At 49.5% G+C, this 68784-nt stretch overlaps 4 protein-coding genes and 2 long non-coding RNA genes across 20 annotated transcripts; 2 read left to right on the top strand and 4 right to left on the bottom strand.

Moving 5' to 3' along the window:
- Nucleotides 1-10560: 10560 nt before the first annotated feature.
- Nucleotides 10561-20619, bottom strand: vipr2 (vasoactive intestinal peptide receptor 2). Of its 2 annotated transcripts, none has more exons than XM_029148954.3 (12): nt 20133-20619; nt 17870-17963; nt 16980-17087; nt 16536-16633; nt 13634-13731; nt 13290-13428; nt 12417-12567; nt 12212-12272; nt 11936-12005; nt 11621-11851; nt 11479-11520; nt 10561-11405 (listed from the first exon to the last, which is right to left on the bottom strand). In XM_029148954.3, the coding sequence occupies exons 1-12, from the start codon at nt 20187-20189 to the stop codon at nt 11232-11234; spliced, it is 1323 nt and encodes a 440-aa protein (XP_029004787.1). In that variant the 5' UTR covers nt 20190-20619; the 3' UTR covers nt 10561-11231. The 2 variants fall into 2 exon arrangements, with proteins under 2 accessions (XP_029004787.1, XP_029004784.1); XM_029148951.3 differs by having other exon boundaries at nt 13634-13734; nt 20133-20618.
- Nucleotides 20620-21938: 1319 nt separating this feature from the next.
- On the bottom strand, nt 21939-46152 carry LOC114852884 (disco-interacting protein 2 homolog C-like). 3 transcript variants are annotated; one of them, XM_029145567.3, is made up of 37 exons: nt 46019-46152; nt 39454-39525; nt 38926-39030; nt 38731-38856; nt 37377-37673; nt 37075-37197; nt 36799-36945; nt 36183-36302; nt 35513-35710; nt 35330-35421; nt 35088-35198; nt 34705-34828; nt 34451-34560; nt 34267-34369; nt 34130-34194; nt 33883-33976; nt 33680-33799; nt 32702-32816; nt 32470-32609; nt 31882-32018; nt 31367-31575; nt 30573-30687; nt 30178-30480; nt 29878-29958; nt 29670-29793; nt 29466-29587; nt 29249-29360; nt 28829-28938; nt 28567-28697; nt 27859-28027; nt 27218-27388; nt 27077-27138; nt 26948-27005; nt 25121-25195; nt 24866-25040; nt 24670-24793; nt 21939-24467 (listed from the first exon to the last, which is right to left on the bottom strand). In XM_029145567.3, the coding sequence occupies exons 1-37, from the start codon at nt 46095-46097 to the stop codon at nt 24215-24217; spliced, it is 4872 nt and encodes a 1623-aa protein (XP_029001400.1). In that variant the 5' UTR covers nt 46098-46152; the 3' UTR covers nt 21939-24214. The 3 variants fall into 3 exon arrangements, with proteins under 3 accessions (XP_029001400.1, XP_029001401.1, XP_029001402.1); XM_029145568.3 differs by having other exon boundaries at nt 37377-37652; XM_029145569.3 differs by lacking the exon at nt 39454-39525 and having other exon boundaries at nt 46019-46150.
- LOC121202149 (uncharacterized) lies at nt 27552-32345 on the top strand. The gene is made up of 3 exons (XR_005897522.2): nt 27552-27698; nt 30205-30718; nt 31328-32345. It is a non-coding gene; the product is annotated as an uncharacterized LOC121202149 (long non-coding RNA).
- Nucleotides 46153-47036: 884 nt separating the features above from the next.
- On the bottom strand, nt 47037-55246 carry LOC114852885 (la-related protein 4B-like). Of its 7 annotated transcripts, none has more exons than XM_029145574.3 (16): nt 55093-55246; nt 54131-54354; nt 50839-50974; nt 50519-50620; nt 50407-50455; nt 50192-50328; nt 49911-50014; nt 49701-49811; nt 49400-49615; nt 49162-49229; nt 48863-49024; nt 48598-48667; nt 48406-48522; nt 48258-48331; nt 48046-48130; nt 47037-47928 (listed from the first exon to the last, which is right to left on the bottom strand). In XM_029145574.3, the coding sequence occupies exons 2-16, from the start codon at nt 54221-54223 to the stop codon at nt 47779-47781; spliced, it is 1674 nt and encodes a 557-aa protein (XP_029001407.1). In that variant the 5' UTR covers nt 54224-54354; nt 55093-55246; the 3' UTR covers nt 47037-47778. The 7 variants fall into 7 exon arrangements, with proteins under 7 accessions (XP_029001407.1, XP_029001403.1, XP_055363939.1 ...); XM_029145570.3 differs by lacking the exon at nt 55093-55246 and adding an exon at nt 54554-54747; XM_055507964.1 differs by lacking the exons at nt 54131-54354; nt 55093-55246 and adding an exon at nt 51189-51886.
- A 134-nt stretch (nt 55247-55380) lies between these two features.
- On the bottom strand, nt 55381-65298 carry LOC114852886 (gamma-aminobutyric acid receptor subunit rho-3). Its single transcript, XM_029145576.3, has 10 exons — nt 64652-65298; nt 62399-62511; nt 58845-58912; nt 58097-58320; nt 57927-58009; nt 57708-57845; nt 57233-57385; nt 57085-57146; nt 56689-56820; nt 55381-56342 (listed from the first exon to the last, which is right to left on the bottom strand). Exons 1-10 carry the CDS (start codon nt 64786-64788, stop codon nt 56040-56042), a joined length of 1413 nt encoding a protein of 470 aa, XP_029001409.1. The 5' UTR covers nt 64789-65298; the 3' UTR covers nt 55381-56039.
- On the top strand, nt 55941-62403 carry LOC114852888 (uncharacterized). Of its 6 annotated transcripts, none has more exons than XR_008694417.1 (5): nt 55946-56078; nt 56162-57169; nt 59736-59863; nt 59951-60242; nt 60324-62403. It is a non-coding gene; the product is annotated as an uncharacterized LOC114852888 (long non-coding RNA). The 6 variants fall into 6 exon arrangements; XR_003785473.3 differs by having other exon boundaries at nt 56162-57180; XR_008694416.1 differs by having other exon boundaries at nt 56162-57180; nt 59234-59863.
- Nucleotides 65299-68784: the final 3486 nt, after the last annotated feature.

The raw sequence follows: 68784 nt of genomic DNA, 5'->3' as shown, positions 1-68784 counted from the left end.
ACGGCAGACACCGCTGCCGGCCGAGAGTCTTTCAGAAACAAAGCACTGAAGAGATTCCCCGCCATTAACACCGGTGCCAACAATGCTGCGGGCAGTGAAAGATCTCGCTGGAACCCCATGGTGTTACAAACTCCCCCGTACTATTCTGAACTGCCGGGGCTTGACAGGACCCTTTTATAAACTCCTCTCGTCGGTTCCGAACCAGCGGGCTTGACAGGGAACTGGGGCCAGGAGAGAAGAGGCAGTGGAGGCGGAGGACAGAGTTAAGATTTGAGCGGGGAGTGCTCTGTATCGAGCCGGACAAGACGCTCGTGACAGAGCGGAGAGTTACGATGCAACGTCCTACGTACACCGGCACACAGCTGTGGTGTGCTATTGAATGGTTCTACACAGAACCTGTACACTCACCTGGCCGCATCTGCTGACCAGGTAAAGGGAAGAGGGAAAGACCCCAATTTCACGACCTGAACACTGAAAGCAGAAAGGAGGCTGCTCAGCCCACTGTTTCGGCACTAGTGACTACAGTGGTTCTCCAGCTGGTTCCGGAATATAGCCTGACACTTACTCTCCATCATTGGGGGTGTTCTCACTGGTGCATGGATGTAGCACAGAGGTTCCTGCGTCTCTCCAGCCTGGTACAGCCGCCCGCTCGTCTCGCCAGCCTGCCTGGTGGCCTCGCCCTGGTCGCAGTTACGGTCTCCTCCTCCGCCATACGCTGCTGCAGGGGTCTTACTCCCCAAGCCGGCATACACTTAGAGGACACTATCGAGGACTCCCTCAGTATGTTTTATTCATGTTTGCATGTTGTTCGGGTGGTTTTGTTGTGTTACATTAGTCTGTTTTTGTTTGTTTTTTCTGTGTGCTCTGGTCCTGTTTTGTGTTGGCCCTCCTCCAGGCCTCCCTCCACTTGCCCGGGCTCGTCTGGTTCATGCATGTTGGTCGTCTGGAAGCCGGACTTTGAGGGGAGGTTTCATGTTGTTCCAGCCCTATGATGTCATTTCCTGCTTTGTTCCATGTGGTAATTACGTTAATCACATTCACCTGTGTTTTTGAGTTCATTATTTAAGCCCTAGATTGTGTCCAGTCATTTGTTGGTTTGTCATTGATGTTGTTACATGGATTACTCCAGTGTTGTGCTTTGTGTTCCCGTCCGGTCTTAAGTTTGTCCTCGTGTTTGTTACACGTTTCTTTTTAGTTCTACATTTATGTTCTGAACTTCTTTCCTGCTTTGCAGGGATGTTGTTGAACAGTTGTTATTATTTTCTTTTGTCTGTTACTTTAATTAAAAATTAAAACTTGTTATTTGCACATCTGTTTCCTGGGTCGTTGCATTTGTGTCCAGCCTCCAGTTTGTTGGTAGGCTTTAGCAGCCTACAGTATGGTTTCTTAGTGAGTGCCTCTCTAGTTCCGTTTGCCCCCTGGATGTACCATCATCCTGTTGTTAAACGTTGTGACTGAAAGTCGAGCAGGTCATTCCTGCAGTCAGAGACACAGAGGAAAGAGAAAAGACTGACCGGACGGAGCGCTTCTGCTTTTCAGGCCTTAAATGCCCAACGTCTGTGGTGTCAGTTCATTGAGCTCGAGGGAGAAGAAGGGAAGAGCAACCGATCACTTTACTACGATTTATTCATTGAAGCTCGAATTGAACATCCTTTTTAAACATGGTCACCTGGGGAATCACGATGAAAAGTGTGTTGGTTGCTGTTGTCCTGATGACTCTGACAGAGTCTGGATTAAAGGGTAAAACTCACTGTATCCATATCTAGGATATCACTCTAGCATCTCACAAATTCTTTTTCTTTTCAATTCATATTTTTAACTTAGACCTTTGTTCATCCACAGCTGAGCATCTGGCAACGTGCTGCGAGACAGCGTCGAGAGAGGAGATAACAGATCCTATTCTAGATTACTTGTTCCAGAAGAATTCTGTGCGTCCATGTGTGACAGCTGTGATGTAAGTAAGAAACATGTTTAACACTTTAGCCTCCTAAACAGGGAATAGAGCCAGTGTGTCATGCTCCTGTCTGTCATTCCTGCAGCTTTCAGACAGAGAAAGGTCTGTTCTGTGCCCATCCCAGAGCTCCTTGGGTTATCGCCAAGATTCTGGCCTTCAGGTGAGTTTCAGATTGATTACATATAGTATCACATTCCCTTAAAACAGCAAACTTATATCTTTCATCTTTTCATCCTCATACGTAGGGAAGCCAAAAGTCAGACCATTGCTTCACCTTCAGTCTCTCCGTCCCACGTGTCCCTCCTCTCCATGATCACATCCTCTGCTTCTGGCTCCTTCTCGGGTACAGCTGAGATGCCTGTTGGTGGAAAAGTGTCAGGGCAAATGGAGTAGGACTGTGTCATTTCTGCCTCCAGATGATATCACAGGACCAAATCTTCTCAGACACATTATAACTGGTGTCATGCTTTAATTATTACAGCAGGATAATATGATTTGTATATGAAACTTTATTGGAAGGTGATGCTGCATGATTAAATAAAAGATTGTGACCTACTGTATACAGTGTGATGTTTGTATCGGTTTCTAAAATTTAACAAATTCTATTGTAGACTACGGCACACTGAAGATGACACAGCTTCCCATTTGTATGCATTCATGTTGATAATAGACCTTTTGTGAGTTCTTACTGAAGAGTTTCTGGGAGAAGATAATTCAACTTCCTGAGAATTGTGATGACTAAGAATCGTTTTCCATGTTACTGTATTCTTGTGCTTTGTGGGTGGAACACTGCAGTTTGCTTTGTAAAATGCTGACATCAGCTGCTGTAGCACCAAAGCGCTTCCTGTGCCATGAATCACATGGTTTCTGACAATCAAACCAGGAACTGATGAGGTTTTCTAGGTTAATCTGCCACCTGGTCTTCATGAAGTATTTGTGCTGCATCGCAGAGCCACACTTGGGAAAAACTGTTGCGATTCTAAGGTAATTAATGAGCAGCAATGGTCTGGCAATAATGTTTTCCAATTTTAAAAAGTTATACAAGTCATTAAAAAGCAACTGTGCAAAAAATAAGCTGAAACGTGATTATTACAGGCATTTAAGAAGTTATTAACACACTCAGAATTCAACGGTCAGCAAATACCACATACTTCCTTACTGCATTCAAGTAAAAGGATGTGATGAAAGTGCTTTCAGTTACAAATGGTTTGTCACTTAAAAGAAAGGTCATGAATGAGGATCATCATTCAGACGAAACAGAGAAAAGGAGAAATAGAAAGATGACCGACCAGAGGAACCACCAAACCACCAGCTGATTTAGACCTTAAATATTTCTCATCTCTCTCCGTTTGTTGAGCTTTCATGACGGAAGGGAGAAAAAGTCTTCGTTGAGGTTGACATACTTCCATAGATACCTGCCCAGGTGAAGCTGCCTCTCACTGTCACGTCCGGGCTTTATAGCCGCCTTTATTTTGAAAGGACTTCCTGTTAAACACCACATATTCAGCTGTTTCCTGTCTGTACCGGTCTTCATTACCCACACCTGCATCTCATCTGCTATTAGTCTGCTCCGTATTTAAGTTCCACCTCTCACACCTATTACCCGCCAGATTGTTGCGTGTAATCACCACTTTCCAGCGTTTGTTGTCTAGTCTTGTCGTGTATCGTGCATCCTGTTCTGACCTCTGATTCTGACCTGCCTAGTCCCTGTCTGCCTTGTCTGCCTTGATTATCTACTACTGCCTGTTACCGACCTTGCCTGCCTGACCACGATCCGACGCCCGACGATTTGGTATTGTACCCATCTCTCGTGTATGACTTTGCCTGTCCCTGACGCCGTCTCTGCCTGATCCTGTTTAAACCCCGTCTGATCTCCCGTGTATGACTCTGCCTGAATTGGATTCTGTATCTGGAATAAACTGTCCTCCTAACCTCATAAACGCTGTGTTGTGCTGTGCATGTGGGTCCGCCATCTACAACGCCCTGACACTCACCCAATCACAGGACTGGCCAGCTGCCCACAACGCTTCAGATGATGGATTGACAAAAGCAGCCAAAACTCCCACCGTTCAAGACACGCTAATGTTCGTTTCCAATGTGAAATACGTTAATGCTAATGTTAGCTACTGCTAGCTTGGATACTCAACGTGCTGTGTACATAAAAGCTGGAAATTTTATGGAAGCATATATGGGTTTTATGGTTTATTTATTATTCTCATGCGCCTGTTGGGAAGAGAAAACATGACTGCCTTCAAACAACTCACCACTAACGCCACCACATGGATTTAGCAAAAACCATCTACTAAACGGAGAAGAACAGAGATGCCTACTATTGGTTAGAATCTGTCCAATTGCGTGCGTTGTAGGCGGAGCTTCATCTAATTAACTGCAGCTGAAACGTACAATTAATAACTAATATACTACTGACTAACTGAAGAACTGTCCCCAAACAGATAATTAAACATCCATCCATCCATCCATTTTCTTAACCGCTTACTCCCTAGTGCGGGGTCACGGGGTGCTGGAGCCTATCCCAGCTGGCTACGGGCGAGAGGCAGGGTACACCCTGGACAGCCCTGCCATCGCAGGGCAACACATAGACAGACAACCATTCACTCACACACTCACAATGGAGAATGCAATGGCAATGGAGAGAGGCCAATCAACCTAATGCACGTCTTTGGACTGTGGGAGGAAGCCGGAGAACCCACGCAAACACGGGGAGAACGTGCAAACTCCACACAGAAAGGCGCCAGGGCCGCCTCCGGGAATGGAACCCAGAACCTTCTTGCTGTGAAGCGACAGTGCTACCCACCGCACGACCGTGCCGCCCATAATTAAACATAATAATCTAAATATTAAAAAACTAAAAGAAAGGACAAACAGATTGATTTCCATCATAAAAAACTTTAATCCATAAAGTTTAAGAAGCTTTCAAATGACACTGGTGCATCTCCCTTGAATTCATGTACATATAGTAAAAAAGCAGAAGCCCTCTGTACAAGGAGTTGTTGGCAAACCTCCCGTATGTTACGGTGTGACCTCTCTGATCATTGTACAAACTCTTATTATTTCAGGCAACAATGCTACTGTGTAAACACAGCTTCAGCTCCAGCCTGAAAAAGAAGCCTGGTAGAAAATGCCTATTTTATTATATCCATTTCACATTTAGCTCTTAGTGGTTTTATCTAATGAATCCTTAATTTGGCATTAATTATAAAGAACAGTATGAAAACAAAGAAAACCCCACTTTATGCTGCAATGAATAAAAGTAGTTAAATATATCAGGGAAAACAGAGAGTCTGTTTCCCTGGGTTCATCATAATAAAACAGTTTTAGTAAAAACACCAAACTGCATCTGTTCTGTATAACTGCAGAGTCACCGTGTTTTGTGTGCACAGTTCATATGTCTGTGATGATTCCAAGAAACTTTTTTTGTTCCACATTATTCATTTCTAACCCACTGAAGCAGCTTCCTTTTCTCAATAAGTTGCCAATCTTGACATCACAGTTTTAGTTTCTCAGGCTTCAGTGACTGTAGGTCATGGTTTTTATAGATGCAGAGATAGAGTTTGAGATCAGACTGGTCAATGGTGGCAAACTAAATCACTTCCTACAAGATTACTACTTGTACTGGACAGTTTCTTTAGGCTCTTCAGTGCACTTCCCAAACAGGTTGACACAGCTGAAGATACAAAAAAGATACTTTCTTTGAAGCTTCAATCTAAACTAAAGAAACCCTAGATGATTTATAAATGGGTAAAAATTTTAAATAAATGTTCAGGCCTCATCATTGGTTCACTAAAAATCTATTTACAAAGTTTCTCCTCAGTACCTATTTTAAAAGTGGAAGACAACAACCGTGCATGCAGCATATCCTGTGTTTGTACATGTCAGGGTTTGTTCTGATGCTTAAGTGTTTTAGGTTGCTTTTAAGAAAGATATGTGATTTGAAGCTGCACAGCGGGATCAGCTGCTCGTCTGACAAGCAGAGGTGTAATACTGTAGTCTCACAACCACACAAACATGTCATACGTCTTGCACTTACTTATAAATATTCCTCCACTGATCGGCTTCTGTTGTTGCAGCCTGATCAGTCACCCGGTCCAGGGTTCAACATAACCATCAGGATCCTCCTGCTCGTCTGTGCAGCCAACCGTAAGTACGAGATGAGCCTTCATTCACATTTTCTACATCACATACCTGCTCACTAGCCTCAACATCAATTGAAATTCAAATACACCAGGAGAAATGCTACCTTTAATTTGTTTATCAGCTTCAGCACTTCTTACATTCACACGCATTAACTGGACGATGTCTCCATTTCAGGTCAGCACCGGAACAAAGACATCGTCCCTCTGTGCTGCACTCGGGTGTCACAATTCACCATCCAAGATGGCGAACCGTGTCTATGGTTGAGAGTGTGGATTGAGCCAGAGCTGGAGTGAGCCATGAATAGGTTAAAGACAACCTTTAATAGTACGAACCGAAACAAAAAACGAAAAACCTAGATAACAGAACGACGAAAAACAAACTATGTTCACCAAAACATTAGCAAGGCTGAACGTGGAACTAAGGCATGGCATGAACAAACATGGCTAAAAGCATGGTATTAACAAACAGAGAGCTAGCGGCATGGCATGAACAAACAATCCTACTGCATGGCTTGAACAAAAGATGATACTGCAAAGCATGAACAATAGAGAGGTGCCTGTGCACGTCTTATATGCAGAGCAACGCATGAATAACCCGCAACAGTGCCTATTAAAAGTTCATGTTCATCGTGGCAGTGGAGGCAATGACCCAGCAGTGGGTGCAGGGTTGGGGAAGTACAGTATATGAAGGGAGCAGAGGGCAGGCACCGGTGTGAAAAATTGAACTGATTGCCAAGAGTCTACTGAGGAAAAGAGAGGGAGTGGGCATGGTCTAAAGCAGAGGCGTGGCATGGTGAGGAAGAAGGTGTGGTCCATCGTAAAGCAAACAGAGGAGAGGAGAGGATCCTTACATCAGGTCTCAACTGCTGATAACAGTCAACAAATAACCGGGAATGTCACCATCCAAAAGCCCAGAGGACAATGTGTGATGGCCTTTATGTTTGCACTATCACTGAAATGAAAAACAGACAGAGTAGAAACTTTCACTAACAGTTAATCAATTGTTTCAGTTTCCCTGTAGAAGACAGAAAGGTCACTCGACCTTTCCCTGAGGGTTCCATGCCCATGGAGTACCTGAACCCTGGCCCAGCAACTGCAGCTCTTCTTCCCGTGGTTCCTGAAAGCAGTACTGCCCATGTTACATCACTGGTTCCTGCGCCTGCTGAGGTCAAATCGCCTCGCCCTGGTCGCCACCAGCTGTTACAGTCTCCTTCTCTGCCATAGGCCGCTGCAGGGGTCTTGCTCCCCAAGCCGGCATACACTTAGAGGACACTATCGAGGGTTCCCTCAGTTTGTGTTGCTCATGTTTGCATGTTGTTTGGGAGGTTTTGTTGTGTTGCAATATTCTGTTTTTGGTTGTTTTTTCTGTGTGCTCTGGTCCTGTTGTCATGCCTCAACATTGTTGTCACCATTATCCTGCCTGTTTGCAGTTTCCTGTTTTATTTTGCTGAGTTCCTGTTTAGGTAACCTTTGCTTTTCAGTCATGTGATCACCAGCTGTTTCCGATCAGTAATTACTCTGATTTTTAATTTGATTGCATTTAAGCACCAATACTCAATACAACGCCGTTTCGCCGGCTCAAGTTCATGTCGCTGCTTCGTCGGCTCAAGTTCCTGACGCCGTTCCGCCGGCTCAAGCTCCATTCACTAAGTCACCGTCCGCCCCAGCCTACAGGATTCAGCCCCTGTAGTGGCTTTACCCCCCGACTCTGCCTTGACGTCTGTGAGGAGGGAACCAACTACCCGTCGTCGTCGCCCTAGACCACATGGGCGGAGTCCCAAGTCTGACGACCAGGTCCCAGAGGGGTCGGCTACCATGAGCAAGGTCCCCTCTCCTTTAGTACAGGATTCCTGTCGTCCAGACGACACCCCCACCTCCATCGCAGTTATGCCTGACAGTCTGTTCTCCAGGATCCGTCGCCAATGCTCACCCCCACTCGTGTTTCCCCTGGCGCACTTCCTGAATACCACTGATGCAACCACCTACCCAGACACCAGAGGATGACTACTCCAGGAAGCGGCGGCTCCTGTCCTCAAGGTTCCTGCGCTTTATGAGGCCTGGAATTACGCAGAGCCGCGGTCGGAGTCTGCATCAGCCCCGGTGTCTCAGACTGCGTCAGTCCCTGTGCCACAGTCTGCCTGACCTCTGTTGCTACCTCGGCCAGGCCCAGCTCCGACCCAGTCAAGCCCGGCTTCTTCCCCGTTGAGCTCCGCTGCCGTCCAGCCAAACCAGGTCTCGACTCTTGCTAAGTAAGTAACATGTTTAACACTTTAGCCTCCTAAACAGGGAATAGAGCCAGTGTGTCATGCTCCTGTCTGTCATTCCTGCAGCTTTCAGACAGAGAAAGGTCTGTTCTGTGCCCATCCCAGAGCTCCTTGGGTTATTGCCAAGATTCAGCCCTTCAGGTGAGTTTCAGATTGATTACATATAGTATCACATTCCCTTAAAACAGAAAACTTATGTCTTTCATCTTTTCATCCTCATACGTAGGGAAGCCAAAAGTCAGACCATTGCTTCACCTTCAGTCTCTCCGTCCCATGTCTCCCTCCTCTCCATGATCACATCCTCTGCTTCTGGCTCCTTCTCGGGTACAGCTGAGATGCCTGTTGGTGGAAAAGTGTCAGGGCAAATGGAGTAGGACTGTGTCATTTCTGCCTCCAGCTGATATCACAGGACCAAATCTTCTCAGACAGATTATAACTGATGTCATGTTTTAATTATTACAACAGGATAATATGATTTGTATATGAAACTTTATCGGAAGGTGATGCTGCATGATTAAATAAAAAATTGTGACCTATAGAGTATGATGTGTGTATCAGTTTTTTTATTTTTCAGATACCATTGTAGACTACGGCCCACCGAAGATGACACAGCTTCACATTTGCATGCATTTGTGTTGTGTGTTCTGGGAGAAGATAATTCAGCTTCATTAGAAAAGTGATTACTAAGAATCGTTTTCCATGTTACTGTATTCTTGTGCTTTGTGGGTGGAACACTGCAGTTTGCTTTGTAAATTGCTGACATCAGCTGCTGTAGCACTAAAGCGCTTCCTCTGCCATGAATCACATGATTTCTGACAATCAAACCAGAAACTGATGAGGTTTTCTACAGTAGGTTAATCTGCCACCTGGTCTTCATGAAGTATTTATGGTGCATCGCAGAGCCACACTTGGGAAAAACTGTTGCGATTCTCCATCCATTTTCAAGCCGCTGAATCCCATATGCGGGGTCGCGGGGGTGCCTATGGGCGAGAGGCACCCTGGACGGGTCGCCAGTCCATCGCAGGGCAACACACAGACAGACAACCATTCACACACAATCTCACACCTACGGGCAATGGAGAGAAGCCAATCAGCCCAATGCACGTCTTTGGACTGTGGGAAGCCAGAGAACCCACGCAAACATGGGGAGAACTGCAAACTTCACACAGAAAGGCACCAGGGCCGCCTCCGGGAAGCGATTCTAAGGTAATTAATGAGCAGCAACAGTCTGGCAATAATGTTTTCCAATTCAACAAAGTTATACAAGTCATTTAAAGCAACGATAGGCAGGAAAAATAAGCTGAAACATAATTATTACAGGCATTTAAGAAGTTATTAACACACTCAGAATTCAACGGTCAGCAAATACCACATACTTCCTTACTGCATTCAAGTAAAAGGATGTGATGAAAGTGCTTTCAGTTAGAAATGGTTTGTCACTTAAAAGAAAGGTCATGAATGAGCATCATCATTCAGACGAAACAGAGAAAAGGAGAAATAGAAAGATGACCGACCAGAGAAACCACCAAACCACCAGCTGATTTAGACCTTAAATATCTCTCATCTCTGTTGGTTTGTTAAGCTCTCTGGACGAAAGGGAAAAAAAGACCAACTGGAATGGTCATTGTCCTCGTTGAGGTTGACATACTTCCATAGATACCTGCCCAGGTGAAGCTGCCTCTCACCCAATCACAGGACTGGCCAGCTGCCCACAACGCTTCAGATGATGGATTGACAAAAGCAGCCAAAACTCTCACCGTTCAAGACAAGCTAATGTTCGTTTCCAATGTGAAAGACGTTAATGCTAATGTTAGCTACTGCTAGCTTGGATACACGACAGGCTGTGAACATGAAAGCTGGAAATTTTATGGAAGCATATGTGGGTTTTGTGGTTTATTTATTATTCTCATGCGCCTGTTGGGAAGAGCAAACATGACTGACTTCAAACAACTCACCACTAACGCCACCAAATGGATTTAGCAAAAACAGCTGCTAAACTAAAGGCAGAGACGCCTACTATTGGTTAGAATCTGTCCAATCACATGCGGAGCTTCATCTATTAACTGCAGCTGAAACTTACAATTATTACTTAATATTCTGCTGGTTAACTGAAGAACTGTCCCCAAACAGAAAGTTAAACATAATAATCTAAATATTTAAAAACTAAAAGAAAGGACAAGCAGATTGATTTCCATCATAAAAAACTTTAATCCATAAAGTTTAAGAAGCTTTCAAATGACACTGGTGCATCTCCCTTGAATTCATGTACATATAGTAAAAAAGCAGAAGCCCTCTGTACAAGGAGTTGTTGGCAAACCTACGCGTATGTTACTTTGTGACATCTCTGATCATTGTACAAACTCTTATTATTTCAGGCAACAATGCTACTGTGTAAACACAGCTTCAGCTCCAGCCTGAAAAAGAAGCCTGGTAGAAAATGCCTATTTTATTATATCCATTTCACATTTAGCTCTTAGTGGTTTTATCTAATGAATCCTTAATTTGGCATTAATTATAAAGAACAGTATGAAAACAAAGAAAACCCCACTTTATGCTGCAATGAATAAAAGTAGTTAAATATATAAGGGAAAACAGAGAGTCTGTTTGCCTGGGTTCATCATAATAAAAAAGTTTTAGTAAAAACCCCAAACTGTATCTGTTCTGTATGACTGCAGAGTCACCGTGTTTTGTGTGCACAGTTCATATGTCTGTGATGAAGCCGAGGATCAATGTAATGGTAATAAAGTCACAGCTCAGTCACATATCTGTCCATAACACGTCATTCGGTGGGACGTCCTGCAGCCCCAGACTTTTCACATGTGCTCTGACAGTCCTGACTGAAGCGATCCGTGTCCCAGGTCAGAGCACGGTGGTCTCAGTTTGCAGGATGGACTGAGCTCGGCAGTTCCGGGGCAACTGAGAGGCATTTTCGAGGCCATTTCGGCTGATCGAGGTGGCATTGAGCCTGCAGTCACGCCTGACATAGCGCTTCAGTGATAGGCTCCTCCACGTCCTCCTCAGCTCACTCTGAACCTGTTGGCAAAGGCAAAATGAGAGTCTCTGCAGAGAGTTAGTGTATGTGCACAAACATCTGCATCTGACCGACCTCGCTGTTGAGGAAGCAGTAAAGTACGGCCACAATCAGACCCTGAAACACACACACACATTATTCAAACTCTAATCAAGCATTTCAGTATTCGAGACCTTATAGTTGCCGTGGTTACGGTTAGAAACCCTACATACGGTACCTGGAAGGATCCGAGGGCGAGTTCAAAGAAGATCTTAATTCGGTTCATGTATTTATCGGCCGGCTCCATCAGGTAGACAAACACCACATAGTGCACCCCAAAGAGAGGAATGAGCAGGAGGGTGGACTTGGCCAGGCGCCTGTACTGAGACTGCTCATTGCCGCCAACATCAGTGCAGCGCAGTTTCTGCAGCAGAATGCGAATGATGCTGATGAACAGGATGAAGTTGATCTGAAGTGACACACAACGGAGGAACAGAGCAGTTAGGGCTAATATACAGGTAGACACATACCAGAACAGGAGCGTAAAACCTACTATGACAGACGCTATGATGGGCCAGTCGATCAGTCTCCTAGGGATCGGGTTTCCGTTTATCTCCCAGCAACTGGAACAAAAGAAATTTCATCTACCAGGTTGTTTCAAAACCCATGGATGTGTTATGAGAAAATGGCCCCTGACCCGTGTACAGGACCAGAGAAGGGAGACTTCTCTAGTATTCAGCCATCCAGCTGCAGTGCCACCAGAGGCCACGAGAGGTCGACATCATCCTTTTAATAAATAGCAGGTTTATGATTAGGAGCAGAAACTTACTTTATGTCTTCAAGGTTTATCCTGCATATGGTCCAGGCCACCATGAACACAAAGGGGATTCCTGGGAGAGAGGACAGATGCAGGCACACATTAAGCAGCTGGCCTCGAGCTAATGCATCAGAGAGGAGGAGGTGCAGAAGTTAACTGAATACAGAAGCCAGGAGATGGCTGTGCAAGCGTTGAGAGCAGAGGAGCTGCAGCCTACCCCAGCCGATGAGCACGTAGAGGGAGAGCCGGGGCGAGTAGGCGTGGATGACCCGCAGCAGCGTGTGCAGGTACAAACCCTCCACCAGCAGCCAGAAGAAGTTGGCCATGATGAAGTAGTTGAAGAAAACCAGACTGGTTTTACAGCCCATCTGCAAAGACGCATCGGGACAGTTACACAATAAAAGTGAACCACGGCAGATAAATCCAGCGTCTAACTCATTTAAGAAGCTACTGGGTCCAAACAGGCACAAGTCTACGACTTCCAACCCACACACGATGGAAACACGCCACACGCTGCTTTGTCACGTCTGCTGCTTTCCCTCTTTCCTCTCTAACCTGAATTTACTACTCGCTACCGTTAACTAGTAAAACCAGATCCTCAGACCTTACAAAGGGGCTGGGCAACGTACTTTGAAGCGTGTGCGTGTGTGCTTGTGTGTGTGTGCATGCATGCGTGTGTGTGTGTGTGTGTGTGTGTGTGTGTGTGTGTGTGTGTGTGTGTGTGTGTGTGTGTGTGTGTGTGTGTGTGTCCTTGCGGTTACATCAGAGTGGGGCCCAAAATTATTTTTTTCTACCAAAGTGGGGTCCTATGGCCACTTTAAAGGCCTTTTTGAGGGTCAAGATTCGGGTATAGGTAGGTAGGTTAGACACCTGCCTTTAGTTGTGAGGGTTAGGGTTAGGGTAAGGGGCTAGTGAAGGCCCACTTTTATAGCACCACAAGGGTGTGTGTGTGTGTGTGTGTGTGTGTGTGTGTGTGTGTGTGTGTGTGTGTGTGTGTGTGTGTGTGTGTGCGTGTGTGTGTGCATTTGTGCGTGTGTGTGTGTGTGTGTGTGTGTGTGTGTGTGTGTGTGTGTGCGTGTGTATGTGTCACCAGTGACGGCTGCGTGCTGCAGTCCGTATTCTGGTCGTCTGAGAACAGCAGCGTGTCTTTGGTCAGCACGGCCACAGCTCTCAGCATGAAGGACGTAAACAGGTTCAGATGGATGTAGTTCCTCGTGCAGTGGAGCCTCCTGTAAACACACACACGCGTCCACGGAGGAATGTTAAGAAGTGTGTTTATGGACGGCGTCAGGGTGTGAACCCAGTGAAGGATGCAGTATCCAAACACGCGATAGCAGCGAGCAAACGGCTGGAGCGGAGCCAGGCGAGCTGCAGGGCTCGGCCTCACAGGGACGGATCCCCTGACAGACACAGGCAACAACGGTGCAGCGGTACCTGAAGAAACAGATGATGAAGGTGCTGGTGAGCAGCGAGATGAGGGACAGGCTGTGGCCCAGAGTAGACAGGACCTTCACCACCCGGTAGAAGACCAGCTGCTGCAGGCACAGAACGAACACGGCATCAGTTATGTGTGAGTCGAACAAACAGAGTCCTACACGAAGTCAGTCCATCCTCAGGGACGAGCAGCTGTCAGCGGCAGGAAGCTGCAGAGAGGGCTGCAGCCCCCCTTCACAATAAGAGCAGGCTCCGAATGAGGATGAGGGTCTGGTCCATCTCAAAACAGCGTCACACACACACACACACACACACACACACACACACACACACACACACACACACACACACACACACACACACACACACACACAGGATGTGGACAGTGGAGCTGCCCATCGAGTGTCGGCCTCTCATCATCTATAAACAACATTCTCCACGCCTGACAACATGTGAACACACAACACACACCCTGATGGGTCTTGTGTGTGACACATGTGGGTCTCTACACATTCTGTTAACACACGTAGTAATGTTTGACTGCTGTGAAACCCAAAAGTTCATCTGTTTTTAATACGATGAGCTTCTACTATCTCATTACTATAAGAATCTAAATCTAATTGAAGTATTTATGAACCTGAACTCGTTCCTGTGGGTCGGATGCTGCCTGAGTTTGCCCAGACGGCTGCCTGGCATCGGAGCCTCATTCCTCAGCTGATGACCTGCTGCAGCCCCACTGCCTTCTATGTCCATCACATCTCCATCCATAAACTCTGGCTCGCTCGCCCTTTTCTGTCTTCCTCTCTGACATCACAGTTAGAGTGATGTTGAGCTTCCTGGGCCCTGCACCAGCCTGCATCTGGAGGACAGGCTGGTGTCTGGTGCGCAGGTTTAAATCAAAAGTCACCAGCAGAGCCAGGGGAACATTCATCTCCATCATCACTGAAGTATGTCTTAGAATAAAAGCAGAGCACCTTCAGCTCCTCTCCTCAGATCACCCCAGAAGCCAAAGCTCTAGTCCACTCAAACCGAATGGTAAAAGGACCAGACAAACATCAACAATCAGCTGATCAATGGAAAGTTTCCTGGTTCTGCATGTTTTGCAGATGAACCTGCAGATGAACTGGGTCATGAAACCAACGGCTGGTCGTGGCATCGGTCAGAACCGAAGGCCGGCATGAGGTTCTAATCACACAAGTTTCTGTTGAGCCATAGTGTCACACGCGGCTCTAATCCCAGGATAAACAGGAGGGTTGTGTGGTGGAGACGGATGATAAGGTGATGTTACAACTCTCACACAAACACACTCCTGCCGCTGGCTTGGAGAATATTTAACCGCAGCGGTGACGTCTGCTCTTGGCTGAATGCTTTCCAGATGGAAAACCTCAGTCGCTCCGACAGGAAACGCAGCGAAGCTCCAGTGAGCAGAGACACAACGGGAACCCGCCCCGAGGGTTCTGGCCATCATCAGCACCCGTGAGTGGGTCGCTGCTGTGGGACTCGCTGACCTCGGCTTCAGCTCCTGCTGTTTATTGCTCATGTGACTGGACAAAAACAAGGACAAATATTTACTAGTAGATAAACAAACTGGTCCTGGATCTGCCCAGCAGACACAAGGCCGCTCGTAGTAACAGAAGAACCTGAAAATATGTAGAAAGACTTCATGATTTAAACCCAAAGACATAAGGAGTCTCAGATCTGCTTGATTATTGGAAAGCCTCTAAAACCTGCTCGGTACCTGCTTATTATTTTGACCCGCGGGTTCTGGAATGTGGCAGCAATAACGGTGGAGGTCAGAGACCGAGACGGGTCGACCAGTGTCATTCAGCCCCGTAATCCTCAAAGGACTGGGCTGAATTTCCTCCAGTTCACCTTCGTCTGGTGAAGGAGCAGATCTGGGAACAGACGAGGGGATTAGAGGCCAGAGGACGGAGCGGCCGCGTCTGCAGCAGCAGCTTGGAGCCGGCGTCGGCTTGAATCCAGGTTTCAAACAGTCGGTTCACCAGAAGGAAAAAAACAGGGCCACACAGAAAACGGGTCCAGGCAGCGGCTGGAAGCGGGTCTGGCCAGCAGGCGGCGCCAGTCTGGGCTTCAGAATCACCTGTTCACAGCCGAGCTGCGGTGAAAGCAAACATCACACGCTGAAGGCGGATGCTTCACCCAAGAACAAGACACGTGTTCTTGATCATTTCCACTGGAGGAAAAGAACTGGAGTCGTGACCTTTCGACCTCTGAGGCGCAGTCTGTGCTTTGTCAAACTGGGTCAGCGTGTGGTTTCCTACCTGCAGCGCAGCCAGACGTGCTGGAGATAAAGAACATTGTGTGTGTTTTGTACAAGCAGTGTGGCTCGAAGCCGCGTGCTCAACACGCACTGATAAGACCAGCGAAGGTTGGACCCGTTCTCACACCCAAAGAACGAGCTGGGTCGTCACAAACTGGGCTCTGTCTGACGATGATCCGTTTGTCCGCACTGACAAACGAGTAAAATCAGACACAAACACAGCTGTCGATGCAACGAGCTGCCGGAGGCCTTCAGGCAGCGCCGAGGCCGTTTCTCAGAATAATAAAGAGCTGACTCCTCTGACATTCAGCAGTTTAAAGCAACACTAAGGTCAAAGGTCAAAGTGATTCATCAGAGAAAAGTAAATATCTTTTCTCTGAATCGGTCAAAGCCACAGTGTCGTCCTACACGTCGACTATGAAACATCAGATAACGGGATTCTCAGAACGTGACTTTAATCTGTGAGGTCACAAACCAACATGCGATCCACAGGTTCCGCCCAGAGAACGCGGCGCCACGCGTTCTTGTTGGCCCTTATCGCTGCAGTTTGACCCCATCCCAGCGTCATTAGCAGCCTAATGAGTGACAGCAGCTGATAGCGGCGCCGCGGGCCGGGCTCACCTCAGTGGGCTCGACGGTGTCGTTGGACCAGCAGGCGGCGGTGACCACCGGGTAGACGTGGGACCAGCCGCTCTCTGTGCAGTTCCTGTTGACGTTACCTGACACACACACACACACACACATACACACACACACACACACACACACACACACACACACACATTAAAACAGAAACTGGACCAACCCTAAAGCAGGCATGCTGTGTGTGAAGGGAACGTCCAGCAGAAGGTTGTGGTTCTGGCAGCGGTTCTAAACTGTCTCACTGTAAACACAGTGGACTGTGTTTGTTAATGGTCGACAAACAGCCGTTCACATGAACTCCTCCAGCTCAGAACAGAAGCCAGAAGAAGTGTGTGTGTGTGTGTGTGTGTGTGTGTGTGTGTGTGTGTGTGTGTGTGTGTGTGTGTGTGTGTGTGTGTGTGTGTGTGTGTGTGTGTGTCTCACCACCGACTCCAAACAGGAGCTGCAGCACGGCGGGGCAGGGCAGCGTCGCCACCTCCCCGGCCTCCGCGCTCGGCCAACACAAGAAGTTGTCCCATTCTGCGCCGCATCCTGGACACAGAGCATCAGCTCAGCTTCCTGTCTGCTCAGCGAACACATGAATCACGTTCACACAAAAGCCGCGGTGACACTTTGGTTAACACTTGAAAACTTCCTTAAACACAGCTGGATTAAGAGCAAAAGCAAGTCTCCGAATATTTGAGATTAAAGACTGTTTCAGGTTAAAAACCTTTTATTTGAATTTCAGTGTTCGTCAATAAAAGGTTTATATCTGCATTTGTGGCAGGGTTTGTTTTGATAACAAAAGACAAATGAGGGGAGACAAAGAGCTAAATCAGATGAATTTGCTGGGGCTTCGTGCTCTAAGACGCAGTTAGTCCTCACATGCGTGAGAGAAAACCCACAGTTCACAAGCTGCAGACCTCAGAGATAAAAACTCCAGCGCTCGTCGGTCGCTGCTGAGCGACTCGTGACCTTTTAGAAAAAGCTCTACGTGCCTCCGAGCGTTTGTGGGAACCGAGAAGGTGACATATCTGGAGCTAATGACCCGGAGCGTTTGGTTAAAGCTACACTGATTCCTGCTGGCGGCTCCTTGGGCCCGTGTGCACCCCCCCCCCCCCCCGGCTCCGCCCACGTCCACTAACTGGCCGGCTCCAGACAAACAGCTGTTTGTATGAGTGGGTGGACTTCCTGTGTCCATGTGTCGAAAGGTAAATAAAGGCTTGATAAGAAATGTGTTGAAAGGAGCTGCGGTCGCGCCCTCGGCCTCTCCTGGAGCGCGTCCTGCTGCGGTGCCTCCGTCCGCCTCCACCCGGCGGAGGTCCAGTTTGTACCTGAGCTCGCTGGCGCCTGCAGCTGCAGCTCACACTCGCTCTTCGCTCGCTGCATCTCCCACTGGACCTGGCAGTTAGGAAACTTTCCATGAGCCTGTCGGCACCAGAGGAAATAAATGTTATAAATGTGACCAAGGCCGTGCGTCAGTCACAGCTTCAGTTCATCAAACAGCGGTGTTTGATGAACGTCCTCCGTTCTGGACTAAAGTTCACGTTTCTCTGATCTTCCTGTAACTCTTAACGGAGCGGCGTCAGATAAATGGAGGCCCTGAGCTTCGCTCCACGCTTTCACCTATTTCACACCAACAGGCAGGAATGTGTTCGACGTCGCCGTCAAGTCTGAGCCGGACAAAGGCTTCACAGCACAAACGCTCCCGACGTGTCGATACACATCACAACGTTCGCCGAAGATTAGATTCATTCACGCTGAGCCAGAATCACACGTTCACTGGAAACTATGATAGGATGAATTGAAGCAGGAGCCTCCACTGGGCGCTGAGGTTTCGGATCACGGCCCGTCCCATGGACCCGTCACCTGAACAGAACACGGCTCAGCTGATTAACGCCTGCCACACGCCTCGCGTCCTGCTACAGCTGACGGTAACCATGGAGACGCAGTCAAACAAAGGGCAGCGCTAACAGTATGCAAAAAGTAGCTCAGTCAAACAAAGTGAGTCTGTCATGGACAGACTGTGTGCTGGGAGTGTGTTTACCCAGAGATCTGCTGAGGCCATATCTGAACACAACGAGCACCTGAACGTCCCACGAACAGCTAAACTTCCCATGAACACGACGAGCACCTGAACGTTCCATCAAAGCAAATAAGCACCAAACCATCTCAACATCACTTCTGTCAACTAATGAAGGCAGGAGCTCACTCTGTGCATCCATACACACTTTTCCTGTTTTCCTAAAATGCTGTAGCAAAGGTCTTTTATTTCAAAACTCACCTGTGAATGTACTGTACGAGAGACTATAGAGTTTCCATCTCTATAAATAGAAAGCAGGAAATGAAGCGTCCGCCCTTATTTAATCCACTGCAATCTAACAAACAACATAATCTCTCATCTAACGAGCTTCAACACAGATCGGTTTCCGAGCAGAGCATCATGTCCTAAAATGAACCAAGAAAAGTTTTTTATGCTAAATTACAGTACATCTGAGCTCAAAATCAATGCAAAGATCAAAAGCGAGCTGCAGCTCTAATCAAAGAGACTGGAGCTCATGCATTTCTCGCTTTGAGCGCGTGAAGATGTTTGCATCCTCCTTGACCTTTAACCCCCAGCAGCACAGGTCTGCACACAGGGACTTTTTGACTCTTAACAAATCTCGACCTCCTGTTTATATTTAGTGGCCTCTCATGTCAGCGCGGCAGCAGAGGAAGCAGAACCGCTGCACATCCACACGCCGAGGCCTAAGCACCGCCTCGAGCTCCTCGTTTGGCGTCGGCTCCGATGTTTGGGCTAAAGACAAAGAATAGATACCACAAAACACTGGTACAACCTTAGAGGAGATAATCGATAATCTGCTGGTGTTTTCATCATGTCAAGAGGAAACTAACGTACTTAAATGGGCTTAATGTGTCATAGAACTAGAATTAAACCTTCACGCCCAAAAGTAAATACTGATCAAGACGTGAAGTTAAAAACACTGATAACATGGGGCACAGCTGGGAAAACTCCACGTCTGGGACTTCTCCTCCAAGAAAAAGGAATTTTCTCTGCTTCAAGTGGATTTGTTGGAAGAGCTGACGTCACCTCGATGTTATGTGCTCAAGTAAAATGTGAGTAAATCATCCACTTGAGTCTGGTGCTGGACAACACACGGAACCGCCCGGGCTCATGGTTCTGAACGTAGAGCAGCGTGCGAATATGAAACATTAACCAGTGATTCCTCCACAATCGGTTTATACACAGACGGAAGCTGAAGCTGCACAAACTAAAGCCACAGTACGACGTTCAGCCTGAACATCTCTAAACGCCACCAGAACAAAAGGCTACAGAGACACACGTCCAACTAACGAATAAAGTATCATCTAGCAGATAGGAACAGTGACGTCACGGTGTGAACATTTAACCAACGTGATGCTATAAATATCATTTATCCAACAATTTGCACCCAAAGGACTGAATCATGTTGAGTAACACTCAAGTAACGTTAGAGGAAAAGTCAAAGAGTAAACTGATTCCAAGCACAAAAAAATCGTTATGAAATGTTTGAAAAGTTTAAAAATGCGGCAGTTTGTGAGGTTTGGAGCACTGACCGTGCGGAAGACGCAGAGGCTGAGCAGGAGCAGAGCGAGCCGGTGCGTAAAGGACATGGTGGCGCCTCATCCAGCGGAGCACTGAGTCCAGCTGAGCAGCTCCGCGCTCATCCGACCGTCATCCTCAGCGGGACGCGCGCGTGCGGACGCGGTTCCGCTCCCGGGCCGGTCCGGCTTGGAGGAGCAGTCTGGCCCGACGCGGCTTTACGCGCAGTCCCAGCGTGCGTCAGACGGGAGCAGGCTTCCCTGCGGCGCGCACAAAGAGGATTAAGCGTCGTTCCACGAATTCAGGTTGGACGGGAGCATTTTCACAGGGAAAAGCACGAATCACACCTGAAATAGTCCAAACTACCGGCGATAAGACGTCCGTGAGAGAAGGAAGGTGTGTTCTGATAAGTTCCCTGAACTGGGCTGGGGGGGTCTTTCCCAGGTTCATATCAAAGCGCGCCTCCAGCACACGCCTCCCTCACGAGGACACGCCGGACCTGAAAGCGGGTTTTAACGTGAAACGCCTACAGCGACACCTGGTGGAGGCACCTGGACCTGCAGCACAGAGAAGGTGTGTGTGTGTGTGTGTGTGTGTGTGTGTGTGTGTGTGTGTGTGTGTGTGTGTGTGTGTGTGTGTGTGTGTGTGTCCTCAGTCCGTGATTGAGCTGGACAATGAACAAAAACCCAAAAGGCCAAAAACCTCTTTCAGGCCTTAAACGGCACTTTCAGCTGGAAACTTTTCACAGATGTGGTGAATTCTAAGCTGATGACATCATCAAATGTTTACAATAGTTTTTATTTTCTGGCACTATCTTGGCATGAATTAAGTTGTAGTGAACAGATCAGACCTGTCAGCATCACCTGATTGTGCCTTAATCAAAAACATGAAACAAACCATGAGCATCCATAGACGTTTAATATCGTGATTTACAGACGGAGGATAGGAAGCCTATTTATCAGCTGGACCCATGGACTCAGCCCACACATCATTTTGTCATTTACGAGTCTAAATACAGACACAGCTGAGCTGAGGAATGCTTTTACTGCAGTTACAGGTCAGAGAGAGTGAAAACCAAAAGAAGCAAACTGGTGTTTATGACTCTACATCAAGCATCTGTAGAAGAAGAGCAGCCCTGTGTTTGTTTGTCCGTTTGTTTCACTCTGTGAGCATTTCTCTAAATATTGTCTTCGTGTGTAAACTTTGCTCGTGTGTTTATGTTTAATAGTATCAGTATTAATAGTGAGACAGCGGTTGGTCACAGAGCCAATAAAACCTCAGCAGCTCTGGGAAAAGAGAGGCAGAGAGAGAAGCTGGTCTGTCACCATGAGCATATCAAGATCAACATGTTTGTGACATGTCAAGACTTTGATCAATTTGTTTGTGTTCTTGTCTTTTTTCTCCTGCAACAGTTTGGAAAACAATCACCATTTTGAGGGAGGTCCGTGTGTGTGTTTGTTAATGTGACCTTCCAGTTATATTAGCAGCCAAAGGTCCAGATGTTGCTCATAAGTGGCCGTTCTACCAAACACTGCAAGTTGCATTGTGGGTAATTGTTGCTTTGGGAAAAGACACAATGGGATTTCATCATTTAATAAGTGATCTGCTAATTAAACTGAGGCTTGATGTAATAAAGGTTGAATGTATTGCAAATAAAAAATAACTAACTTTAACTCATTCGAATTAGGTTTCTGTAAATATAATAACATTATACCGTAAAAGGTCAGTGAACGGAGCAGGAGGTTCTGGAGAACTTCCTGCATCCTGTCAGTCCAAACCAAAGTCAAGTAAATAAGTGATAGAATGAAGAAAAACTCAAGTTTTAGCCAATCAAAGCACTTTATTGCACTGTATAGTGTGACGGGAGCCGACAGCAGGCTCTTATAAAAGTGTCATTTCTTCTTTTATCGTGTACAAAACGAGTCACACACACTTTACCGTACAAAATCAACACTATGTACATCCACTATACACACTCACCCACACACACCATCCAGACTTGTCCTCTGGGTTTGTGATGGGCTCCTTCTTATCCACACACACACACACACACACACGCACACGCACACACACGACTGCTACCAACAAACCCAAACAAGCGCTAAAGCAACTTCTGATATGCATCAAGATGTTTTTTTTCTTCTGGTTAAAAGACAAACAATGACTGAAGCAAAGAACAACGTGATAACGCAATGAGATCATTTATCCATGAGGATTTAAACCAATGTTGATGAATTATATCATTTCTCTCTAACCTGCAGCATCAGCGATAAACTAACTCTGACGATACCTCCCATAGTTCACAGAGCATCTGCTCTGTGGATAAACTGATTTACGTTAAAACTTTTTTAATATATTTCTTTATACTTATGTTAAATCTTTCTTTGACTTAGTGCACATAAGGTGGTAGCTGCTGTACCGAGGCCCAGAGGAGGTTCTTCACTGAGGACAGACAATGCTCAGCCAAACCCAACAAACAGCCAGAGCAGCTCCCCATCACCATGGCAACCTGTGACCAAGTCCGAGCTGGAAGGTGATGGACAGTAAACTGCTAAACGTGCTTTGTTTCTGCTTTTCTCTTGCCGCCTCTGTCGTCCAACCAGTGAGGTTGTATTACTCATTCGGAGTTGGACTTTCTTCTTGTTAGTTGCTGTTGTGATACATATACAGCTGTATGCAGGCCGTGTGTGAGAGGAAGCGTCTGACCTTAAATCCTACAGTGAAGAACGTCCTTTTGGTCATTATTGCTACAATTGGAGCTTTTCTGTAAACAGCCTCCAGATGTTGTAAAGTTTGCATCTGGACCCAGAGCGTGAGGCAGGAGCCCAAGCGGACGTCTGTCCCATAAACTCCTTTTAAATATGATAATTATCTGTCTTTATCTTTTACATTAACACAGTGCACTCTGCTTGTTGAGCTGCTTTGGATGTTTCACAGGTGTTCATTGTCATTTTAGAGTAAAACTGACAGATGAGGAACAAACCCTGTTAAAAACAAGCTGTGTGGTTTTAATTCATTTACATCTTTACTGACAAATATTGCACCTTGTCATGTTGCATTATGGGTAAAACAAGGTTCAACGGGATTCTCAGATGAGAACTTAGTGACAACTGAACTACAGGTAGAGACTCTAAACTGTAAACAAATGTAGAATACACCAGCTCAGTGTCACTGACCCATATTCAACCACATGGGCTTCACCTTTCAACTGTTAAAGGGGTCAAAGGTCAAAAGAATTCAGCTGTTTTTGATCTTCAACGTCCCAGAACTAAGCCAGATTTAGAAAACGGTTCATCACACAGGAAACAAACACGAATATGTGATTCTTCAGCTGGAAACAGGTTCCAGCATCACTGATCTGAAATCAGATCAGAACGTTAAAACACCCTCGTCATGCAGAAAGACGCACGCACGCGCACGCGCACACGCACGCACGCACACACACACACACACACACACACACACACACACACACACACACACACACACACACACACACACACACACACACACACACACACACACACACACACACACACACACACACACAGGGGAGCTGCATATCGGGGCTACTACACCTCATGTGTTTTAGGTACCTCTCCATATAGATTATTATGTCTATGTACAGTATTTATATTTTTACAGACGTCTGGCTTCCCCGGCTCTGACTGACGTAACACCACGGAGTCTCTACTGGACCAGTACAACATGAGGACACACACAGTCTGCAGTGAACTTTGACCTCTTGTGACCTCTGAAGACTGGAGTCGTCGCCCCAAACACAGTGTTCCCCTAAGGCTTTCTACAGAGACGAGCTCCTGGTAAGGGTCACAAGATAGGGTGGGGGGTCAAAAATGGTCAACCAACCGACCAGTCAACCAACCATTTAACCAGTCAACCAACCAACCAAGCAACCAACCAGTCAACCGGTGCAACAAAACTGTAAAGTAAGCGACAAGTTAAGACCACATTGTACGCAGGTTCAAAAATACAGTACATCTTGGTTTTGGGAAATAAATGAACAACAACGGCGATATGAATGGCATCCAAACACTCTCTCTCTTTCTCGCCCCCCCCACACACACACACTCTCAGGCTACATGTTGTAGGCCACGTAGATGGGGTCCAGCTGGTCTTGGAGAAACCCATCGCGGAGGTGCATGCGCTGCTTCTCGCCGCGGGAGTTGATGGGGATGACGCCGATGTCCGTCACCACCACCACGCCCACAATCAGGTAGTGCTCCTCCAGCACCGCCTTGGTCACCATGGGAACCAGGTCCAGGGCTTCCTGCTCGGAGCCCTCCAGTTCTACCACCACCACCAGCAGGTTGGTCCAAGGGAAGACAGCACTGAAAGGACAGACCAATAGTTTTAGCTCCTTTAAACCTTTTAGGCCACTAGGAGGCAAAATATCCAGAATGTTGGGAACGAGGAGCTGAAACAGCTGGTTCTGATTCCTCCTTACAATGAAGCCATGACCCCAGAGGTTCACATGTGTCTGATACAGTGATGAATGAGCTGATGTTGGATGAGGGGCGAGCGTTGACCTACCACTCCATGATGCTCTTGTGTGCACGGATGACAGATGTCTCGATGTCGATTGGATGGTACCTCATTCCCCGCAGCTCCATGGCCTCCTCCAGAGATCCCACCACGAACAGAGCGTCGTGTCTCTCTGTTCGTTTTCACAGAATGCATGAGAACAGCCCTGATGTGACGAAAAAGCCGGACAGGAGACTTCACCCACCTCCGTTGGCGTCAGTGAGCTCGGTGCGGCGGAGGAAGCCCAGGTAGCCGGTTCTGGCCCAGACCGTCTGAGTGTCGCCAAAGCTGAGTCTGGAGCTGAAGTGGTCGGACTGGAGGACCTCCTCTCCGTAGCCGCTGTAGTAGCCGCTGCCGTTGTGGGCGCTGTGCACCCAGATCTGCAGGACGTCAGAGGTGTGAGTCACGGAGGCCTGAGCCTCGACCCGGATCAAGGACGAGACATGGAACAAGTCCAAACCTCTCCGAGGTGCGAGTCTCCCAGCGGCCCCTTTGTCTCTGGGTTGGCGATGATGATTCGAACTCCGGGCAGAATCTAAAATGCATACATACAGTAAGTAAAAGCGGTCTCCATGGCAACGGCTTCTCTCTCACCCCTGGTTTCTGCAGCTGTTTACATTTAACAGTTACGCTTAAAAGTGTGGCTTCACAGCTTCTTCCTGTTTGTTGTTGAACACAACGAAGCAGATGATCACACCCCCACGCGACTTTATCCCACCGTCAACACAGAGGAAGGAGCTGCTCGTGTGGATTCCTCCCACATTCGGTGGACACGGCATCTCCGTGCGTCAGCGTGGAGGAAGCAGAGGAGCGAGCGTCATTAGATCCAAGAAAAGCTCTGTCACTTCACTCCACGTGAAGCCTGGCCAGACGAGGTTCCCTGAACCAGCGGCTCACCAGGGCCCCCCTCCTCTACCCGTACCTCCTCCTCTACCCGTACCTCCTCCTCTACCCGTACCTCCTAATCTAGCTATACCTCCTCATCTACCTGCACCTCCTCCTTTACCTGTACCTCATCCTCTACCCGCACCGCCTCCTCCTCCCCCCATATATCCTAATCTAGCTGTACCTTCTCTACCCTCACCTCCTCCTCTACCTGTACCACCTCCTCTACTCACACCCCCTGCTCTACCTCTACCTCCTCCACTACCCGTATATCCTAATATAGCCGTACCTCCTCCTCTACCCATATCTCCTGCTCTACCAATACCTCCTCCTTTAACCTGTACCTCCTGCTATACCCGTATATCCTAATCTACCTGTACCTCCTCTTCTACCCATACCTCCTCCTCTACATGTACCTCCTCTTCAGCCCATCTGGGCTATAACATCCTTTTTGAAGGGTTCCAGTCAGTGGATTCCTTCCAACGCTGTGGCCTCGTATCATATTCTCTATCTGCTCAGGACCGGTTGTGTGTGCGCGAGTCTGATCAAACCAGCCGCTCGTTGTGTCCCAGCTCTGCTGCTTTGCATGTAGATGCTGTGCGGAGCCGTCTGTCCTCGCGCTGACCTCACTGATGGAGCTCGCTCAGTTGCTAAGAGATCTGTAATGAAGCTGCAGTGAGTGCTGCTTAGAGACCAGATGAGTGCGGAGGAATTCACTCCTGGATTAAAGCAGCAGGTTTAGTCCACACTGCAGCAGAGCTGCAGGTTTCCTGATGCACACCTGCATCTATGCATTTCATGACTCTTTGTCCCAGACTAGAATGAAGTTTATCTTTGCAGCCAGACCCAGTAGATTTTATCTGAAAATGTTTGCAGTTGTCTGTTATCTTATCTTGCGTCCTCTTCGTCACCTTCAATACTTTTTACTGAACATGAAGACACCTTGGTTCTAGCTTAAATAACTGCAGTGACTTGTTACTTCCTCCTGCATCTTTCTGCAGCGATGGGAGGTCAGTGCTGAGCGGCCTGCACCGTTTAAATCCAAGTGTTTGAGAGCAGCATCTGATAAGCGACATGTGATCCTCTCCACCCACACGTCCACAGACAGATGGATGATTCAGGCCCTCGGTCCTCACGGATTCAAACCTGCTGTCTGCCTTGACTCACTGAATGTGGGAGGACATGCAGCGGAAGCAGAAATAGTCCTGGAATCTTCTGTCAATCCGCTGCTTTTCTCATAGCGCTGAATAGTTCGCTTCTGAGTGATTCCCGCTGGAGGACTCGTTTACACAGAACAATGAAACTCTGATTTGAAATGGAGGCTTTGATCTGATTAACACTGCTGAACTGAACATGTGGGGTTAATGTGAGCTCTGTTAAGGTCTGACCCAGAACAACTCACCTTGCCAGACTCCATCAGGGGCAGACTATGAGGAGAACCCCGCTCCACCAACCGAACCCTGAAACACAGGCAGAAGACATCAGAGCTGAGCAGTGACAGCACACAGACTGAAGGGACGGACCGTCTCACCTATCGTGACGCAGAGCTCTCATGTCCACGTAAACAGTCGTGGGGTCTGGTCCTGAGGTGCCCTGCAGCAAAGCACAGCACATGGTGAGCTGGGCCCCGAAGCCTGGGTCTGGGAGGGGAGCTTTATGAGGTGAAGCTTACCTGCAGGCAGATGGCCAGGTTGACCCTGCAGCCGAAGGCCGTGCTCACCGACCGTGGGTGGAGGCCGAGGTCTTTGAAGAGTTTGGAGAAAGAGTGTGTGAGCGACATCCTAGGCCTCTCCTCCGCCACCACCACACAGGCCCGAACCCGGGACAGGTCCAGCCCTCGAGCCTGAACCACACACACACACACACACACACACACACACACACACACACACACACACACACACACACACACACACAATTAGTTGTTGTTGTTTTTTGTTTGAGACGACAGACGATCATTGAAATCAGCTGTGCAGCCTCCTCTGGGCCAATCAGTCAGATGCTGCCCGAGGCCGAGCAGACGAGCTGACTGAGTTTATTAGGGGAATGGAGTTGGTTCCAGAGGTGGAGGCGTATTTCAGGCTCGGCAGCAGTCACTCAATGTGCGTTGTCAGAGGTGAAATCAAGTACGTGAAGTTTAGTCACAGCTGAAGGTCAGTGAGTTAATGTCAATTAAATAAATTAAAGTATGACATGCTGCTACAAACATTAAGGTTCTAGTTCAGGTTTTTTTTTACAATCACTGTACAACCTGAGCTCTGACAAGCGTATAATTAGTTTAGAGCAACGCCACAAACTCGGCGTCCCACCAACCTTCAGCGCCTCGGTCTGCAGGCCGAGGCCTTTGGTGCAGAGCTCCATGACGCTGTAGGAGCAGAAGGTGTCGCGGACCCTCATCTGGCTGACGGCAAGCAGCCACAGCGCCGGGTTGGACTCCAGCTCCACTGGAGGAATAAGGATGGACTGGTGGCCGGAGTACACACTGCAGACGACACAGCAGACAAATGGGCTTAACAGGATGGTTAATGTGATCAGATGCAATAAAACCAAGGTCCTTCTCAGGGAGATCCACTATCCTGGGAGCCAGACACAGGCCCGTATTTTAGAACTACTGTATCAGGGCAGGTGAGACTTATTGTTGCGTTAAAGTCACAGAGGGAGACAAGAGAGCCTCATACCGGAGGTGATTTGCAGCCTGTTGTATTTAGAAGACATTCAGCCGACGCCAAGATCAGGATTTACGAGCAGACAACTTAAAAGTAACCAGACCTGAGATTTGGACCCAGGATTTAAAGATGGACAAACTCTGAGTGAATGTCTGGTCCTGGTATTTAAGGAAACCATACGACCTCCTTACATTAATCACAACGTGAGCGTAACAGAGACTCACTGCTCTGGCACACCAGATGTAAACATTTGTTCCTGGTGTGAACGACAGCGAAACAAACTAAAACATCAAATTTGAACAGATGAGCATCTCCTTTTAAATCCACAGACGTTGATCACTCCGGCTGCACCAACCTGCACAGACACCAGAGGACGAAGCCAAGGCCGCAGTACGGATCCAGACAGATTGCTACTTCTCTGGACGGGTACAACTCACACTGCAGCTTCACCGACCGGCAAAAGGCTCCAACTGCATTATGGGACATCTGGAGACAGGGGACGAGAGAGAAAGAGGGAGAGACAACAACGCAGAGACAAACACGCGACAGAGCACAAAGACTTAGGTTAAACAACAACACACGTCTCAGCTAGTGATGAGGATCAACTCAGAGCTCACTTGGACTCCGGCCAGCATCCCAGTGGTCGACACACTGAAGTCCAGATAGGCCAGACCGTCAGGGTTGGTGGGCTTGTAGAGCGCCGGAGGCTTCTTCTTTGGCAGGTCATCTGCAGTACACACACACACACACACACACACACACACACACACACACACACACACACACACACACACACACACAGAGGTTTTATTACACCCCAGCACAGCCCGTTCAGCTACATGTACATCCATGTGGCCTCACGCTGAACCCACAAGGCAGGAGATGAACCTGAACCAAAGAAAACCCCAAACTCTTCTCCTTTTATGTCCTGGGAGAATAATGTACACGCCGCTTCTCCTGCTTCCTGCTTCCTGAATGTTACTGGGCTTGTAACAACTCTCTACCTGAGGACAGAAGTATTAGAGGAGCTACAGTACCAGTGTCCAGGACCGGAGGCCAGTTCCTGATGTCCACGGTGGCTGTGGCCTCCTTGGAGCGCAGCAGCTTACAGATAACGGCGGTGGTCATCACACAGGCTGAGTGGCTGACCTGTGGACACAGGACAGATGGAGGTCAGAGGTCAACCAATCCACCTGCTCCACGCAAACACTGACAGAACACGAGGTCTAGTCTGATAAACATCTAATCTCTGACCTCGACAATCATCTTGACTGTGGGCAGGGTGGTGGAGATGTTCTGCGGGTGAGGCGGCCGCACTGTGATGGGAACGCAGCCGGCGTACAGGCAGCCGTAGAAGGCAGCGATCAGATCAATACCTGCAGACAGGTCAGAGACGGACAGGAGGTTCAGGGGAGTCTTGGCCACTGCTGGGCTGAGTTCAGCTTTTAGCGGCCTCACCTGGTGGATAGACCAGAGCCACGTGGTCTCCTTCCTGCAGGCCGCCTCTCTCCATCAGCAGAGCAGCCACTCGCTCTGCGCGCTTATGGAGCTGCAGACAGGTGAGGGAGCTGGACACCGCCCCCTAGTGGAGGGAGGTCAAAGGGGCAGCTCACACCACTGCTCCTTCTAAAAGGTATTTATGACTAAGAGCAGTTTTCTTTCCTACCCGGGAGCTGAGAAGCGTGTATAGAACGTGGTCCGGTGTGGTCTGAGCTCTCCACTGCAGAACCTCAGACAAGAACAGGAACTGGAAACATACACGACAGTTATTATCAACTATCAAGTCCTGTCGGTGTTTGATCTACGAAGACCGAGGATGCAGAAATCTGCTCAACTCTAAACAAACTCCTGTGGGAGCAGATACAAACTTGTGTTACATCAGACCAAAATAAATCTTCTAACAAAATTCTTTATACCTGAGGAGCTTGAAAAACTAATAGCTGTTATGACCTTATCTCTGTCTTACCTGGTCGTTGTCGTCGGTTTGCCCTAGGTCTCTGCCGCTGGCCTGAGCGATTCTCTTCCCCGACACCAGATTCCCCACCATCACAGAGGCAGGTCCGATCTCTGGCTGCTTCTGCCGGGGTTTGGGCAGGTTGGTGACGCACGTGTGGGGGCACATGAGGACGTTGCAGGGGTGCAGCCCCCCCTCCAGGTACAGCTGCTTGATCTCTGACAGGTGGATCCCACCCAGAGGCGTTTTAGGCAGCGTGTTGGCAGGAACCAGAGCCAGACAGAACACGCCCACCCCGTGGATGCTGTCTATGGCCTGGGAGGGAGGAGGGGGCACATTAACTACTGAGTACTGTAACACAGACAACTCGCTGCTACTGGACTCGGTGACAGGAGGAGTTGAGCTACCTGCAGGACGCGGCTCATCCACTGGAAGCTGTCCTCCTCTGTGGAGTCAGGTCTCTGCTCAGCCACAACCACAATCCTTTCATCTCTCAGCACCGTCACAGAGAACACAGCTATCCTGCAGGGACAGAGGGGAGAAAGGACTCACGGTAATACCTGATGGGCATCTGATCAGTTATTGGGCCTTTGAGCCCTGGGTTTGATCTATGCTGCTCTACCAACCTATTCACTGCTGCAACCAGTGTTGTGCCAAACTTAAATCTGATTTAAAAAAGAACACGAGCGTGAGCAACAGCCTGAAGAGAGAGCGAGCTTCAAATATCTGACTCACGCTGTGATTCCTTTAGATCCCCAGGTTTCTGAGCGCAACAAGAATCTTAAACAGCTTTGACAAATTAGACTCAATGACTGAGCAGAAAATGGTGAATGTCTGCTGGAGGCTGGTTGGCTTTAAGATGGAGGCTCCACTGTACCTCTGCAGTGAGACACAGGGAGGGCTTAAAGATGCCAACACAAAGAGCAATGTTGGGTTTAAGTATAAAAGCCAACAGCTGAGAGAAAACCGCTGCCTTAATGGGTGAAAGCTCTAGAGGAATCAGGCCCATGGGAATCTGCCTCAACCGACTGGGCTTCAGCATCTCGTTGTAAAGCGATTGTGTGCTGTTTAACTTGTAAAAGCAGCAACTTAAGATTTCAGCCTGTCAGATGATTAATGTCCTCCTGGTTAATCTAATGTCCTTTAAATGGATTATGTCCAGATGGCTGCTCATTCATCACCGGTTCAGCTGCTGTCTCACCTGCCCCTGTAGACGAACTTCATGGGCTCAACCGCCAGAGCCGTGGCGACGATGTCGTCGGCGTTGTGCCTGCGCCCGCTCACCATGATGAGGCCGTCCATCTTGCCGGTGATGAAGACAAGGCCGCCAGGGCCGATGAAGCCCAGCAGGCCGGTCCGCACAAAGGCGTACTCGCTGATCAGCCCTCCGCTGGAGCTCACCGGGTAGACCTGCAAACACACGTGGGTTCAGCCATGGTCACCATGGCAACAAGTCAGAACTGAGGCTGAGACTGAGTCAGGGGTGAAATCAAGCATCTGTATTTTTAACCTGCTGGTCCTTCACACATACTGTAGGGTTTTAATTCTAGTATATGAGGCCACAGTTCACCAGCGGACAAACAGGACAAACTTAAGACAAAGAAAATTAATCGGGGCGTTAGCTGAACAGATTTTATTCTCACTTAATTTTAACAGTTTTCTGAACCAGTGGTTGAACAAGTGGAGACATTTTTATTGGAACATTTCTCTGCTCACCTCAAACGTGTTCTTGGTCATGCCGGTGAGGCCGTAGTAGGAGGTGCCGGTAGCGATGGAGCAGACACACAGCTCCCCGATCTCGTCTGTCTGACAAAGCTGAGGGACGCCTTCAGGCTTCACCACGCACACCAGGCCTGGACAAAGCAGAGGAGGCAGACACTATTTTAAGACGGCAATTTTTCACACGGGGAGAAGCCATGGTGCGACTGTAATGCACAGTAACTGTAACACCCAGATGTCACAGACCCAGAGAATCAGAACCATCGTCAAACAACGATGATCTTAAATCTCAGTTTCAGTATTTTCTTTCTCTGGTTATGTTGCAGCTGTATTGACTGTGATAAACACTGGGTGGGCTTTCACTGTACGTGGCCACATCCACCACTGTAACGTCACCGTTACTGGTAATTAGCTGAAGTGACACCAGCTCTTTAAATAATAAAGACAAACTGAAAACTGGAGAGGAAATGAAGTGACTGTAATGGTTAATGTTTCCCCTGGAGGAGCGAAGTTGGTCAGGAGGCTCTAATGGTCTAATGAGGTGTGTGCATGCACCCAGAGGCACAGACTGACTGTGTGCTGTACCTCCTGGGGTGACGGTGCCCACGTCCTGCACGGTGAGCACGGACAGACGCTCCTCGGTGTCCACCCTCACCACCCCGTAGCTCAGGCCCTGCATGGAGAGCACGCCTCGCCCCGGAGGCTGGCTGCTGTCCTCCACGGGCCTGGACACAGCAGGAAGCATGCGCGGTCAACACACCCACATTGTTAGCATAGGTTTAAATCATCTGCATATGTAAATGCTGGGAGCCGTCACCTCCTGATGGCCACGGTCAGCGCCTCAGGTGAGCTGGCACAGGGGCAGATCACCTCAGCTCGGAGCCCTTTGGTCTGAAAGACGTTGAGGAAGGCGTCGCAGGAGGAGATGGACCCTGACACATGAGCAGAGGAGGAGGATAATGAAAAAGGAGTGTTGCTAGTTCTGCTTCATCATCACACAGTTAGAGCTGGAACCCTTTGAACAGACAGAGTTAAGAGTTGGATGCTACAACGTGTGAGAGTGTGTTTGCCAAACAGTCTCACACATCGCACTGTAAAATGAGAAAACACCAAACACAACTGTTGTCGAAACCATTCATGTTTTATCTTCAACGTCCCTGGAGCTGTTTAAAAAGCTGTTTTCCTTCATTTAGGCCCAAACCAAAGCTTCAAATCTTGCCAAATCTTCATTTATCACATTACCTGTAAGTAACAATTGTTATGTGATCGTACTGTGACGCCTGGAAACACGCCAGGCTCCGCTCACCATGTGGTTTATATACAGTCTATATATATATATATATATGCGGACAGATGGAAGGACGGACAGCAGTCAGTCAGTGTGGAGGCTGATGCTGTGACGTGATACTACGGCACACGTGAGACGTTCAAGCCCAGTGATTGTTTTTCTCACTTGGAGAAGTGTGAACGCCGCGTTCAACGCGCGGCTCTCTCATATCAGCACTTTTAGCTTGTTATGGAAAAGCTGTTAGTGAATTGTTGCTTATGAGCAACGTCTCCGTCTGCCAGCTGCTGCTAGTTTAGGGCTCAGGTCCTAAAAGGAAAAGCAGCACCAGCGTGAGCCGTGATGCAAACAAATAATGAGAACAACTATCCACAGTATGACATCATAGATTCCAGCTCCTGCTCTATTCCTGTAAGTGTCCCAGTTTCCCCACTTCCCCAGAGACTCCGTCCAGTCTCGTCTCTAAGCTCCCTGTTAGAGCTGAGCTGTGGCAGCTGAATGTGACCTTACAAGGGTTTGATCCGTCGGCCACCAGCAGCATCCGCAGAGAGCTCAGGTTGATGTCCTTCTGGTCTTTGTGAGCCACCAGTGCCCAGTGCATGTCTCTGGACTTCACACAGGCCACCTTGGCTGCAGAGACACAGACAGCAGCACTTAGTCTCCTCCACTGACACGCGACTGGAAGGCCGAGTGACAGGAGCAGCATGTCCCACCTTTGTACTGACAGACTTTCTGGATCCATGACAGAGGGTTGACCTTCATCAGCGAGTACGGGACGCTGATCACGTGCATCATGTTCATCACACTCTGCAAACAAGCAAACAAAACAACTTTACTAATTCACAGGGATGTGTGTGTCCCTGTGTCCCTGTGTGTGTATGTGTGTGTGTGTGTGTGTGTGTGTGTGTGTGTGTGTGTGTGTGGAGATTGGGGTCGTGACCGCTGGTGGGCGGGTCTTACCGTCAGGATGCCGTGCCACAGGCCGACGTCCTTCTTAAAGTCCAGAACGTTTACTATGGTCTCGGCTGCAGGTAGAGCGACAGAGGATTAACATGTGACCTTTGACCTGTGAGTTGTCTGCATTTGTGTGTGCCTACCCTCGGTGTAGCTGCAGGACTGGGTGAGGGCCTGGCAGTGGGTGAGCAGGGCGATCCTGGTGACGGTGACTCCCAGCACGCTGCCGTCCTTACAGGACTTATACTAAAACACAGCACAGACAGATGCTGTAACACTTGTAAGACTGGATCCTACGTTACGAGACCCCAGGAACAGGCTGCTCACCTCTATGTAAGCAGTGTCATTGTTTGCATCCTTGATGTGAGGGAACCAGTCTCTGGGAGGTTTGGAAAGGTGCTTCGACTCGGTTACAAACCACAGCAGCTTGGGCCAACCTAAAGGAAGAAAGGAGGAGGAGAGATGGATGGTATTTAAAGGATGTAAACAGAGTCAATCAACAGAACGGAAGAAGCATTCTGCCCATCCAGCACCAAAACCCACCCCCACAGGGAGCCTCTGACCTACGCTCTGACCCTCACCTTTGAACTGTGGGATCTCTCCTGTTGCGCTCTTGGGCAGACCCTTGTGGCAGGCGTCGCTGGTCAGCGCCACGGTCACGCCACAGCTGCCCAGCAGGAATCCGATCTGCTGACTGCCGGCGTCCTGTTTAGAAAGTCAACAGATCAAGATCACATTTTAGAGGTTTTGGTGAGATTGTGGATATATCCACCAAGGACCCAGTGACGTTCCATTTAATAATTCATGCCTGAACATCAAATGGTAACAGTTGAGTCATTAAACCTTCCTGTGATCTTAACACAAGAGGTTACTAATCACTGAGGTTCATTATGAGAACAGGACTGGCGGCTGCTGCCTCGTTTCTCCAGCAACTAAAGGTCACAGCCGTGTCTTGATTCTGTACCTTGCGGCTTAAGGGAACCTCGATGGGAACGGGGACCACCTCAGCCAGGAGGCAGCTGTAGAAGGCCACCATGAAGGCCACTGGATCGTTGTTGGGAAACACCAGCGCCACCTAAGGAAGCGAGGACACATTAGCTCTAGATGAGCAGAGCTGCACCGACATGACATCAACAGCTCAATCAAATGATGATCTAAAACAAAGACCCGCTCGAGGCTTTGACGGCTGCAGCCACCGACACTCACCCGGTCCCCCGGTCGCACCATGGGCTCCTGCTTGCTTCCCAGCTTGTGGAGGATGTTGTAGGCGAGCTTGATGCTGCGGGACCACAGCTTCCCTGAAAGAAAACAGGATAGAAATGTTCACATGATTCTGATCTAAGGAAACACAAGTGATGACATCATGAAGGCAAATGAACAGCTGCTCACCGTATGTGAGCACGTAGAGAGGCTTCCCTGCCGTGTCCAGGCTGGTGAGGCAGGGGGCTTTGGGGGAGATGGTTCCCCAGCGTTGGAGCGCAGCCTCCAGTGACGGCGGCCAGTTGGTGACCACCCCCAACGCCTCGCCGCGCACCGGCATCATCTCTGCGCCCTCCGGCCGAGGCTGATTGGGGTCCGGCTGCTGGACTGGAGACAGGACCAGACACGGCTCATGAACCTTCACTGCTGATAATATGGCTCATGAAAACACAGCATGGAAACGTTTAACCACAGTCACAGTGGGAGGCAGATGTAATCACACTCAACACGCTGATGAATTAATTAGGCAGCTCTGGGGCTGATCGACGCTTCCGCTCCCGGTCCGACCGCACTAAAACAAGTCAGCCTGAACCATAACAACCTTTAAAAGGCCTTTAATCAGAAGGTAACAGGGATTTGACTGGATTCAACACTACACCTCAGATTTTCTGTGGAAATACTAGTTCATACTGATAAGAAGATGAGGATGAACAACGCCTGTCTAGACATTAAGAGAAAAAGATAAAGCAACCAGATGGTGAACGATCTCTGGGCTCCAGATTTCTCCAACACAAGACTATAAACCGTGACGTGTTGCAGCTAAGTCGTGACATAACATGCGTCAAACACAGTTCCTCACCCTCTAGAAGCTCATCAAAGTCATCGACGAAGAACTCTCTTAGCGGAGGCCTGCGAGGCTGCTTCAGAGTGTTCACGAGCTGCTGGATCTTAGCCGACACGCGGCTGCTGACTGGGACGCCTGGAACACACACACACACACACACACACACACACACACACACACACACACACACACACACACACACACACACACACACACACACACACACACACACGGTGGAGCTTTATTAGCCAATCAAACGCTTTGCCTTTAATTCAGTGTTGCATTAATTAATAGGACGTCAGAGGGCAGAACTTGGCTCGTGATCAGAGGTTCAGCTGTTTCACGTCCCAGCTTTGACTAAAACCTCGGCACATGAATCATGACTTTGTCGCGCGGAGCCACAGATTGTAGCGGCTCTGAGCTGCTCTCACTCCACTAACTGCGATTCTGTCAGCTTCCCTTCAAAAGTAAAGGCTAAAACACTCCCGTCTGTTCGTCCAGGGGTGTGACATCAACATGCGGTGGAACCAGTCCGTTCTCTGAGGCCGTGGTCCAGTTTGAGCAGTGGCTGATTAAAGAGCTTCTATTTCTACTCTGGCTCCGTCTGGGAGCAGGTGAAGGTGTAACTCACCGTCGCCCGTCTCCATTCGCTCCGCGTTGCCGTACTTCTGCGTGTTCCTGGCTATGGTTCCCATGTTGGCCATGTGGTGCCGCTCGGTGTGGGAGTGGGACGAGTCCGACGAGTAGCCCGTCACGTCCGGAGGAGCCGAGTGGTTCTCTGAAGGAACAAACAGGTCATGTCTTGGCTGCCCTGATGTTCAACGGCCTGATTTACTGTCACACACGCTCTGATGCTTATTTTATGACATAAGGCGTCAGTGTCAGATCTGACTCTGACATGACCTACCGTCTGACTCCAGCGGTGGAGGCCACAGCATGTCAGAGCCAAACTCACAGGACCTCCGTAGAGATCCTCCGTTCTCTGCTACGCTCAGAGCTCCCTTTCTCTTCAGAGACAAGTGTCCGATACCTGGAGGCAAAAAACACGGCGGTTACAGGCACACGAGCAGCAGACGTCCAGCCGCAGTCTGAGGCTGAGGGGTTAACCCTTTAAAGTAAAATACAGAGGTGGTGTAAATGAACTGCATCATATTACAGTAGGTATGAATGAATAGACATGGATGCAGCCGCCTCTGGAGTCTCTCCTACCGTGGTGGGACTGCGTCAGGTGGCTCTGCTGGTGGAGCGACTGGCCCAGGTGTGTGTGCGCCAGGTGTGTGTGCGCCAGGTGTGAGATGTGTGCGTGCGCTAGCGAGTCGGCCAGGCGCCCGGCGTTGCCGCTGCCGCCGCTCTGCGTGGACGAGGACGAGGAGGAGGTGGAGCCCAGGTGGATGGGGCCTAACTGGGAGGGACGACTCATCCAGTGCTCCATGGCCGACATGTCGTCACCTGGCCCCGCCTCCTCGTCTGAGCCCGACGACGAGTCTGAGCACAGGGGGGACAGGCCTAGTGAGAGTCAGTAGCCACCATTACTCATCAATCTGCACAGTGACATCAGCACATCAACACATGTCTGGATCTACAGAGTCATCATCTGATCTGAGAGATCAACGGTCGATGAGGCGAGAACAGACGGAAGTTCTTCATCTCAGCAGAAGAAGAAGAAGAGATTACGATGAGCAAAAACACGAATAATCAATTGTGATGGAGGCGACCCCAGTCCAATTAAAGCTACAGTCAAAAGGGACAAACTCCATTTAAGTTCAATTTAAATCTGGATGTCATCATTTGAAGGAACGTTTTGATCTTTTGCCCTTTCCTATTTCATCATTTTTTATGATTGTCAAGCGTCCAGTGAACTATGAAGGCCAGACCCTCGTTTCTCACTCTGCACCAGAGCAACAGGTCTGAAGCTTTTCACCTATCGTTCGTGAGTCAGTCTGAACGGCTCCAGGCACACGAGGGAGGAACCAGAGACAGAAAGACTTCTTCAAACAAGAGGTCAAAGGTCATAGGACACTATAATAATTGTAGAATGAGAACCTGCACACGTTCACTAAGTGTTGACAGAATGAGTCAAGTTCATTTAAAATCTGCCCCAAAGGTTAAAAAGCCAATTACTGGAGGATAAACTTGTTACATTTCCTTCATTAAAATTCAATCAGCACCAAAATTATACCATCAAATCTGATTATGTTCAATGCACTCAGCTCATATTTGAGGTAAAGGTCAGGCTCGCTCTCCCGTTTCAGCCAATTTCCTGTGGTTCCATGAGCACAAAGCTTTTCAGAGACAGAGCTGCTGACGTTTGTTTTTACTGTAACTCTGTCGCTGAGTAGAATTTTGCTAAAAGTGCGTTTATTTCTCACAGTGTGAGACGCAGAGACGTGTAGAACAGAATCTGTAAGGGCAGAGGCAGCATCAGACGAGTCAGAGCCACACAAACGCGATCAGACTCTGCTAATTCGATGAACAAAACAAAATCTGCTGCTGAACAAAGTCCAGGACCGTGGCTCTTCTCAGCCTCAGACCTGTGTTTGTGTGTGTGTGTGTGTGTCGTCACCTGGAGGCGTGTACGCGTCCATGGAGGTCTGCACCACCAGCGAGCGCCGTTTGGACGGCATGGGCACGGCCACCTTCCTCTCCACGTGTCGCGCCAGCACGGCCTGCACCGCCTCCGTGTGGACATCTGCACAGACAGACTGAGGCTCAGCTCACAGTCTCAGCGTGTGAAAGCTGCGACGCGCGGACCCGGTACCTGAACGGTAGCGCTCGTCTCTGGTGCCGGACGTTCTCCGTCGGTGGAAACGCGCAGCAGACGGAGGTCCTAGAGGCGCCCGGTGAGACATGGGCCCCTCCATACCTAGAGCCGAGCAAGCGGGCAGACACACAGATATAAACACACATACAGGTATAAAGACAAACGCACACAACGCGTTTGACAAAAGCAAGAGATTCGTTGCAGAAAAAAATAAAAGAAGGAAAAAGAAACATGGAGATGAATTGATTCAGCAGAAAAATATCAGCATTTTTCTGATTTTGGAAAACAAAAATTAAGAATAAAAACAAAATGATAATAAGTTGTAGCCGTCCTGTCCCTCAGACTAAAGCTACGTCCCTGTGATCACTGTGTTCCAGAGGAGAAGCCCAAGCTGAGCTCCAGGGAGTCTGACCTACATCCACTGGAGCCTGAATCAATAGGCCACACAACAGTATTTGTCATGGTACCAGATCGATATCTAAGCTGAGGGAGGCGATCAGGGAAGGTCAGAGGTCGCTAAATTACCTCCAGCATGAGGAACATATGCCCTGATCAGCTTGGACCTCTTCTTCTCATAACCCTTCTGAGTGATGTCCCCTGCAAACAGACAGAGACACAGAGAGTGAGCAGCCGGCTGAGCAGCGGCTGCGTGACATCATGTTATCAAAGATGTTTAATGATCCATCGCTCCAAGAAGGGACGGGCTGGAGGCAGATACACCCTCAGTCTGCTCCTGATCTGTCTAGACTGTGGAAGACGAAAACGTGAAAGCAATTTCAAAAACACAAAACGAAGAAAAGATGCAGTGAAATGATAAAAATTAAAAATAATGAGAAACCGTGTTTCGCAGACTCATCCCAAAGATCTGGAAAACCAAGCAGACTCCCCAGACGGAACCAACGGTTCTGACACCAAGAACCAACCACAGCCAGGAGCCAGATAACCAGAGAACCAGAGGAATTAGAGCCAGGAACCAGAGAACCAGAGGAATCAGTCAGGAACCAGACAACCAGAGTCAGGAACCAGAACCAGAAACCAGAGGACCAGATCAGAAACCAGAGACAAGAACCAGAACCAGAACCCAGAGGCCCAGAGTAACCCGAATCAGGAACCAGAGTCCAGAACCAGAGCCAGGAACCAAAGTCAGGAATCAAAGTCATGACCAGAATCAGGAACCAGAGCCAGGAACCAGAATCTGGTCAGGTCAGACAACGATGACGCACATGTGACACACAAACATGATGAGATAAAAGTCAGGACAGCAGCAGAAGACGAGGTTCAAGCCTTCATCTCCAGGCTTCTGTTCCTTAGGTTCAGGTCCGACTACAGTAGATTTAAAGCTGACGGTGGGTTCAGGACCCTTTCCTTTCAGTGCAGGATGTGATGTTCAAAACAGGAAAGTCCTCAAACCTCTTTTAGGAGATTCAGCTCCTTTAAACAACCTCTAGCTTTAGAAACTGGCTCCAAACTAACAGACTTTTCATCAACTCAGTCACAGAAAGAAAAAAACTTGATGACTCATGAAACCTTCTATTTCTGTGGAAAAACATCCACACGTCAGTACTATCCGAAGCCCCGCCCACTCCAACACCTGTCAATCACAGCCCCCAGGGCTGAGCTAATGCCTCCTTGTTTGTCCCCATTAAACGCAGTGAAACCGGCTGCCACCGGTTCTCTAATCGCTTAGTCTGATGTGATGACCAGTGAAGTGTTTAACTCTGATGACAGGGAGCACAGTCAGTCCAATGGGAGATGGGGCTATAACCAGCGGGAGGTGGGAGGACGCAACCTCATCTTGCTTATTGTGAATCAGCAGATTCAAACTCGGAACGGGAGCAAATCCAGTTTCCTGGAAATGCAGCAAATCAGAGGAGAGGAGAATCAACGGAATCAGTTTCAACAGCAAGAGATTCTGTTACGATTCATTATCCGCAGCCACAGTCTGCTGCAGAGAAGCAGGAGGAGCAAACAGCTGATGGTGGTTCCACACCAGTCAAACTGGACGAGGACGTTAGACAGAAGAACCGGCAGCAGGGGAGCAGCGCAGACGGGTTCTATGGCGCCGTGCAGCTGCTCTGTAGGTGAAGAACAGCAGGAGGCAAAGCTGATGTAAGAACGGTGTCAGACGGACGCTTCGGAAGCTTCCTGGTTCTGGTGAATCTACAAACAACAGCAAGAAACAGTGCGGCTGAGAGCAGAACATCTGGGTCCGATCTGCGTGGCTCAGCTGTGAGCAAGGCCTTCTCTCCTCCTGCTCACACACACGCACACGCACACGCACACACACACACACACACACACACACACACACACACACACACACACACACACACACACACACACACACACACACACACAGAGTCCACGGGGAGACGCCATCTTCCACACACAGCGCAGCAGAGCAGGGAGGGAGTTGCCTAGCAACAGTTCTCCTGGAGAAGGCCCGAGACGGCCATCTTGGATTTGGATGTGAGAAGTGGGCTAATGATACCTGGCAGGGCGAGCGACGCTCCCTCTCCTCTCGGCTTTAATGGCACACAGCTGAGGATCGATGTTGTTTTGCTGCTGAGAAACTCTGGAATCTCACTTTGGCAGGTTCTCCTCAAACTGTGCTGGTGCTGTAGTAAATGGATCAGAGGCAGCGACCAAAGTCTGGTCCCAACCACAAACAACTTGAAATTCTTTGTGTGATGACAAAGCAAAGCCGAGGTTCTGTCTGTATGAACACAATCTGCCTGATTCGTTTCTGTTTCTGAAATTAAAACATGATCAAAGCTACTTTGTTCATTTTGTCCAAAAACATTCAGTCGACAAAAACAAACTGCAATAGAAGGATCATGATAATCAAGTGGAAGCGTCGATGGACAGACAGTGCAGTGGATCTGATCCTCCTGCACCACTCAGGTGTTACCTACATTTCCCACAATGCCTTGCACACCTCATCTTTGTGGATCTCTGTTTGTATCACATCAACTTCAGTGACGACTGATATTAAACATCAGTGGTTCACATCTCAGATCTCGCCGAGATGCTTTTAGAGCTGACAGACAGCGCTCAGCGTGTCGCTAACGGCGACAGTCAATCTGAGCAAAGCCTGTGGAAACAGCCTCTGGCCACAGCCTGACTCACTGTACATCAGTGAAACTGAATGTTCTGTTTCCACACGGTTAAACTGGTGCCGTGATACGACAGCATGCTTCAGGTTTAATGAGTTGCCCGTCACCTCCTGCATGAACACGCTGCTTCCACACATTGTCCCCTCTGCTGCGACACACGTCCAGTTTGTGTCTAATGTTTCCTCTTTTCCAACATCCTGCTTTTATTTGATCTCTTTCTTATCACATCATCACAAGCAGCGAGCCACCCACAGTGTCGCCATGGCAACCGCATCCACGCACACACAGATACACTGACACAGGCTGGACGGAGTGTGCGTCACGCCCTGGGACCTTGGGCGGTCACGCTCACACACAGAAGAACCAGGGGCCACACACACACACACACACACACACACACACACACACACACACATGGACAGAGACACACAAACACATACACACACAGGGACACAGGGACACACACATCCCTGTACTCTCATGGAAGTACCCTAACCCTAACCATCACAACTAAAGGCAGACGTCTAACATTTGCTCTAACCCGAACCAAAGCTCAATTCTAACCTCAGCCCTAAAATCTTCCATCTTGACCCTCAAACAGACCTTCAAAGAAGTGAGTCCAAAATGTCCTCCTCAAAATGTCTGCACAAGTGGCCCATTTGTTAGAAAGAGAGAAAAGATCTTTGGTCCCCAAAACGCACACACACACACACACACGCACACACACACACGCACACGCACACACACACACACACACACACACACACACACACACACATACACACACACAACACACACAGCTTTTAGACGAAGCTGCACACACACACACACACACACACACACACACACACACACACACACAGAGCAGAGGGTCACAAAACCTGAACACATCGTGTCCATCATTCCTTCATCTGCTTTTCCAGTGGCTTTACTAAGAATCATTTTCATTATCTGCTTCATTTCTCCATTAATAAGAACTTGACGCAGTAATGACCCAACTAATGGACTACAAACTGTCAGAGAGACAAAGATCCTCGTCGCAGTTTCTCAACAACTCAGCGAGACGACCTGCAGATGAGAAACTCTGTGGTTAACTGGTTAACAACATGGATGAAGCTAAAAGACGCTGAGCTGCGGAGCCGTGTTCATCAGCAGGCAGCTGATGGAGCTGAAGGCCGTTCATCACTTCACGAGCCCTGATGCAAACGCAGCCTGCAGCTGCTCAAATGGAAACGTCAAACACAGCTTCATCTGTTTGATCCTCTTTTCTCTGACTCCACCGGAGCTTCCACTCACTAAACGGCACCGACTCCTCACCGTTGTTATAATTAGACTCCGTCCTCAGTGGAGCGTCTAATTCATTGGTGGCTCCTCTCTTCTACTTTGATCTGGGTAAAGAGTCAAAGCCTCGCGCTCAGAGACGTCTTCATGTCAACGTCTAATTCAAGACGTCACAGTTGGACTTTCACGTGTTCATCCCCGTTTTTCCAGCTTCTGTTTTCTAGTCGTATCAGAAAGAGGGCTCCACATCAGCAGCCTGGACTGTTTTCATGTCTCTGGCTCAGTTCTGCCAGGTTTGAAGGAGCCAAAGCAACAGAAGGAGGCAAAGCTCCTCCTCAGGCTCCTTCACAGGCCCAGTCCAGTTAAACCCAGACCGTTGGCTTCAGTCCCGTGTTCGTCACGTCCTCCTCATTATCATTGCTTCAGGTAAACGTTAAACCATCATCAACATCAGATTCAGCCCAGTTCACTGAAGTCATTGTGTATGAAACTCCTTCGAGTTCGTGCCTCAGAATGTACAGTGAAGCCCGTCAGCGGTTTGACTTCCTCAGTTTCTGGCCCATCACACACTGAACGGTTGCTCCTCAGATCCCGAACGCCAGCGATGCACTAAAGCAGCAGATCCGGATTCTATCCGAGTCCGATGCCTCGGAGCGTCTGCGTCACTCATGAAGCTCCAGGACCGGGGCGTCACAGCGTCAGGTCTTTAATCATAGCTTATTCACAGACGCGCAGAGCAAGGATGCGCTGACCTGAAACGCTGGGCTTCAGGCCACAGATGCTCGTTTTGTCAGACGCACGGAGGATCCAGAGCTAAACGGGACAGAACGCTCCACGCCGGCCGAACGACGGAGCTCAGCGTCTCCTGACGCGACGGAGTCACACCTGAGCAGCACTTGCTTGAGTAAATGTGCATGTGTGGACAGATCCACAGCGACAGAAGCTCCAGGAGACTCCAAACGCACCCACAGTGAGCTTACTTTGAGGACGGTGGGATATTTCAGCATCAGAACCCTGAACGCGTGCGTCCCGTTTCTCAGCTGTGTCACCTGAGGAACAGCAGCTTCAGCAGGTCAGAGCACCGTGACGTAGTGGCTTCTGTCTGTTCATCTAATAAACAGGAGGTCCAGGGTTCACGTTACACAAGACAAGACAACAAACCTTCACACTCAGCTCGTCCACTTCCTGTGTTCAATCTAACCTGGATCTGTGAGAATCTTCTTAACTCCCTAAAAGTCCAGTTTCCAGGAATCACATCCAGCTTGACTGGACTATGATGCATGCAGCAGCCCATGGTTTGCCTGAGGAGAATCAGAATCATCGCTCACAGGTCTGAACCGGGCCACTTCGGGCCTCGGACCGCTTGTTGGATCAGTGTCAGGCTTCAAGTTGCTGTCACACAAACACACACCTGCCTGACGCTCGGATGTGACGTTCCCACGTCCCCCTGCTGTTTCCATCATCAATCACATCTGCCAGCAGCAGGTTCTGCTCTGATAAACATTTGTGGCTGGATCAGGATCCAACAGGCTGCAGCTGGCACCTCAGCGTGTGTGTGTGTGTGTGTGTGTGTGTGTGTGTGTGTGTGTGTGTGTGTGTGTGTGTGTGTGTGTACATTAAAGGAGGCTGGTCAGAGGGAAGCGGGACAGTCTGCAGGTTCGACTGCTGCGGATTCCTGACAGTCTGGACACGCAAACCGTTTTCTTATGCTAAATTATTCACGCTCTGTCCCAGAATTCAGCGCATCTCATCCTGCATCATCTGTGACATCAGTCGCTGCAGCTTTTGAAGCTCTGACTACAAAACCCACAACCTTCGGGCGCACGACGCCTCCTTCTCCACTGCAAAGCGAAGCAGCGGCAGCAGCGGGCTGCGTCGGCCTCACACCTGCAGCACAATGAGCGGACGCGTCGAGCAACAAGGTGGCTCCCATCCAGCGAGCACAGAGGAGGCCTTGAGCAGCCGGGATGAATAAAACATGCCGGCCCGTTATATAAGGCAGAGGAGCCCCGCTCGGCTCCACCTCGGCCCAACTACAGGGTGGATGCTGTGCTGGAGACCACCGGACTCTGTTGGCTCAATGTGTGCATGGAAAGAGGGGAGGCGGGAGGTGGGGGAGGGGGGCGGCGTTCCCAAGCCTCCTCATCCTCAGCTGCTCTGCAGGCCCAACAACACAGAGGAAGGAGGCTCCGGAGCCAGAACTGGGCCCGCTGCGCGCGCACGTCCGTCACGCGGCGGCGCAGCGCGCGCTCACACACAGTCGCACGCGCATACATACAGGTAGGCTCGGGTGACTGTGTCAACATCTCAAGGTCAAACAACCGCTTGGTTTTCGGACCCAAACAGGCCAACCGGGCCGCTCGGGTCAGTTCCGTCCATAAACAGTACAACCGCGGAGACAAAGAGCAGCGCCCCCTCCCGCTGCGGGCTCCCGCTCTGCCCCCATCCTCTCCCGGCTCCACTGAGCCGCCCAGGCCGGTCCCTGCCTGACAAACATCTGGATGGGAGGAGCGGGAGGAGGAGGAGGAGGAGGAGGAGGGAGGGGGCCCGCAGGAATGAACGGCTAGATTCCGTTAGTAGTGTGGACGACGACGACGATGATGATGATGATGAAATAACGGGGTAAAGGAGGAAGAGCGGGTGGGGGGGTGGGGTTGTAGCGCGCATTAAGCCCCTTTTCGTGCGTTTCTTACCCTCTGACAGCTCCAGCTCCAGCTCCGCCAGCCGGGCTCGGATCTCCAACGGTATCGGCGACGCCTCACGGTCCGCCATTCGGCTCGTCCCGTAGACAGCACCTCCTCGGTTCGGCTGCGCCTCCTCCGCCGCCGATGCTGCTGCTGCTGCTACTCCTGCTCTCGCGCTCCGAGCTTCTCGTCGGTGGAGGCGCGTAAAAATCTGTGCGAGGCGTCGAGGGAGAACAAAGAGGAGAAGTGTGGCTGCGGCTCTAACGGGGGCCCGCCATGGCGCCCGCCTCCTCGAATCGGTGAACACCCGGCTGCTCCTGCGACTCTCGACGCTGCCGTCGCGGTGGTTGTGGCGGCGATGATGATGATGATGATGAGGATCCGAGTCAGCGCTGTTTGCGGCTCCTTGCCGCTGGTGTCACGTGACTCCACGAAGGAAGGAGGCGCCGCCCATCACCGGCAGGGGGCGCAGCCGGACGCCACACCTGCGCCTGTTTATCACAGGAACGGCGAGAGGAAAGTGAGGCGTTCGCTTGAATCGCCAACGTGATAAAACATGCATAACTCTCATCTTTTTGTGAAGATCAACATTCTCCCACATACTAAACTAACGTTTTCTAGGCAGTTTGTGTTGCTCCTTCTGCACGTGGAGGCTAAAACGTCAACAGGCTGATGTGATTTAATATTAGAGGTCTGCAGCCTTTAATTAAGTGGCCGAGCATCGTTTCGCTCTTTTAATCTGCTCCATTAGTAATATTCATCTCATTCATTAGGCCCAACAATCACAGCACCCCAACAAAAACATGGGACGCACGTGCCACCTGCTGGTCACAACTCGGAACCGCAGCCAACGCACGAGGGCAGCGAGGATTGACACTGACCAGGAGCTGGCCTGGTCTGTTGAAGCGTCACGTGGCGTCAGGTGGTCCCTACCTGTGAAGAAGCTGTGTGTGTTTGGATGGGTCAAGTTAAACAAAAATAAAACCTCAGAAATGTGGAAATGTGAGAAGAATACATGAACCAAGAGTTCAAAGGCACTTCTTTAATATTTGTTCAGGATTATGTACATCTGTGCAAACAGCGTAACGTGCCAGTCGTGCCTGCTCTCTCTCTCCATGGCAACCGCTTTACATCTAAAATGGGTTATTTTAATACAACAGAACCTTGGACTCAATAATCAAATTCAAGTTTAACAGAGTTGCGTGTGGACTCCTGCCCAGGTGAACAAATGCTCCTGCACAAATGCAGTAAAACAACAAATAAAAATGTTAGTTACTAAAAATTAAATAAAAATAAAACAGAAAAACGTTCACAATCTGTGAACAATGAAATAAAAAGCAGTACAGTGGATCATCAATACACAGGCCTCAACAATACAACCAGGTTAGTAGCAACAGTTAGATAAAAGCATCATGTGTGCCCACAGCAGCAGCGCAGACTAAAGAAAAACACAGATGTATGAAAAAACCAAAAACATGTTCACAATCATGTCAGAACGTCCTGTAAACACAAATAAAGAGCAGGAAAAGAAGCGCTGGTAGAACCCATCTCACAAAACAACGTGAGGAAGCAGCAGATCAGCTGTTCCACAATCTTTCCAGATTCTGGCTCTTAAAGCTGGAAAGTTAGCTGGGATTGGTTCATGGGCCTGGATCCAGACCAGACACTTAGGCCCACATCAAGCATCTGCTCATTCAGTGACTGTTGAATGAAGACAGGGCAATAATTTGGCCTATAGAACTCTTAAACAAAAAAAAACTCTTGCCATCCTATGTGGTCACCACGGCAACAGAGCTGGGCTTGGAGGGGTGGCCTGGAGAGGCGGGGTCGTGCTCCGTCTCTGAGGAGGCGGTAGGTGGAAGCTCACCAGAGGACGCCCCCTGACAGACCTCAGCGTAGCTCAGCTTCTTGGCCTCCTGCTGGTGATCGGAGCACAAAGTGGATTGGTGTCACCATCAACCTCCAAACATAATCTGACATCATGGCTGCATAGTTACTGTGAACAGATCACGTTAGGATACTGTATGCACGGACACGGTTTCAGGTTTGAAGAGCCTTACTGTGGCCGGTTCCTGCGTGAGCTGAGCTGCTTGGGCCTCGCTGCTTGTCTCCTTCACATTCCTATGGAGACCAGCAGAACAACACCACGTGACAACTGAACCTATGAAACAGACTGCTGCAGAAGCTCCTGCTGTAAATGGAGCAGGGCAGGAAACCATCAATCAGCTGCTGTCTCAGGGAAACTCACTGGCTCAAAGCTGGGTCAGGCCCATGTAAAACTGCTGGTGCTGAGTCACAGGTAGCGCTGCCTTTGACCGGATGCTGTAACAAACAGTGTCAGTGTCAAGGTGTGAGCATGTGGGTGACATCAGTGTGAGAGCCAGAGACTCCATTACCTCGGCGTGTTCGTTCTCTGTTACTATGACACTCGCTGGAGGAAGAGGAGGGAAGCTGGTGAGACCAAGCTCGAGAGGAGGAGACGGCTGACGAGGAGCTGCCCGACTCGCTGGGTTCTACACAGACACAGAGTTCGTACACAGCCTTGACCTGGTACCTGTACCTGTACAATAACTTGAGCGATGACTGACCTGACTGGTTCCAGCAGATCTGTCCCAGGACCTTGGTCCATCTCTCCTCCTCTGGCTGTTGTTTCCTCTCCTATGAGAGCACAGAACCATGGGTGTGACTGCAGCTCAGTTATGATGCTTCTTCTTTAAACTACAGAAGTGCAGCTCAGTTTGTGAGAGGGACACTTCACGCTCTAACTGCGTGAATTTCTGGAATAAGTTGGTGACTGTATTGGAGGATGATTAATGTGAGACACATGTAATGAAACAGTGCTAGTGGTTCTACCTGTCCTGCTCAGCAGGCGGCGGCACCGGCTGCCTGCTGGGGTCCACTCTCACACCTCGGTTCAGGCGGCGTGCGTGGCCTCGTGTCCGCCCTCGACCCGGTTTGCTCAGGAAGTCTGCTGACGCTTGCTCTGTAGCATGCTGCATGCTGTAGCAGCCTCTTCTGGAGGAAGTGGATGAGTTGGTTAGTGTGTATTCACACTTGCATCCACACAATGAATGCTCTTAACAGCAAACATATAGCAGTATCTTATGAATAGGATGCGCCACAAACACTGGCATCAGGCTGAAAGCCGCTACCTCAGCCTGTGTGGGTTGTGAGGACTGAAGTGGGAGGCTGCTGGAAATCCATTCATCACTGACGGAGGCTGATGGACATGAGAGAAAAACAACAGCCTGACAGTTATTAAATCAGCCACTTCAGAACACAAAGCTACCTCCCACATATTCAATGAGAACAATTCAAAGAACAGAACAAGGTGGAGGAACGTGGCTGTGTTTACACAAGCAGCAGCATGTTACCAGAAATGCTCCACACCTCGGCACACACTGCGTATCCTGAGCCGGCGGAGGGCCACATCTCGTACCCGTGTGTGGGGCAGGGCTGGAGGTAGGAGCCGTACTGAGGGTCCAGCTCAGCTGTGTAGCCGTTCTTCGGAGCGTAGGAGGCGACTGCCATGGTTTTGGCCTTTATCCTCACCTTGATTGGCTTTCCCTTGAACATCTGAACCTCCTCACGCAGATACTTGTAGGCCTAGAGGGAGGAGCACATGGTCACAGGCAGCAGCTTGCAACAGTCCTTCAAGTACAGTAGTATTGCTTTAATGATGGAGTTTCACCTGCTGAGCATCAGCTTCTGACTCAAAGGTGATGAACCAGTTGTCGTTGCCCACAAACTCACAGCTCAGGTACTTGGGTACATTCTCCCCATCAAACAGAGCCTCCACCTCCTGCACCACAGATAGGACATGGTGTCACAGAGCCAGACATGGAAGCTGCCAGGGAGCAGGACAAACAGTGAGGCAGCTGTATGGGTGATGGCCACTCGCCTCAAGAGGTGTGGTGTTAGGGATCTCACGAAGGATGAGAACACATCGGCTCTGCCGGAGACGGACCTTCAGGCCACATGAAGCCACCTGGACCAGTGGCAGAGCTGCCGGCAGAAGCAGCAGTCAGTCAGTAAACTACAGCCTCAGACTTCTTTGTTCAGAGGTTAACCTGACAGTTACTCTACTGGATTTTCTGTCCTCATTGTTTGTGACTATTTCTTTCATTCTGATTCCAAACTTAATAAACATCAGTTGGACATTTGGCTGAAATAAACACTGACATTTCAGAATGTCGGTAATAACGTCCAGGTCTGTGCTGAGGTTCTTGATCCTGTCCAGACTGGCCAGAGTTGTGATGGAAATGTACTGGTCACTGTCCATCTGGGATTTGAGGTACAGGTCACTGCTAAGATGCTCTCTGTTAGAGGAACAAACGTGTTAGATCCTTACAAGCAAAGGTCATTCAAGAATGAGATATTGATGCATGTTGAGCTACCTGGTCAGACACGACTCCAAAACCATCCTCAGCTCCTCTTTGACGTTATCTGAAATCAAAGGATGTTTACTAGTCTGCATGAAACCATTTTACTGACCACATCAAATCTCACCTGTGACGCTAGACTCGCCACTGACTGGAGCAGCTTCAGCAGGTGGAAACGCTCCAGCCTCTACCAGGCCCATGTTCTCCAGCTCAAACTCTGGCATGTATCCTGGAAATGTATGATGAGACTTAACCAAGGATAAAGATGCTAAGGATGCACAAACTCCTGAGTAAATGAATGAAAGAAAGGTCTGATTCCAGTTTTTGTGCACAGCGGTAAAGAGGACATGATTTGTGTCGGGTCACACTGTCCTGCTGCAGCAGAGCACATCTACTGCCAGTTGCTGTCGGCCCAACTCCAGCAGATCAGCCTCACAGCCAGTCTACCTTCTGGATTGGCCAGTTCATCAGGGCACTGCATCCACGGCTGCTCAGCCTGGACACAGCCAGCGTCAGGGTTGCCAAAGCTGTGGCTGGGCCATGCCTCAGCTTCAGGGTTGAGGCTCGGCCCAGCGAGAGGCTCCTGTAGAACAAACAAACACATGCTAAACAAGATAGAAATATCAGGAAGTTTCAGGCGTCACCCCTTCCTCCGGTTAACTGAATCAAAACTGTTGTAAGATGCTCAGTAAGGACGAGTCCTTCCTCTGTCCTCCCACATTCACATGCAAACTAACAACACTGATGAAAACGTGAAGCCTTCCCTTCAGTCCCAGCAACGCTGACTGGACACTTACGGACTGGGTGCAGTCTGTGTGCCAGTCCCACACACACAGCCCGTGGGGCATCACAGTGCTGTAGGGGTAAGCTCCCAGCAGAGCCATGGAGGGCTGGAGCTCGGACACACACTCTGGCATCTTCTCCCCATCTGGACCCGTGGGGCTCTTATCCTGGCAGGCAGACCAGCCCCTGCAGTCGTCCTCCACACCCAGTTTTATCCACGCATCAGGGTGGAGGCGGCAGATGGAGGAATCTGCATCCTCTCCCAGCAGCTCCGATACCATCTCCCTCATCCCTCCTTCTCCCTCCTCGGCAGCTGACGGCAGCTTTTCACCTATTAGGTGAATCTCATAAGACGGCGTCGATGCATGAATGTCCACCTGATCTGGGTCCACTATGACTGTAGCAAGCTCAACAACTGAGCTGGTATTAACATGACTAGACAAAGTGAGGGGAGCCTCTGCAGAGGAAGTCCTGCAGGTATCTGGAGGAAAGTCACTGTCTTGTGCAGGTGGCTCCTCCACTTCCTTCAGTGGAGTCAATGAATATACAGGCTGATGTTCATCATCGTCACCCTGAGCAATCATAAAGGAATAGGAGCTGCAGGCTGGACGCTGTGGTGATAATAGACCTGCAGATGTCTGCTTGGTAACAATAGAACACGTGGGAATGACTTGTGCTAATGTCTCAGATTCCCCATGTGTCAGTTGGATTCTGTTATTTCCACTCTCAGAGCAGAAACTCTGCTCACTTTCCTCAGGTTCAGCAAAACGAAGCTGAGTGAGAGGACAGAGACTCTCAGGCTCAAACAACACCTCACATCCAAAAGCGCTCCTCTGAAGGGGAGCCCTTTGACCTGTTTCAGTCACATCTGCCCAAATCCCTCTGCTGTTCTCTTCTGGTTTTGGTTCTGGTTCTGGTTCTGCTGTGATGCTTCTGCTCACAGGGACGACGAGCTGGAGTGAGCTGGTCGCCACCTCACCTTCAGAACTGTCAATCTGGTCTTTACAGGCATCAAAATGCTCACATCCAACAAATGGAGGCTGAGGTTCAGTGCTCTTCATTTCTAAATTGCACGGATCTGAACAGAAGCGTGTGATGTCACTGGGTGGGGGTGACAGTCGTGTGGGTGTCCTGTCCACATCAGCTTCCTCACTACAGCCTCTGTAGCCCACTGCAGCAGCCTCGCTGTGCAGCAACAGTGCATCCGTTGCGAGTGGAAAAGCTTTGTCCTTGTACAGCAGTTCCAGGTCAAACGGAACCGAGCTGTGGCTCTGGCTTGACGCTGGCATGTGTTGCTCTGCTCTGTGGTCTGTCTGATGCAGACGACCAGAACCCTGGAAGTCAACCACAGTTCCCTCTGCTGTTCTGTGGTCTCTACCTAAGCGCACACAGTCTGTGAGCTTTGTCTCCTCTGACCCGGTCGCTGCCTCAGGCTTCACACACCTAGTCTCATCATATGCTTGCGTTGTTGGTAACGTTGCTTTGCTCTTTGCAGCTTCTTTAGGCTGATGCCCATCCGCTGAGGAGTCCTGAGAGTCTCCCCCATGTCTTTTCCTGCTGTTCAGGGCCAGCTGTGGAGACACAGGTGGAGGTGTGGTCTGCTCCAACTGTGCAGCAGGCGCCTCCTCTCCAGTGAGTATAGTGGACGGCTGGGTGTGAGGCAGGCTGGGAACCAGAGCCTCCACCGCGTAGGCCAGAGCAGCTGTTCCTGCTTCAGCTGGAGCTGCGGGCTGTGTTTCTCCAGCTGTTTTTGGAGGCTGGTCATGTTCAAGGTCGTCCGCGTCAATGGAGCATATGCTATAGAAGCTTTGGGTCCTTCCTTGGAGGCCTTGGCACAGTGCTGTGACAACGCAGGCTTCCTCAGCGTCCTCATCCTTGCGTTCATGCTGCCGTGTGTGCTGAGACCCAGCGAGCGGCAGCAGCTGGTCGCTGGCTGTGACCTTGGCAGCGGATGACTCTGCTGGGAGCTGGTGAAACCATAACGCCCTGATCGTGGCGTTTTCCAGAATTTTCTGTCTCGCTGGACTGTGCGTGAGCACCTCCATGTAGGGAGCCGGTTCACAGCGGGGCCTGGCGCTGTGTGGACCACCGGCGTCTGTGTTTGTGCTGGCTGGGACGAGAATAGCCTCCTTCTCCTCGTGAGTGCCTGCGGATTTAGGGTCCCTCTCCCTCCACGTGGTGCAGTCCCCGCTGGCCACGCTCTCGGTCCAGGCGCGGTCCAGTGCCGGCGCCCGCTTCTCACCTTCCACAGACTTCCTCCGGGACGCTGGGTGTGGAGCACATGTCTCCTCTTCGTCCAAACACACATGCTGAGCCACGGCTGCAGCTTGTTGCCTGACCTGCTCCGTCACCTCGGCCAGCCCATCGTGGAGCGGGGGCTGTAACAGACTGCTCCTCTCGTTCTGCTGGCTGGGGTTGAGCTCCTTACTAAAGCAGCACCCCATCTTCTCCGGCCTAGAGTGAGAATCAAACTACTGCTGCTCTGGCACACACGCACTGAACAGGAGACAAACCACAAGCTGCTCCTCACAAATGCTCAGCCACATGCAGAAAGAGGAAAGACCCTGGACTCCCACAGAGCTCGGCCCCCTCCTCTTCCCACCCCCCTGCCCAGAATAGCAAATCTGTAGAAGCTCACATGTCCCTGCCACTCAACGGAGATTTGCTCACCATTATATTTGAGAGTGAAGGGCCGCATGCGGGACAAGGGTCAGCACATGTGGCCCGGAGGCCACCGAGCACAGATTAGAAACGCAGCAGACTCCTCCTCCCTTCAACTTACTCCATTCCCACCACTCATAACTTTTCCCTTTCACTTACAGTGACGCCTGCATCGGCCTCCTCCCCGTCTCCTCTGACTGATCGTTTTCTGTATTCATGAGCAGTTTAATGTCTGGAGACACAATCCTTCCTTTCCTGCAGTTGATTGTTAAAACTCTTTGCATGTGTATCGTACCTGGTAGCAGAAGTAGCATCCAGAAGAACCTGGCGCTCCGACCATAGACACCTGTACATCGTGTGGACACTGCAGGTCCTGCTCTGACGTCATGTGACTCTGTGTGTTGGGCAACCGTACAGGACTGTGGATGGTCACCACGGAGACCGGGCAGTGACGGTGGCAATGAGTCACACGCCAGCTGGCCTGATGGACACAGGACGACTGCAACTGCCGCGGCCCCGCTGCAGAGCAAACAGTCATAATATTACCTTTGTTTGATAAGCAGCTGATCCACCGAAGGCTTTAACCGATGACCACGGTCATTAGCCAACAACATTAAAGGAGTAAAACGCTTCTGCAGCTACAACAGCATGTTATTTACTTGACTATAATCTGCCCGTAGCTCTAATATCAATCCAACTTGTTTTAAATTCTAATAACCTGTGCAGCGTGTGTTGAACCGAACCGAAACTTCAGCCATTAGCGAGTTCACGAGGTCTCACGACCAGGTGTCGGTGTCAAACTTCCCCTCTTCCAGATGGTCCCGGTACCGACTCCGACCTTCCTGTGTAGCCACGAACGTTTTAGCTCGTGACACTGAGTGAGGAGAGGAACCTCCGGCTGCACACGTGCGAGGCCAAGCTAGCTAAGTACTCAACTCAACCCGCGTTACCGACAGTTACCCGGTTACGTGCGGTTATCTAGTGACCGGCAGTTAGTTTTGTATTTGACTAACCTATTTTTATCATTACCAACTGCTAAGTAGTTACTTAATTGTGTAGTGACCTACAGTTATTTAGTCACATATATTCAGTTCGCTATTTCTGCAGTTACTTAGTTATGTACTTAAGTTACGTAGTTACTTAAAGTTAGCTGTCGGTTGCTAAGTTATCGTAGCTCATCTGCTCCTTGTGCTAACAGACGTTCATGGTCCTCCGTAAAACGCGGCTTCCCTCGTTAATCCTGCATAATTAACTCACCTGTCGCGTTTCCTCCGTGAGCTAATATCGACTTCCTGCGATTCTTTCTGTGCGTTGACGTTAATGTTGGTGGACGTGGAAACCTTTAAGGCGCGTTGATGCGTTAACGTTTCTTTCCCACGCGCACCAAACTACTCGGTTGCTACAGTACCAACAGGTAGTCCAACAGTCACCAGGGCTGGTTCCCTCTAAGACACCAGAACCACTGCAGTTGGAAACTGGGCCATCGCTGAATCATCAGTGGTGGTGGAGCAAAAACAACTGTCATTTAATGATCAAGCTGCCAAATTAATAAAGACAAAGCAACATTTATTTTTATTTATTCAAGTTCACAAATTCAGAAATTCACATTTGAATTTCTAAAACAAACAAATAACAGAAAAACTAATTGAAACCTATTGTGTGAAATTACATTCCAGAAATTCAAAAAGGGGAATTCGAAGCACATAAACCCATTAAGTCTTCAAGTAAAATATTCCTAGGTTTAACATTATTAAAAAATTCACATTAAAGTTTTGATTTTTCAGCCTCTTTGCTAAAATATACTGGAATTAGCAATAAACCCTCAACCTCTTATTCCTCTTATTCTAGTCTTACACTCCCTGGTACCAATGGTCTAACAGCCAGTTATTACTACAATCAGGAACATAAAGATGAGTCACTGACAGATTATTAAAACCACAAACTCAGCTCCCAGATTTCAACTGCAGCTGTTCCCACTCGGGCTCAGGAACCCAAGTACCTTTACACGTACGTGTACCTCAGCCTCTCTTGCGAACAGCAGGATTAGTGACGAAGCTGGATCTGAATGTGTCCACAGACTCCTGTGACCAAGAGGTAATTCAGTGAAGCGCTGGAGCTCTGTGGAGAGGAGGAATCCTCCCACTGCTCTCTGACTCAACACTCGGTTAAGTACACCAGAGTTCACAGAGAGTTCTAGAGCTGGATCAGGAGTACAGGCTCCAGTAGATGGTGTTAAAGAGCAGGTAGGACAGGGGAAAGGCCAGACGGGAGTAGGAGTCGATCATGTAGCTGTTACTGACTATTAAGTCCACATTCTCTCGCGCAGACCGGCGCCGCCGAAGGCGAGTCCCCTCCATGGGGCGCATGTCGGGGGTTTGGCTGGGGGTGGTGAGAGGGTCGGAGGTCATGGTGGGTGTCAGCTTGGGGAACGGAGCCAGCTCAATTTCATCATCGTGGAAGCAGCCGTCGAAGGCCATGGCCTGGGCGGCGTTGAAGGTGGATGGGATCTGAAAACGCAAAGAACAAGGACTGAGACAGCGGGCATCTGCTCTCTATCAGATGAAGATGCTCTTTTTGATTCACATGGGTCTATGAGAACAGCCAAACAAATCAGGTTTCAGGTCAGAACCCCAATAAGCTGAGTACATAAAAACAAATGTAGAATAAAAGACTGTCACATCTGAGTAGTGTCGGCTAAGGCAGTGCTAATATGCTAACATGCAGATCTGGTGGTGGTGATGTCTTTCTGTGGCCACTAGAGTGAGACAGAAAGTAAAGCTTAAGTGTCTGCTGCGCCATCGCTCCTCTCACTGCCTCCCTCTTCTACTAATCCCCTCTGTCCCCTGCGCTGACCTTCCCTCCCCTCATCTTCCTCATCTCCTCCAGCGTGGTGCAGTAGTTCACCGCCGCGTATTCGATCACAGACAGAAACACAAACAGGAAGCTGGTCCACAGGTAGATGTCGACCGCTTTCACATATGACACCTGGAGAAAAGAGACAAACACGTTCAAAGGCTTTCAGTTTTACTGAACAGATGAGCTTAAATCTTAAAATATGATCAGAGTTATAACGTATTTGTACCAATATGAAAATTTAAAAAAGTCAATACATTTAAATCTGTTCAACCGTAGAACCAAATGTGTAATTGATTGTAACTACAGCTGAATCAGTTGAAACACATGTAAATGTTTAACTGACACAGCTTAGAGATGAACTAAAGGTGATGGCCGCTGTCTAATCTGTGTTACCTGAGGCATAGAGGAGGACACCCCTGTGATGATGGTGGACATGGTGAGCACTGTGGTCATACCTGCAGGAGGAGAAAACAGCCGAGTGAGTTTCTGGTTAGTGGACATTTGTGTTATTTGTTGTTACGGTGGAGCTGGGGTGCGTTACCCAGAGAGACCCGGGCGGGAACGGCCCGCCTGTCGATCCAGAAGGAGACCCAGGACAGGACGACCATCAGCATGGTGGGAAAGTAGGTCTGCAGCATGAAGAAGAAGATGTGCCTCCGCAGGATGAAGTTGATGAAGAGACGATTGTACCAACCTGACGCAAACACACAGAGTGTGAAGCTCAAACGGGCCAAGGAACAGTCAAACAGGAAACAGCTGGTGAAACACTGGTGCTTTGGTTGAAGGCAGATCAGCTAGATGACGTGACTTCATGGTCATGGTCTGTGGTACAAACCCACAGAAACTGTTTGTTTTGACTCCTGGGACCCACTTCACCCACACGCTGGTGATCAAAGGTTCAAGCCACATTACATTGTTTACTGTAACCTTCGCTGACATGTTTGCAAAACTAGTTGAAGGCTGCAGGCGCCGCAGTGGACGCGAGCAGAACCGGGTTCCAGACGCCCTGCACTCACCTGTGCTGCTGTAGAACGCCAGGCCACTGGAGGCGTGGATGTTCTCAATGAAGAACTGGGACAAGACGATCTCATCGATCCTCAGAGAGTCGTTCCCCTTCTTCCAGTAAAGCATCAGGTCGTTCTCATTGTAGGCGTCTGCGGACACGAGGAAGATGAGGTTACTGTCCGAGCATCTCCTTCTGTTGTGTTACAGCAGTGTCAGTGCTGGGCGCTCACAGCTCTCCAGCTCCAGGGAGCAGTTCTGCGTGTCCAGAGGGAAGCTGCTGAAGTCCATCGAGCACAGAGCCGTGACGGTGACCCTGAAACATCACACAGTCCAGCTTTTATCCTCCCTCCCGTTGCCATGGAAACCAGAGCGAAACACCTCTCTGCGAGCTGCTTCCTACCTGACGCTGTAGAGGATGTTCCCGTCGGGGTAAACCCGCAGCATGATGTTCTCTGTGGTGGTGTCGTGGATGAAGGAGCGCTTGGAGTGGACGAAGAAGACGTCGGGGACCCAGATCTTCTTCACCAGGCGAGAGTCAAACGTCCTGCTGAGGTTGGTGCGAGAAGGAAACGACAGCCGCTCGTCTTTCCAGTAGTGACGCAGGTACAGAGTCATGGTGAAGTCCTGGGCAAGTAAGGGAGGAAGAGGAGGCTTGTTCATGGGTTCACAGGATGCAACGCTTGGAACATAAGAGTGGTCATAGATGCTAGAAGTCTGGTCCAGACATTAGCGGGACCACCTCATAGAATTCTAATACACTGCTTTAATCCCAGCTGGGGGAAACACCAGCAGCTCCAAGGCCACAGCTGGTTGTCAGCTGGATGTTTAACCATGAGTCCGAGCCACAGCACAGACTGACACTCACTCACTCCAACACACAGCAGCTTGGAATGAAAGTCACTGAAGCTGAGTTTGTGATGGGACCGTTCCAGTGTTTAGTGGATGGGAAGGATGTTTGCAGACGCTGGACGGGAGAAACACTGGTGCAGTTCATCACAGTGAACAGACCACACACACGAGTCCCTCTGAAGGAATTAAAACACGCACAGCGAGCGTGAGGCAGCGAGAGCTCCGAGTTTCAGATCATCCTCAGGACGCCACAGTTTGACGCAGGCATGAAACACAACAGGCAGGAAATGGTTTCTCACCATGTTGACCTCAGAGATGCTGTCGATGCTCTCCACCTGCACGTCGATGCCCACGGGGATCGCTCCACCTCAACAAACACAACAACAGGCGTTTTAAAATCAAGTTGGACTCAAGTTGGACTAATGAAGCACAATCAAACAGACTGGAGACATGTGATACAGTGTGAAGGGATGAGTCTGAACATCGGTGTCACTCAGCTCCAACAGCGTCAACATGTGACTGCGCCTTGTTAGCAGATTAAGCTCAACCTAACGAATGGTTCAAATCCTCCTCACTCACAACCAGCCTCCATCAGTGAGCCTCCGCAAAGCGACCGACCTGAAGCTTTCACGACGTGCGTCTGACCCCTAACTAACTTTAGCCATGTTTGCTTTCTGGGCTAATTTAGGAGCCGACAGACTACAATCTGAACCGCAGCCATCAGACGGTCCCACTAGGAGAAAGGAGCACGCATTCTCACACACTGTGGGTTAGGGCGACCTCAGCCTCAGCGGACAACATTCCTGGAGGAAAGGAAAGTACTCCCAAGTGTGTGCGTCTGTGTGTGACCCTGGATGTGGATGCAGCAGCTCAGTGAACACTTCACCTAATGAAGTTCACAGCCATAAAGCTTCTGGAGCAGCAGCTTCAGCGTAGCCCAGGAAACAGAATGTCAGAGGTTCTGATGAACTGGTCCTTGTTCAGCAAATCTTCAGAAGCAGCTCCTGACGTAACATTTCATCTAATAAAGCTCTAATAGAATCCAGTCTTCTGGGTTTGCTGATCCTGATCCTCAGTGAAGTGCCTCAGGTGGTGTCTCTGCCATGTGAGGCAGTGTAATTAGTGGATATTTATGTGACTGACAGCGCAAATGTGTGTTTGCTTGTTACCACAATTCTCTGTCTCCGCAGGAATTTCTAAAGCGAAGCGCGTGTGCCTGAGTGGAGCATAAACACGAGGCCACTTTGCTCGTTCGAGGTTTTATGTTGCATGTTTAGTGGGGCTCATCGTCGGATCCAGCTTTGGACACCGTCGGCTGGTGAGATGCCGAAGGTTTGCTTTCATACTGTTTTTACGGCCGCAGCTTTGCCGACATGTTTTTTCCTTTTTGTGCGCGGTGTTTCAGAACGGGTCCTTTAATCCCTGAACACAAGGCTGCAGATGGATCAATTCATGCAGGCATAAGCAGCATAATGCAGCTTTAAGGTCACCGGATGTTTCCATCCCGCCTCCATCGCCACGCCGACTGTTGTGCATCTACATCACCACTAATCAACAGAGGGGGAAGGTGAGAGGTGGAGAGGGATTAAGAGGAGGTTCGCTGGGCGGCTTTTGGAGAACGTGCTCGTCAGAACACACACTGCTCCGTCCAGCCGTCCTAATGGCTGACGGTTGGCACTGGAAACTCCTGCTTTCAGGTGACTTCCGACGAGTTTCTGAGCTCCAGGTTCGTCGTACAGTACGTTACGTAATATGTGGGATGTTTTTGCTCCCACCAGCGTTCTACTGACGGCGGCGACCTCCAAGTCTGCTGATTCCTGCTCGCTGCAGAAGGATGGAGCTTAGAGTGGGATTTTTCCCTCCGTCATCTGGTGTTGTGCTCTCACTCAGCTGGGTTTGTGGCTGAAAAAACAACGGAGCCAATCAGAGCTTTGTGTGCGGGATTAACCAGGGCGAAGTCACCGCGCGGAGCCAGAACCAAAGAAACCAGCACGGGCTGAGTCCAGTTAAAGGAGGAAGCCTCATTCCATGCTGTAACCATGCTCCCATCGAACCCCAAGCTAACAATGTGCGTTAACTCATGAGGTTTATTCATACGACGGGACTCTGGACTCACTCACCTGAATTTATGACTCTGTTATTGTCAGACTGCATATTTGCAGTCACATTACATCAGTGAGCCATCTGAATTAATTCATTGCAACAGTAAGTCTGTGAATCCTCAAGTCTAAAAGCATTTCCAGCGTGGGAGCGCTGCTTCATTAGCCGGCGTTACGAGCATCCGGCATCACAGCGCGTCACTACGAAGGCCAGATGTGAAGTTTACAGACAACTTTTAACTTTATAGATGTTCTTTAAATGTGTTCTCCTGGGAGACGGAGTATTTCTAGACTCTGGTCCAGGGAGGGAGGAGGAGGGGAATAGTTTTGATTCTTTGGCTTCGTGGCCAAAGCAGCAGCCATAGGTTTATCTCCCAACAAGCTGAGATTTCCCTGAGTAGAATTACAGTGGCTGGAAAGGCCACAGAAGCATGTGGCCCAGCGGAGCTTCTGTGCCCACCCTGAAACACCGGCCGGACCACAGAGACGCCAGGCAGCGGCCTCTCAGGCTGAGGAGAGGGTGGGACACAAGACTGGACCCAAGAATGAGCACCACCGGGTTGATGGACCACCCCTGGGTTCTGCTGCAGGTTCTCCTCTCTGCTGCCTCTTGGTGATTTCTAAACACTATTTAACCTACACTGTAGTTTACTGTGAATTGACGCTATATAAATAACCTCCGTCCCATAGAGACGACTGGATGTCTGAGGATCTACGGCCCCGTCCATTGTTCGAAAACGTGTTCACCTTTTATAACATGTCTTGTCAAGTAAACAGCTCTTAGGCTCAGACAGGCAACACGAACGCCTGCCGCTGTCATTTTCCCTGTAATCATATCCCAGCAGGCTGTGTTCAGACAGGCATCAGCACGGAGCTGAAGCTCATTCACTAAATGGGCTCATGGATGGACCTAGGCAGGAGGCGAAGGTCCACAGCTACAGGAGGAACGCGCTGTGGTCTTGTTGCTCAGGCGGCTCAGACACGAGGCCGGATGTGGGTTTTAAATATTTAACTCCAATCAACCCATTTTCCCACCAAAGTGCTTCAGTTGCATAATCTCCGGTCAAACTTTGTTCCTAATCTGGTCGAAGGTCTTGAACTGTGCAGACCCAGCATTCACCTGGACCTCTGCCTAAAACCAGCAAGGCCCAAACTGTAACATATGAAGAACGAGCAGCCGTCAGACACGTCTTTAATGTAGAACTTCCCACCTTTTGTTGACGCAAATGCACAGTTACTGTATTTTAGACTTGTATGTGGATCCATTTAAGAGCTTTTAGTTCACATCACTTTAATCCAGAGGAAGGCCTATTATGAAAGCCTGCAGCGCGGCATCGTGTGCTCCCACGCATGCATTGTTGTGTGTTTGATAGTGGTGATCTTCAGCACAGACGTCAGTTTGTTTCCCACCCCTCCATCTGCTCCAGACCTGCAGCATAATCCAGATTAATGCACACGAATCCCCCCGACTCACACAGAACACACAATGGACACACACACACAAACACACACACACGCACAATTACATCTGAGTGAGTGCTGTTTTTTCAAATGCATTAATGCTTTCTCTCTGTCACACACCAATGCAGCTGCACAATGGTGTAATCTGGGTCAGTGCTGGCGATTGTGGACGCTCGTATCTGTTGTGGAGTGACCCAGTGCCCATCGCCACATCCTCAAACCTGCAGCGGATGATGTGTGAGTGAGTGGATTAAGTCATGGGGATCACAGATGAAATGAGGTGTGCGTCTGACCTCCGAAGCCCGGTCTGATGGCGAAGTCGTGCTCCTCGATTCTCAGCAGCTGTTCACTCTTTATTAGCAGCGTCTTGGTGCTGTCCTGCCTCTTGAGTTTGTAGTCAATACGTCTGCAGAGACACACGGTTGATGGTTAGTTCAGCAGAGGTGCAGACCTGCCAATAACTAAACCTGGTCACACACACAAAAGCAAAGTTAAGCTCCTCCACCAGCTCCTGGCAATCAGCTACACCAGTTAATTTCCCCTTCAGAAAAGTCATGGTCATTCAATAAATGACTCAGTAATGTGATTCAATAAAGTGATTCAATAAAGACCAGTTGTTTTGTTTCTGGGAACTAGAAGCTGTTGCAGGTTTCGTCTCAACACATCTTTGACAAGAAAATCATCCACAGGAAATGCTTGAAACATGACTGAGGGTCCAAACGTGTGAAGGCATGCTCCCAAGCGTCACTAGATGTAAAGACATCACACAAAGCAGTCAAAACACACGGCAACATACTACACATACACACACAGCTGAAGTCTGATGATCATAGGAACACATGACAACAGCTGCAAATCAGTGAAAGTCACACAAACACGTGGAGAACGTTGAACCACAGAATGTGTTTAACCTGATCTGAACCCTGGAACAGAACATCAACTCAAACAGAGTTAAAATGCATCCAAACACAAACAAACCTGTTCCTCTGCTGCTGAATTGGAGCCAAATCCCATTTCCATAATCCCTTCATTTAACCTCCAATCAAACCAAAATGTTGCCCTAATCTCAACTCTGACGCAGCCTTGATTACCTGAACTTAACTGTGGAGCTGGAGCTGAGGTCAGCCTCAGGTGAGCCATGCCAGGTGTAGCATGAGCTGGTGCTCAGTAACTCCAGACTCACGTCTTCCTACACAGAAACAGGATCACTTTTGTTTGTTTCAGACTCATCGGCCTAATCGGACAGAAATCCCTGCGTGTGTTCATTTAGCCCCGTTAGCACAGGCTGCACCAGTAAACAGGAGGGAGTTTCATAATCGGGGGTGCGACTCCAGCATAGCAGCCGAACCACAACACACAACCACCATCACTCAGTGGATCCCAGCTGGAGCTCCACCAACTGGGCTTCGTCCACCAACCGGACAACAAGGAGGAGGACGCACAGACGTGGACGGCTGCTCCGGCCCATCAGGCGTCTAACAAACACGGTCCTGACCACAGGTCGGAGCCGCTGCAGAGCCGCTTGTGTAATTGGCACCGCAGCATAACTTCTAAATGTTTTCAGCCTAAATGCCTCAGAGGCATGTTTGCAATTTCACTGATGAGTGGAAGCAAAACGGTCCAACCATCCACAAACACCATCAGCACAGAGAGAAGATAGAACCAAACACATGAACCCAAAACCTGGAGGAGTTTCCTTTACAACGATCAAACAACAATGGCAGGAAATCATCATCAAACACTGGATCAAGGTCATGTTATCAACTGATGTGGCCTTTATAGTGAAAAAGCTCCTGGAGAGAAGCCGGAGCGCCGATAACGCCTTAATTACCAATAAAAGGCTTTATTACCTGAATGTGACTCTGTCTAATCAAATGTGACTCAAGTTATTAACAGGTCAGTGTCTGTTTCCAGTCCAACAAACACTGCACTGAACAAATGTCTGTGAAATGTGAAACAGGAATGAGCTCACAGCTTAACACAGAACCGTCTTCAGCTAAGAGTCCCTTTATGGTCACTCAATAAAAGACAGAAGTGAAAATGACTACTGCAGCATCTGTGAGACATGGAAATGAGATCAGTTTTCTGAGAACCGTCCTGTGAAACGCTGCAGGGACTTACTGGTACCACACAGAACCCACTCAGCACAGGAAGTGACGTGCAGCTACTGGTGAAGAAGAGAGGAACAGCTCCGGTTAACAGGAACCAGTCCATGAATGGGTTGGATCAGCTGAGCGGGGGGCGTGGCCGGCGTGAACACATGCACGCAGGGCAGTGACTGAATGAACGCTCCACTAAGAAACTGAGAAGCAGAACCAGCCTTCTGCATCTCCTCTATGACATATTTAAAAGCTCCCAGAAAAGAAGGGCCGCACCAGACGAAGCCCTGAGACCCACGACCTGCCGCGGCCCCGTCATCGGGCTTGCTGATGCTGTGGGCCGGTGTAATGACATCACCGCCCCCTCTGCTGTCACAGATTAGCATCAACCCAACACGGCTCCGTCTGGTGGATCCGTCCCCACCGGACCCCCTCGCTGCCGCTCACCTCCCAAACTTGAACACGCCGTTCTCCCCGAGGAAGACCTCCTTGTGCTTCCTGCGTCCCGAGTGTCTGCCCCCGGTCACCATAGCGACGAGGCTGGCAGCGGCCAGGGCCCAGCAGGTCAGCACGTCCACCTTCATGGCTCAGCATCCGCGTCCTCGTCCAGAGCGGCCCGTACGTCCCGTCCCGTCCCGTCCCGTCCCGCTGGCTAACGCCGGAGCTCCAGCATCCCTCGGTCAGAGCGCTCCAAACATGTCAGAGAGCTTCCCTCACGCGCCTCGTCGTACGAGCACATGTCCCCTCTGCTCCCGCATCCCGGCTCTGACCGTCACCAGGAGCCTGTGCCGCCGGCCCTCCCTCCACTCGTCCACTTGCTCCTCCTCTCCCTCGCGCTCTGCGTTATCAGCAGGTTTGTGGATCTTTCTATCTCTGATTAAAATCGATATGAATCTATTCCTCGCGGCGATGGAGGAATGACACTAATTCCCCCCTAATCCTCTTATCTACAGCCACAGCAATCTTTCACTAACCTACAAACAGTCACACATATACGCCCATCAGTAATCAGGATTTTCTGAGAGACAATGAAAAAACAGGCACCTGGTGCGATTATGTGAGGCTAGCGCCTCCTGCGCGTGTGGACGGAGGCTTTTGTGCCAGAAAATGAATCAAGTTTGGAAGTAGACCAAATAACAACAGGTCAAGATTAATCTGAGCAGAGCGGGCGGCCTCTAATCCAGGCTCACCTACTGCCTTCCTTATCGCTCACCTCCCAAACTCTAATATCCGTCACCCCCCCCCCTTCAGAGGCCCCGCGTCCCTGAGCCGCTTCTTGCTGCGGGTTTTCTCCTTCTTTGCAGCTTTACGCCGTTACATAATCTGAGCTGGTGACAGTCGGTGACGTCACCACAACCTGCGAGTCTTCCTCCGCTTACGTCCAGTTTAAAATTACACCTAATAAACTATCCTCACATTCAGCAGCTTCCAGGTTCATTCATGATTCCGTTAGCGTTAAAGGAAAGTCAGGAATTCTCCCTGTGGGCTGGTCTGCCTCCACTTACTATGGACGGTGTGTTCCAGCACAGACATGTGGTTTGGGTTTAGGAACTGCACAAACAGTAAGTTGGACTTTTTACTGGAGGTAGTTTCATGCTAGACTCAAACTCCAGAAGCTGTTCACACAGTTAAAACGTTACAGGCGCTGGTGAAACCGCTCCAGGATCCCTACTGACTTTAGCAAAGACGTTGGATGACAACACAACACAACTGGTTGGAGGTAGTGACAAGCTGTCAGCAGTTGTCACGGCCACCGCTTCACACACTCATTCAAACTGCACTAGAGATTCTACCCAACGCTGTGATAAACGGCCTGAAGGTCAAATGATGGAAGGTGCTGCCGGCCCCCTGCTGAGCTCACGTCTGTGCTGCCTTCACCGTCTATCACACATAAAGCAGGTGCAGATAAGCAGAGCGTGGTCACACATCTGCCTCCAGCGGCTGAAGTCTGAGGACCAGGATGGCGTTCACAGAAACCACGCTCAGTGACTAATGCTGGTTTGGCTTTAAAGAGAACAATGTGCTCCGCATAACTTCCCAGGTTAAGTAAAGGTCTCTTATCCACGGCGGGTTTACTTTTTCTTTCCAAATGAATGACATGAGATAGTGAGTAGAGCTGAGTGAGCGATGACCAACAAAGCGCCAGGCTCCGGGGAGCTTGGATAAATGTTTAGAGCTCATGCACTTAAGGCTCAACAAACAGAGCAGAGCGGAGTTAGTGCGGTTCCTCTGTGTGTGTGTGTCGCGTTTCAGCAGGTGTCCGACTGTTCTGCTGCTCGTTCACTTACAGCCGAGGGTTCACAGACTTAAACAGACTCTGCTCTTTGAAAACAGACCCCCTGACATTTAAAGGTGCCACAGAGGAAACACTGACTCTGTGTGTGTGTGTGTGTGTGTGTGTGTGTGTGTGTGTGTGTGTGTGTGTGTGTGTGTGTGTGTGTGTGTGTGTGTGTGTGTGTGTGTGTGTGTGTGCCAATCACAACCAACTCCACCCATTTGGAGGGTGTGTGTCTGAGGAGCCCTCAGCGTCTGATGAAATGTGTGTGTGTGCTGCCTATTCTCTAAATAACCTGTTGAGCCAGTCGGCCGACACTCGGAGGCTCCTCTCCCGCTTCCTGGAGGACGCGCGTGGCGTGGAGCTGCGGTCGAGGCACCGTGGGTACAGCCTGCTTTTAACTATTAACAGGGTTCGTCTGTTCACGGGTTTTACTAGTGCAGTCATGAAAAACTTTGCTTTACTTTGCTTTGCTTTACTGGTGCAGTACGTTTCCAGTGGTTACTAGTAACAAGGCAGCAGCTCAGCTCTTAGAAGGTTTATAGTCAGTTACATGATCAGATAAGGAGTTGGTTTAGATTAGATATGACTTTATACGGTGTGATACTTTGGGTCCGTTGGAGGTAAAGTTTAACTCACTCAAACCAGCCGTTTGAGATTGAACTGACGAACGGGTGTCGATCTCTAGGTCTTATTATCACACAGACTATTTTCAACATCTGTCAACGTGGTGATGAGTTTTATCAGAACAGGCTGTTAAGTTACAGAGGACGATGCTGAACGCACTGATTCACTGTTGCACCAGTGGTTTATATATACGGACGCAGAGTTAATGTATTTGTCACCACTGTTTGGAACGTGCGTCTAAAAGACGACTTACTGCTTCTGCTCCCTGATTTATTTCATTACACCATCCACCAACACTTCAGCGGAATTTGGTCCCGTCACTCACCATGAATCTGATCAGTGACAGGATGCATCCCGCTCCGCTGTTTGTGTGGTGTGAAGTGTGGTGTTAAGTGAGATAGGATGAATCTTTTGCTTCTCCACTTATCTCATCAGCAGCAGCGATAAGAAGGAGCGGCTGTGTAGAGACAGGCGACGCGCTGCCGGCTCCAGCTGCTGATCTCTTCCTTTGATTTGAACTTTTTGGGCCTGAAACGGGTGGTGATTTGAAAGCAGCGCCACGTTTCAACCGAAACGTGCCTCTAATTACGTCGTCTTCTCCTCTTACTGCTCCCCAGTGTGTGTGTGTGTGTGTTGATGAACCACCCAGAGGGATCCAAGGAAGTATTTGCTGGAAGGGAAAAAACAGGCGCAGAGAGAGAAGCGTGAGGTTCGGAGAGAAGACGGATCATCTGCACGGCCGCGGCCCGAGTGTCCGCCTGCGTCTGGAACCGCGTGCAGCTGAAGGGGAACCATGTCAGCGACACACACCTGGGTCTGTCTCCTGCTCTGGGTCGGCTGCTCCGCGCAGAACAAAAGCCCAGGTAGGACACAAGCGCCTCTTTGTCCAGCGGCAACTGATCCGTCAGCAGCCTTGGGGGGGGGGGGGGGGGGGGGTCTCCACAGGGCGACACCAGGAAACACCTTCAAACCTAAAGTTGCAACACTTTTAACTCTGCAATAGTGAACTGTCCAGTGTTGAGCTAATTATGACGTCAGGGGGAAAGATTCTCCAACCACACAGAGCTGCAGGAAAATCAGACTCAGCTGTTTGGTTATAAGCTGCACAGCGTAACCTTCAGCCATGAACGTGTGGAGTTACAGCAGCACAGTAAAAACCAGATCAAGGCCAACTTCCAAACTCTGCCTCTGGTTTCAACCGGTCCCAGTTTGTTATAGTTGGCGATTTTATCACCAAGTCGTTTCTTGGTGATAAAAAAAAAGGTTCAAACCACTGTGAACAGAGTTACAAGTTAATGCTGTCATTCATTTCACTAGTCAAAGATGCTGTTTCATCTGAATCTGGGTCACACTCAGTTACATGGAATGTTTGTTTTCATGAAATTAATAACCAACACGCGCTTTGAAGTAACCGCGAGTTCCCCCTGAGCGGATCTAGACTCAGAGGACGTCAGAGTCGATACGACGCCAGCAGGTGTGAGTCAGAGCTGAGTCACAGCTCAGAGGAATGTGAGGAACAGCTGCGTGAACAGAGGGATGGCAGAGGAAAAACCTACGACCTACGAATAACAATGAATCCCTGCAGGCATTCACCTGCTGCCGCGTTGCACAAAAGATTGCACAGGACGGTGGAATTCCTGGGATTTTGTCTAGAAGCAGGGAAACACATGTTGCCACA

This window comes from Betta splendens, chromosome 4 (assembly GCF_900634795.4).
Source record: "Betta splendens chromosome 4, fBetSpl5.4, whole genome shotgun sequence".
NCBI classification, from domain to species: Eukaryota; Metazoa; Chordata; class Actinopteri; order Anabantiformes; family Osphronemidae; genus Betta; species Betta splendens.
Note: the sequence above shows the minus strand (reverse complement) of the source record. Positions and strands in the feature narration are given on the sequence as shown.

Excerpts from the sequence above, each read along its gene's own strand:
- LOC114852886 (XM_029145576.3), bottom strand. The coding sequence starts at position 64,788 with ATGAAGGTGGACGTGCTGACCTGCTGGGCCCTGGCCGCTGCCAGCCTC. Across the intron at positions 58,321-58,844 it reads GCATCTCTGAGGTCAACATG|GACTTCACCATGACTCTGTA; the intron begins GTGAGAAACCAT and ends TTACTTGCCCAG. Across the intron at positions 56,343-56,688 it reads GGAAGATGAGGGGAGGGAAG|ATCCCATCCACCTTCAACGC; the intron begins GTCAGCGCAGGG and ends TTGCGTTTTCAG.
- LOC114852885 (XM_055507964.1), bottom strand. The coding sequence starts at position 51,758 with ATGATTGCTCAGGGTGACGATGATGAACATCAGCCTGTATATTCATTG. Across the intron at positions 48,668-48,862 it reads CCGCCTGCTGAGCAGGACAG|GAGAGGAAACAACAGCCAGA; the intron begins GTAGAACCACTA and ends GTGCTCTCATAG. Across the intron at positions 48,332-48,405 it reads CAGAGAACGAACACGCCGAG|CATCCGGTCAAAGGCAGCGC; the intron begins GTAATGGAGTCT and ends TGTTTGTTACAG.
- vipr2 (XM_029148951.3), bottom strand. The coding sequence starts at position 20,189 with ATGTCCTTTACGCACCGGCTCGCTCTGCTCCTGCTCAGCCTCTGCGTC. Across the intron at positions 12,006-12,211 it reads ATAAACCTTGAAGACATAAA|TTGCTGGGAGATAAACGGAA; the intron begins GTAAGTTTCTGC and ends CTTTTGTTCCAG. Across the intron at positions 11,406-11,478 it reads ACTGCTTCCTCAACAGCGAG|GTTCAGAGTGAGCTGAGGAG; the intron begins GTCGGTCAGATG and ends CTTTGCCAACAG.
- LOC114852884 (XM_029145567.3), bottom strand. The coding sequence starts at position 46,097 with ATGGCGGACCGTGAGGCGTCGCCGATACCGTTGGAGATCCGAGCCCGG. Across the intron at positions 27,139-27,217 it reads ACCTGGCCATCTGCCTGCAG|GGCACCTCAGGACCAGACCC; the intron begins GTAAGCTTCACC and ends GCTTTGCTGCAG. Across the intron at positions 24,468-24,669 it reads CACAAGAGCATCATGGAGTG|TGCTGTCTTCCCTTGGACCA; the intron begins GTAGGTCAACGC and ends CTGTCCTTTCAG.